Source organism: Balaenoptera borealis (genome assembly GCF_965194805.1).
Source record: "Balaenoptera borealis genome assembly, chromosome: 3".
In the NCBI taxonomy this organism is placed as follows: domain Eukaryota; kingdom Metazoa; phylum Chordata; class Mammalia; order Artiodactyla; family Balaenopteridae; genus Balaenoptera; species Balaenoptera borealis.
The window spans coordinates 100,485,407-100,557,495 of record NC_138866.1 but is presented as its reverse complement, the minus strand read 5'-3'; the positions used below and the strand labels follow the sequence as shown (position 1 = coordinate 100,557,495).

Genomic DNA, 72,089 nt, shown 5'->3' with positions numbered 1-72,089 from the left:
TGGGTCATATGGTAGTTCTACATTTAATATTTTGAGGAACTGCCAAACTGTTTTCCAAAGCAATCGTACTATTTAACATTCCCATCAGCAGCATAAGAGAGTTTCAACTTCTTCAGCTTTTAAACCTCAGGGTTTTGAAGGGGAAAGGGAAAGAGCTGCCTGGGAACAATCTGAGGAAACTACACCTTGTGCCTTTAAAATGCAGAGAGGACCCCGATGACCCGTGCCCCCTGCCCCCTGACTTTTCCAATGCCACACGGCCACCCATCCTGACTTACCAACCCCACAGCTGACGGGCAGGGCACCTCTCCTAGACAAGGTCGGAGGTCAGCCGCTGGATCCTCCCCGTGCCCCGTACAGAGCCAAAGGTGCTTCTGTTAACCCACAACACTCCGCCACTTCTGCCCCAAGGCCTCCATGCTGGTTTGTCTGCCATTCAGCTGCTGTTACAAGTTCTGCTCACGGAGCTAACAAAGTGTGTCAGTTTACATTTCTCAGCCAAACCTCTTCTAATATCATTTAAAATTCAAAGGAATTGACAATTCAGGTGACCACAGTTAATAAAAACGCTGAGACAACGCACTGCTGTCCCCATCTGGTTAGGCACACCCTCGGGGTTATGCTTATGACTTACCTGCTACAGCTCTCCGAGTTTGGTCGCCAATTTAATAAGGCACCCCGAGTTTGAACACACAGATCCAGACAGCGCCTTCCTCTGCAACGCTCACCCATTTCAACGTCCTTCCCAAGCTCCCACAGAGGCCCAAGGCTCCGTAAAGCAGCCACCGAGAGCGCACCTCTCACGCAAGCGCTTTGCACGCCACCCAGGTGCGCTCCTTTTCCCAGTTGGCTGCCTCGTGGACCTCGGGGCCAGGTGGGAAGCCAGGTGCCTCCCACTACACACTGAGACAGGCATACGCTTCAGGCCAGAGGTGTGTGCTAACGCTGGAGTACTGCAGGCCTTACCTGGCCCCCCGTGTTTTTTCCAAGGTGAGGATGAGGGGGCGAGCAGCAAAGATGAGCTGGGATGGGAGGGTTGAATGAGGAGGAAAGAGAAGCCATGAAGGAGGGGCCACCTCCACCTTCTGCCGCCTCCCAGCAGCCCTCCTGGCTTCTTTTCTGGAGTCCCATTTGCCCTGTGGATATTGAACCCAGTCCTGTCCCAAACTTGTGCCTTCTACCTTGAATTCTGACTCTTATTTGTAACTACCAGAAGCCCTTCATACAAACTCCTCAGTGATGACAGTACACACAAAGCACTTAGAGCATTGCTATTACATCTCCATTCCTGATCCCAGGGCCAGCCTCAGAGAGATCTAGCAAAGCCTAGAGGGAAGGGCGGGGTTGGGGGGGAGGTTATGTTTCAGGGGAGTGGGACTCTCCATTTTGCTTACAAGCCAGTTTCCACCCTATGCCTCAGATAAGGGGACCCCATAACTGCCGAAACTATATCCTAAGAGGTAAGACACAATGAGGCCATTGCTCTTGACTTGGATTATAATGATAGTGACCTTGATTTCCTGATAGGGTCCTGGATATCCTGGCACAGTCTTGCCTCCAAGTGTTTTCTACATTCAATTTATGAAGAATGCCAAGTGGGGAGGACATTTCTGCTGACCTAATGCTTGTCCATAAAACGTGTTTTTAAAAATAGGATGCAGACCTAATGAATCATGAAGTCATGCTGCCTCAAGACTAATAAAACATGGTCTGGCAGCCCAAAGGGAGGTACAGGATCATAAAGGGGTCATCAGTTTGCACTAATCATCTGCTAAACATAATCATTTTGAGAGCTTGATTTTATGTGTTTTGTGTTTGCAGGGGTCACTGGCTAACTTGTGCTCTGATCACCTGATGAAGAGGAAACCTCCCAGCTGGTGGAAATTCTCCACCAGTTGTTTAAATCTCTTGGCTTTCAGGAACTGAAAATGCAAAAAGAAAGGAAAAAGTAAAGAAATCTGTGATCTGCACCCTGCACCCTTATCCTGTGTTGAGACCATGGAGGCCACTGGTCTCCTGACCTTAGGACTGTAGTGACACTGACCTTGACTTCTCCATACAGCCTAGATACCCTGGCTTGGGCCCGCCTCCCTGCTGGGTCTGCACATCAGCCTTCACTTATATCTTCCACCTCACCTCCTTCTTCTGGAAATGGGGTCACTGATCAAGTATCCTATGAGCTGCATTTAAAGGAAATAGGGTAAATTTTAAAATATGTTTCTCAGGTTGTCATTAGACTGGTGGGTCTCAATCTTGATACACATCAGAATCACCTCAAGTACTTTTAAAACTAGGGCTGCCTCTGCCAGTCTGGAGACTCAATTTGATTGGCTTAGGTGAGGCACAGCATGAGCAGTTTCTAAAAGTTTCCCAGGTGATTCTAATGTGCAGCCAGAGTTGTGCAACCAGAGTTGAGAACCAATACATTAAGTGAGTGAGTACCTGATAGTTAACCTTTCATGATAATACAGTTCCATTTGAGCTCAATCAAGTTAATTGATCCAGTTATGATTTCAATTAAATCTTAAGATACTTAAAGATGTCCATTTGAATCTGATGAGTGTCAAATTTCTTTTTTTCTTTTTTTACTTCTTTTGAAGTTATATATAATCATAATTTAAAGAGTCTAATAGTTCAGTAAGTTCTGTTCGGAAAAACAACAGTTCCTAGTCCCCCTCCTGCCATTTCCCAGCCCCAGAGACAACTCCTTTTAACTCTTTTAACTGGTTCTTTTGGTATTTGCCTCTATATCTTTAAGCAGAATGCTTGGATTGCTATTTCTTGATTTTCAGTTTGGGATATTATCTATTGTCTTCACACCATGATAGTGAAGATTTATCTCTTTCATCCCCCCATCTCCTGCCACACATAGATTTCTGTCCCCCTACCCCCACACAATATAATTATAATTTTGCTTAAATAAATATTCATTTTTTACATTTTTATGATTTTGTATGCCATTCAGAGCTGAGCCATGTAACAAACTATGATTACTTCTCCTTTCTTGTACATTTCTTTTATTTCCTTGAGTTAATATTCATCTTAATTTTTCACTTGATTAGTTTTTTATTAGCTTTCTATGAACTTTTCATTAATCCATCCTTAAATTCTCCACCAGTTGTTTAAATCTCTTCTCAAGACATTTATTCACATCAGGTATTTTATAAATTTCATCTTCCTGAAGAACTGTCTCCCAGAGCTTTCTGACCTGCTCAAATCTGGTCTGGTTGCCCTCTGTACCTGGTATACAATTGTCAGCCTGCAGTATCCCTTCAGTATCATCATCCTGGGATTCCCTTAGCTTTTACTGCCTGTTAGATCCCCTGTTTCTGTAGCCCTCTCTGCCTTTTTTCTTTCTTGGTTTACTTCCTCATTTTGCTGAAGTACATCCTCCAGTAACTTCTTGAGAAAGAGTATGTGGGAAGTAAAAAATTTGAAGCCTTTCATGTCTGAAAATGTCTTAGTTCCACCCTCACAGTTGATTAATAGTTTGGGTATAAAATTCTAGATTGTAAATTATTTTCCTTCAGAATTTTAGAGGCATTTCTCCATTTTCTTCTAGCTCCCAGTGTTAAAGGCAATCTTCCATGTTCTTTTAGCTTGCAGTGTTGATTCCTGATCCTTTTTTGGTGGCCCGTTTTCTTCTCTCCAGAAGCCTGAAGGATCTTCTCTATGACCCTAGGGTCCTGAAATTTCACAATGATATATGGGTATATTTTCATCCATTGTACTGGGCACTTAGATGAGTCCTTTCAATCTGGAAACATGTGTCCTCCAATTGTGGAAGTTGCTTTCCCAGCTGCCTTTGCAGCTGGAAGTGTCCATGTGACATGGTCTGGCCAAGGAAGTGTTAGCAAAAGTCTGTCGGGAGCTCTGGGAAATCTTTTGCTTCCCTAACAGACAGTGCTAGCACGGCCCCTTCTTCTTTCTCCTTGCCTTGAATATGGATTCATACGGATAAAAATGGAGCTGTAGGGAACTCCTGGTGGTCCAGTGGTTAGGACATAGTGCTTTCACTGTCATGGCCCAGGTTCAGTTCCTGGTCAGGGAACTAAAATCCTACAAGCCGTGCGGTGCAGCCAAAAAAAAAAAAAAGGAGCTGTAACAGTTATCTTGAACCCATGAGGGAAAGGCAAAATATATCTCTGGTATTTTTTTATCACTGAACCAATACCAGAAGCTGCATGTCTCCTGAATTTTTTTAATATGAGAAAAATGAATCTCTATTTTTTAAAAACTCTGTAGGTTGGTTTTTCTGTTACATGCAGCCAAATTTATTCCTAACTGATAGATTCCTGCTGACAGTAGATGTTTGATAAACATTTGTTTGGCTGAATTCTACAGAGGGGATGAAAGATTTGAGCTCATAGATGTCATATGTGAAACTGCGTCTTCTCCAAGGGAGAAAACTGAAAAAGAAAAGTGCCCAGTTCTCTCTTGGTGTCTTCAAAACCTCTGTAAAAAAGAGGAACTCAATCAAAGTAGGCAGAGATACAAAAGGTGCTTGGGGGAAGTGAGAAGAGATCAGTGTCATGGCTTTGAGAAAGCATGTAAAACTCCACTGCACACACTTCACAAGCCTTGAGAATTATAGTATTTGGACAGTAGGGTGGCATTTCTTAAAGTAGCAAGAGAGGAAAAAGACCTAAAAGCTCTGGCAGAGGAACACTTGGTTTTATCTAAAATACTGGCATATCCATTTGTGCTTCTTGCCTGTGATATATATTGAACCCAAATAATAATTACACCGTAATCTGTGCTCCCAAGGTAGACCATCCTTGAATCAGTTTTAACAGGGAGCAAAAGAATGGCATAAGAAATAAAGCTTGTTTCATTCTAAAAACCAGACATTGAAGCTTTCTAGAAACAAATGCATTTTGACATGATTGTAATTGTATGTTTCCATCACCCTAAAAAAATCAAGCAGCTAAAGCAAGAGTAAATTTTATTTAAAAGACATGTATTAAGCACCAATTGTACATCCAGAAAAGGCTCAATTTGGCTATGAAATTGATTTCCTGATGAAAACTCAGGCAGGGTCAGATAAAGGGGGTTCAGGGCCATCATCCACCACAGGATCTTCTGTACCTTTGGGAACTGAAGTTTCTCCCACAGCTGGAGACCACAGTAGCTATTCAATGGGAGAAGACTATTTCTCAGAAATCAGTTTTCAGGAAAGAGAAGTTGGGTTTACTGTGGTTTGACAGCTCTGACCGGTCTTTACTGCAGCTATTTATATTTTTAAAGCTGCTTTCCAGTAACTGTGAGCAGCCCTCAAGGTTGGCAGCTGTCCTAGTGACCAGGGCCTGCTCCATAAGGAGATGGGGGGGTGGGGGTGGGGGTCAAGGGGTGTGGGGACTGAATAAAAGAAGGGGCCAAAAGACAGTGAGTGGCATTGTAGTGAAGTAGGGAGAAGGCACCTGGTAGGCTAAGGGCAGCGGGTGACCTTGTGCTGACTGCCCCACTGTGTGGGGTGAGCTGGCATCTATGCTGCCTGAGCAGGGCACGCGGATACAGCCCTGCTCTCTGCTGGTCGCCCAACATGACCTCCTTTCACGGGCACTGAGGAGATGAGAAGAGGCTCTCGGACAGTAATTCTTAGTAATCCTGGCTCTCTTTGTGGGGGGTTTCTGAGGGTCCCCTGGTGGTGAGGCAGAGGGAGGTGGGCCCTGGATGTGCCGAGGCAGGAAGTTTGCCTTCGCCTGTAGGCTCATGGGGAAGGCTTGGGTGTTCTGGGGACCCAAGGTACTAGGTTTGCCTCTTTTCTGCTCCCAGAGGAGAGAATAAATGAGCACAGAGGAACATGCATCCCAGAATTGCCAGTGTGGTTCGTTTGGCTTACCTTCTTTTGAAGAGAATTGAAATTCTCTTTCAACCTTAGCTGTTTACCTGCTGAAGCTAGATTTTAAATTACTTATTCAATTTTATGTACAATTAAATCCCTGCAATTTTTTTTACAACTTGGTCCTTTTTATGTGGCACAGCCGCTTTTTATTATTTTTAAATTTCTATTATGGACAATTTCAAAAATACAAATTTAGAGGAAATGACATAATGAGTCTTCACATACCCCAAATCCAGCTTGAACTATTATCAGCTCACAACCAATCCTTTTTCATTTATACCTTCCCTTACAATCTATCGCTTCAAAAAGCAAATCCCAGCCACTCCATTGCAAGCTTCTGAGTTCTCTGACCTGCACATAGTGGTCTTCAAGTGGTCCTGCTTTCTGGTGTGATAAGCTGCTCCAGGTTCATCCTGTACTTTTGCTGTCCCAGTGGAAACAGCTATTTCCTTTAAATAAATAGTATTTTGAGACCACATTCTGGGTGCTCAGGGTACTGTTGCATCTGAGCTGATCATTCTTTCTAGGATACAATGCCCACTTTGGCGTTCTTTTCAGACTCACATAACAGTAAACATTTATACTCACATCACTGCAACAGACCACACTTGGCATTGACTTCACTTAGAATAAGGATACAGGACAAGAAACATAGCCCACCAGCAGGGCAGTGGCAGGCATTTCTCTAGGTACTGCCAGCCCCTGGCCCTTAGAGGACGTCATCAAAAGAACATGACTGCCAGTTGACCCTTGAGCTGGACCCAGGCAATCAGAGGTTCCTCACCGCCTCCCCTGTCCTTAGAATGTATGTTTTGCCAACCGTTTCCACAGTGGGAGCTGTTCCAAGGATGCAGCCTTGAGAGAATAAGGTGTTGTTGAGACCAGCTGAACTGTATACATGACTGAACCCAGTTAAGGCAGTCAGCCCTCTGTATCCACAGGTTCCACATCCTTGGATTCAATCAACCTCAGATTGAAAATAGTCAGAAAAAAAAATTCTAGAAAGTTCCAAAAAGCAAAACTTGAATTTGCCAGTGGACTGGTAACTATTTATTGAATACATAGCATTTACATTGTATTCATAACTAATTACATAGCGTTTACATTATATTAGGTATTATAAGTAATCTAAAGCTGATTTAAAGATAAGGGAGGATATGCACATACATTATATGCAAATACTATGCCATTTTATATAAGGGACTTGAGCATCCATGGATTTTGGTATCCACGGGGGTCCTGGAACCAATCCCCTGAGGATACCGAGGAAAAACTGTAAGAACTTTTAAATTTCTGGCAGGCGGGTGCAGAGATCTACTCATCTTTCAGCATCCTAAGACAAGCCTGGTATGTAAGTTATCTTTTTTATTAAAACCTGCCACCTACCAATCTGGAGTGGTCTGCCTCTTTCTTCGGTCTCTCCTGGCCTTCCATGTATGGGGGCCAGTTTGCAGACCAACACCACATCCCTGCATAGGTTGTCAGATAAAGTACAGGATGCCCAATTAAACTTGAATTTCAGACAAACAATGAAGATAAGCCTCATATTCCAGTTAGAAACCAATATCCTAATATTAGCAATATTTTTATGGGACTAGCTTGCTTCCATGTTCCCTCAAGGGACATGTCCAGTTCCAAGAGTCATAATTCTCAGGAAACTTCAAAGCCACAGCTTTCCACCAGGTCTTTCTAATTCATTCACAGTCCTCACTGTCCAGATGCAATGTGTCATTTTTACCACAAGCAATGTTGCCTAGTAACATAGCTGACATTCTACCTTCATCAGATTTTCAGGAGAAGAGAGCTATAAAAAGTAAACTCCATAGAGAATGAGAAATGATTTTTTTTTTAGCCCTTTACATATAGGCCTTTTCCTTAGTCAGAGCTAGAACAAAATAGAGATAGACAGATGATAGATGATAAAGGAAAAACTCAGTTTTCCACCTGAGTAGGGAAAAACCCAGTACTTCCCTACTAGTCCTTCTTTCCTGTGTGCCTTCTTTACTACTCACACAAAACACTTCACTTCTGACACTTCTGGTCACCAAATGTGTGGAGGTTTTTCCCCACTCCAAGCAATTCTCTATGACACCAGCTGAATGTCCTACAATTCAACTTAATTCTGACACTATGTACCTGAAGATAGTGTCAGATCCTAAAAACGAGCAGTACCCTGTGGGGCCCTTCCAGGTACAAAAGCCCTTCCATGTCCCCCATTTCTTGTTTGTAAGAAAAAGACTTCAGCCTCCTAGACCTTCCCTGAGTTCCAAAGGTCAGATTCAGACAGTTGCTTATCAGGGAAGGGAGCGGATGCAGAGACAAGGGAGGCGCAATCAATAAACAATAATGCAGTTGTGGGGCAGGGTCCTCGTTCCTCCTCAAAGAACATACATAATAAAATACCTTTGAGTTCTGTTGGGAACTAAGGTCTCCACCCAGATGGAGGATGTTAACTTTAGGCTGAGCACAAGACTCCTGGAGCTCCGCCCTGTTACCTCATCACCAACCAATCAGAAGAAAGCCTGCACACAGTGGAGGATAACAAAGACACCCTTCCCAAATGCTTCTCCCTTTAAAAACTTTCATGGTTGAGCAGAATCTTCAGAGTTGGTTTTTGGTTTTTTTCTGGGCACGCCACGCGGCATGTGGGATCTTACTTCCCCTGCCAGGGATCGAACCCATGCCCCCTATAGTGGAAGTGGCAGAGTCTTAACCACTGGACCTCCAGGGAAGTCCCTGGAGATGGTTTTTGGACACAAGTCTGCCTTCTCCCCAGGTTGCCAGCCTTCTGAATAAAGCAATTTTTCATTTCCAGTCAACACTCATTTCTAGAGTATTGGCTTTCAAGTGGTGAGCAGCCAGACCTGAGTTCAGTAACAGTATCCTTTTTTGTTTATTACATATGCTTATAATTTTTAGTAATAAAAAAACGGAAGGCATATAAGCTTAAGGCATCCTTCCACAAGGAGTTATTGAGCACCTACTATGTGCGTGGCACTGCTCTAGGCATTTGGGATACATCATTGAATAAAACTGACAAGGTCCTGCCTTCTTGGAGCTTACATTGAGGGGGTGAGGGAGAGACACACAACACCAATAAACATAAGAAATAAGAAAATTGTGTAATAGGTTCAAGGTGATAAGTGTTGAAGAAAACAAAAGTAGAGCAGGATGGGTAGCCAGAGTGCTGAGAGGTGGGGCAAGGCCTGGTTGCAGGGCTAAACAGGGGCACAAAGACTTGAAGACATAGGGCTTAGCCACGCTGCTCTCAAGAGGAGTACATCTATGTTCAAAAGTACATCTATGACCTCACCTGTTAAATTTATATTTTAACTTCTATACTACATATATATCCTTATGTAGTTTCTTTACATATCTCATATTTTCATAGAAAAAAAAATATACTCCAAAATGTCAGCAGTGGCTATCTGTGGAAGGTGGGGATTATCGTGATTTTTTACTTTATCTTTTTTATAGTTTGCTGTGTTTGCTACATTTTATAACATGAATAGGCCTAGTTTATTATCAGGAATAAAACAATATATAACATGACATGTTTTAAAAAGTAGAGCTCTTCTACCTTTCAACCCCAGGAAGGGTTTTCTGAAAGGAGCAAGGAGGTGTGATTTAAAGGCATGAGGGGTCTGACCTTTCTGAGGAGACTGTGTTCTTCCTCAAGGGGGAGTTTTGCCTTCAAGTAATGAGGCAGCTGAGCCCTGAGTCAGGAGTTGGATTTCAAGGGAGCGAGGTGTAAAGGGTAAATTTTTCGAAATTCCACCTCCACACCTAAGAACCATGCTCAGAGTGGCTCGAAGGATTAGAACACCTGCCTCCCTGGTCAGTAATAATATAAAAGTCCATTGTCGTTGAAATCAGTTAGCAAGTACATTTTAGGAAGGTTTGGACTCAGCAAATACAAGGAGGAAGAACATGCTCCTTGCCCTTGGGGAGTTAATGACCCAACCAAAGAGGCCAAACTCACAGTTACACTTCCCCTGGGAGGAGGAAGAGACCTGCAGGGCAAGGGAAGATCTGGCAGAGACTCATCAATGCAGAAGCAAATGTGAATAAGCATGATGTTATCAGATGCTTGAAAGATGGGTACCTAGAGGAGGGAAGGGCTCTGGGGGAGGAGGGCAGGTCAGGGGGAGAAGCAGACAGAGGCAGAGGCCAGCAAGTACATACAGGAGGCACAGATAGTGCTGTGAAAAGCCTCTGACCTGAACTGGTACTGGAGATTTTGCAACTTAATGACCCCGAGGAAGGGGTTACCAGGAATTGCACTCCTGGCCACGGGCCTCTTAGCAAACCTGACCTACATGAAACAAAAGAGCAAAGAAACGCCGGCGGCTCGTGGTGCTGATGCAGCCATTCCACCGCTGCCAGCCAGTCTGGCTCGCAAGTGTTTACTTACCTGGTCAGAGGGAAGCTGGGTGCAGTCCCACTTCCATCAACAAGGCTTGCTTCCCTGCATGCTCGGGAACATAGTGGGGCAGGTCCTGACCAGAAGCTGGTCAGGACGAGACATGCCCCTGGGGGAAAACATACCTTTCTCATCCTAATACACGATGTGATGGGAAGAGAGAAGAGGACCACCCTACCCAACCTGGGGGTCAGGGAAGGCTTCCTGAAGGAAATGGTACTTGAGCTATTTGGGAAGGACATACGGGAGTCTGAGAGGAGGAGAGGGTTCCAGGCAGAGGGAGCAGCACAGGACAGAGATTGTGGCATCTGTCCATGCAAGCAGCTCAGCCTGGCTGGAGACTGGAGTGTGTGCATGAATGTGGTGAGAGGCGATGCTGGAGTGGAGGCCACCTTCTCTGGAGGGCAACGGGAAGCTTTGAGGGTTTTCAACAGTGGAGTTAGATGATCATTGACATGGAAGTTTGCTAAAGTCACCAATGACTTTTGTGTTGCCAAATCCATTGGGTACTTTCAATCTGCATCTAATGTAAATTCTTGTGGTAGCATTTGGTCCTGCTGCTCTCTCCCTCCATCCTGGAGCATTCTCATGCCTTGACTTCTCAGGCACCACATTCTCCTGGTTTTCTTTTTTTTTTTTTCTCCCGGTTTTCTATCTACCTCTCTGGTCACTTTTTCTCAGCTTCCACTTTGACAGCTCCTTGCCTCTCTGGGCTCTGAATGCTGGTGTTCCATAGGGCCTTGTCTTGGTCCCTTCTCACTATTCACTCTTGCTCTCAACCACCTCGTTTATTCCCATGGCTTCACATGCATCTATTATACATAATAGTATCAGGGGAGAGAGGAGGGTCCAGAATCAAGTCAAATCAAGTATACAGTCCAATTTCCTGGGTGCCATGGCTGAGTCTGCATGTTCATACTGAACCATGAGCAACTGTGGGATGAGTCAGGGTGGAAAGGGTCAGAATGTAATGGAGGTTGGGGCGGGGGGTGGAGAGGAGAGATGCTGATTAGTATAGTCAATGTCCTGGATCAGGAAGAAAGCAGAGAACACAGCTCATCGTTCCCAAGTGTGGAGGGAGTGGTGGACAATGAGGTGCATTAAAAGACCAAGTCCAAGGTCTGAGAAGAATGTGATTGCAGGGAGGTGCAGGAAAGATGGGTAGGCCCAACTGACTCCAAAGTCCAGGAAATCACCAAAGGCAGGAATCCAGACCACAAGAGCAAGGCCAGCAGACTGGTGGCCCCTGGCCTGGCTTGGACCTCTGCTGTGGTGTGGGCAGGCAGGCATCCACAGGTGTGCTCCCAGCCTGGGGACAAAGGCTTGCAGGTGCTGGTGGGCTCTGTGTGCAGTCCAGACCGCACTGACACATTCACGGTGAGGCAGGGAAATCATGAGCCATTCCTGGTCCCTTCTGTTTTCCAACCTCACATGCTGACAGGACAAAGAATTTCTCAAGGCTCCAACATTACAGCCACTGATAAAGCAAATTCGTTTTGTGCCTCATCAGGAGTAAGGTTGCAATCAAGATCCAAAATGGTCTAAAGAAGTTTCTGTGGCATTTACAATTAGTAGGAATAGGTAGATCATTCAGTAAATGATGTTAGAGCAATTGACTATCTATTTAGAAAAAAATTAAGTTTGAGTCCCACCTTAAAATCACGCAGAAAAATAAATCTAATAATTAGTAATTAATTTTAAAACTTCCCACAAAGAAAAGCCTAGGCCCCGATGACTTCACTGATGAATTCTACCAAACATTCAAAGAAGAACTAATACTAATCTTTCACAAACTCTCCCCAAAAATAGAAGAAGGAATATTTTCTCATTCTATGAAAAGACAACCCACAGAATGGGAGAAAATATTTGCAAATCATATAGCTGATAAGGGATTTGTACCTAGAATACATAAAGAACTCTCACAACTCAATAACAAAAAGACAATCCAATTTAAAGATGGGCAAAAGATCTGGGTAGACATTTCTTCAGTGAAGATATACAATATACACATGAAAATATCTCAACATCATTAATCATTAGGGAAATGGAAATCAAAATCACAATGAGACACCAGTTCATACTCAGGATGACTATAATGGGAAAAAAAAAAAAAAAACAGGCAATAACAAGTATTGGCAAAGATGTGGAAAAATTGGAACCCTCATACATTGTTGGTGGTAATATAAAATAGTACAGCCACTGTGGAAAAGAATTTGGCAGTTTCTCAAAAAATTAAACATAGAGTTACCATATCACCCAGCAATTCCACTCTTAGGTATATACCCAAGAGAACCAAAAACATACTTCCACACAAAGATCACATGTTAATAATGTATGTTGCAGCATCATTCGTAATAGCAAAAGTGAAAACAAACTAAATGTCTACCAAATGACGAATGGATAAACAAATTGTGGTGTATCTATACAATGGAACGTTATTTGGCAAATAAAAGAAATGAAGTACTGATACATGCTACAATATGGATGAACCTTGAAAACATTATGCATTGAAACATTATCAGTGGTTGCAGGGGAATGGAGAGGGGGTGGAGACTGGGGAGTGACTGCTAATGGGACACGGTTTCTTTAGGAGAGATAAAATGTTCTGAAATTAGAGTGTGGTGATGGTTGCACAACCCTGTGAATATAGTAAAAAGCATTTTATTGTGCACTTTAAAAGAAGGTGAATTGTATGTTATGCAAATTATATCAAAATTAAGCAGATAAATAATCTGAGGTGGATTAAATATATAAATGTAAAATAACCCTTAAAAATAAAAGAAAATATAGAAGACTGGATCAATAATTTTGGTGTGGGGAAGGCCATTCTAATTATGATATGGAACTAGGAATACATAAAGGACAATATTGACAGATTGAGTACATTGGAATAAACACTCTTCAATGTAGAAAGACACTATAAAATTTAAATAAATATATATATATATGAATGACTTTTGCAACATGAGTAACAAATATATTTAGAGAATAGTCTTTAAAATCATTAGGAAAAAGATGAACTCCCCAGTAACATGCAGTGCCGGCCAGAGTGTGGGGAAAGGGGCACTCGTGTGGAGAAACAGTGAGTGTAAATTAGTGCAGCCAATTGGAGGGCAATTTGGTGTCCCGGAGTGACCTGCAAAACCTTTTCAATGGGTACGGCACAGTCTAAGTGAGAAACACCAGCTGAGAATAACCAGCCTCCCACACTGAGGCAGACAGGCTGAAAGTCAGCCCTGGGGAATTTTTGAAATGTTCAGCGTAAGCAGAATTTTGTCCCAGCATTTCTACTTCTAGGATTGTATCCTCAGAAATACTTCAAAGGCACACAAAGAATGTTTACTACAGCTACATCTGTAGTAGTAAACAATTAATGTCCATTCATAGGAAATTGGTTATATAAATGATGTATCCTCACCATCAGGTACTATGCAGCCATTAAAAAAATAACAACTCAATCACTGCTGTCATAGAAAGACGCTTGAAATGCAAAGCTAGAGAAGAAAAGTTAAGTTACAGAACAGTATGTATAACGTGATCCCAATTTTGAAAAAATAATGGTATAGATGTTTGTATATGCATAGAAAAAATTCTGGATAAATGCACAATGAACTGTTAACGGTAGTTACCTGTGAGGATTGAATATTTGGAGGGGAAGGGGGGGGAGGAAATTATTTTATATACCTTTGAATTATTTTTATACTTTGGTAAATATGGAAAAATAAAGCAATTACCTTAGGAGAAAATAAGGAAGGAAGCAGAGAAGGTGAGAGGGAAGGTACAATATATGAATAGTAATTAACAGTGGTTATACCTAGGTGATGGAGTTCTGGGGAATTCTCCCCATTTGCTTATCTGCATTTTCTAATTTTTCAATGAGTTTTTATTAGTTGTTTAAAAAAACAGAAATAAAAGAACGTCCTCATGCCTTTCTGCTCACCAGTTGAACAGACCGGTGATGTGGGTGCAAAAGGAGATAGTTTCTAAACAATGAAGCCATTTAGAAGATAATGTTAAGAGAGTTGGTGATGGAAACATATATAAGAATGAACTCCTGGGCTTCCCTGGTGGCGCAGTGGTTGAGAATCTGCCTGCCAATGCAGGGGACACGGGTTCGAGCCCTGGTCTGGGAAGATCTACACATGCCGTGGAGCAACTAGGCCCGTGAGCCACAATTACTGAGCCTGCGCGTCTGGAGCCTGTGCTCCGCAACAAGAGAGGCCGCGATAGTGAGAGGCCCGCACACCGCGATGAAGAGTGGTCCCCACTTGCCACAACTAGAGAAAGCCCTCGCACAGAAACGAAGACCCAACACAGCCATAAATAAATTAATTAATTAAAAAAAAGACTTTCTCTCTAAAAAAAAAAAAATAAGAATGAACTCCTAAGTCACATACTTAGTAATCACGAATGTGTCTCTTTGAGACATCAGGACTTCAAAATTTTAACGTATTCTTTGTGAAACATGCACTTGAACCTTGAAAGTTCTGTTATGCTAATTGATCGTTATGGACAACAGAACTCAAATGACATCTGTGAGTCCAGATGGTATATAAGGTAACATTTTAATTTGTTAGAAGTCTTGGAACTCTTTTGTGTTTTCTCCCATTGTGCATGAAGGTAGCTAAATAATTGAGTCAGGTAGGTTCCTTGTCTTAAAGCAATATGGACAAGGAAGTTTATTCCAACAGTATGACATTTTTGAAAAACAATCATTTTTTAGACTCTAAAAGTATATTTGCATTTGTTTGTATATCTATATCTGTCTGTCTGTATATACTATAGGTATACTCTGTAAGGATACATATGATTACCAGGCATGTATGGTGGGGTTTTCTGAGAGGGAGAAGGAGTAGACAACTGGGGAGAACCAAGCAAAGAAAAGAAAATGTACTCAAAATGTGTGAAATTACATTTATGTATTTGTGTTAAAACAAAAATAGATTCAACAAATATTTGAGGATTTACTATATGCAGGCCCTGTGTTGGGTGTTGAGGTACATCAGTGAACAACTCTGACAACAATCCCTACCCTCATGAAGCTTATATTCCAGAAGATAATAAGCCATAGACATAATGTGTTGGTAAATCATAACTTACACAACTGTGGTGATATATAAGGAAATAAGATAAATTAAAATATTAAATGAATGAGTAGAAAACCTACACTTCTCGTGTATGGCTTTCCTTACCCTCACACTACTACCACACTCACGACAGTCTGACACCACATGTTGGGGGGATTTCCAATTCTGCAACGCCAGCTGGGTATCGCATAATTTAACTCAATTCTGACACTGTCTTCCCAGAGATAGCATCAGATCCCATAGGTTAAGGGGATCTGAGACTGCCCTTCACTTCAGATGCCACTCACAAGCAGTCAGCCCCAGGTTACCTGCAACTTCTGTCTGACTTGGCTACAAATTGGGGGTTCCCATGACCTTCTCCCCTTTGGATTTAATTATTTGCTGGAACAGCTCATGGAACTCATGGAAACACCTACTTATGCTTACAAGTTTATTATATAATAAAGGATGTGATGAAGGATGCAGATAAACAGCCAAATGAAGAGATACATAAGGTGAAGTCTGAGAGGATCCTGAGCACAGGAGTTTCTTCCCCGTGTAGTTGGGTGAGTCACCTTCCCAGTATGTAGAGATGTTCATCAACCTGGAAGCTCTCTGAATCCCATACTTTTAGGATTTTTATGGAGGCTTCATCACATAAATACAATCTATCATTAACTCCATTTCCAGCCCTTCCCCCATCTCCGAAGAATGGAGAGTGGGGCTGAAAACTTTAAGCTTCTAATCATGGCTTGGTCTTTCTGGTGACCAGCCCCCATCTAGGAGCCCACCAAGGGTCACTTCATTAGAACAAAAGACACTGCTATTACCCAGGAAATTCCAAGGGATTTAGGAACTCTGTGGCAGAACTGGGGTCAAAGACCAAATATTAGAACAAAAGATGCTCCTAGTGGTCTATCACTTAGGAAATTACAAGGATTTTAAAAACTCTGTGCCAGGAACCAGGAGCAGAGACCAACATATATATTTCTATTATCTCACAATGAATAAATATAATTTTAAGAATTATAATTAATGATAATTAAGTGATAGATGTATGAAAATTAAAAGAACATATACACATATTTTAAAATTAAAAATAAGAAATTGTTTTATCAGTAATTTAGTAATTAATACCACCAACAAAAAAGAAATATATTGAATGGTGTGACAGTTAGCAGAGGATTTAAGGAAATTTTTATTCTAATAAAAAAAAAACTGAAAAAACACCTAAGAATTAGGTGGCCTGAATCTAGTCCTGATTCCACCACTGTCCAAAGCTCGGCTAGTTACTTAATTTCTCTTTCTGTATCCTTAACTTGCAACTGGGGATAATAATACCTGGTCTGCTTGACTTCATTGGGTTATTGTGAAACTCACATGAAGTACAGAAGTACACTCTAAAAATCATCAAACACTTTACACAAGTCAAAGAATTGAGACTGATAAAGCTATAGATTGTTCTGATGAACCCAACAAGAGACAAGCCAGCGGAATCAATGCCTGGAGGACCCCAGTGGGTCCAGTTGGAAAAACATTGTCCTTCAGAATGATAGAAAGGTGACTAAAATATAAGAGGAAAGAGGTAGTTTATTACCATGTGTTGCAGGCACACTGGGGACAGCCAGCTAAAAACAACCCCCCACCTGCCTGCCACTCTCCATTAACTAGGATTGACTTCCGGCAGCACTGTTTCCTCAACACGACACTGCCAGCTGGTCATAGTTAAGTAGAGGTGGGGCAATATGATTTTTTTCCAGAGAAACTTTGACTTAGGAGAGGGAAATAGATGGAGGGATGGACAGCCAGACAGAAGAATTCTGTACAGCCGGAGCAGTTACATTTGAAGTTGGAGCTATGAGCAGCTATCTTTGGGCCAGGAAGCCTGGTTGGCCTAGAGTGAGGCAGAGTTGAGAAACAGCCTAACCCTCCTCGGGCTGCTGGTGCCCCGGCCTGGTTCCGGTTCTTCCTGAGGCCCACTTCTTGGGCTCCATGAGTCACCCTTGAATCCTGAAAATTTTTCAAAGGTTAGCATGTTTTCTGTTGCCAAAGATCCTTAACTAAACATATAATCTACATCTGGCTCACTTGGCAGGGTTACGATTAACAGGAATAGCACAGCGGCAGTTAAAAAATAAACCACCTTGCACTGGCTTAACTGGGTCATGAACATATTGTGCAACCCTGACAGGTATAGTCATTCCAACAAAGAGAACAGGATAATAGGAAAGCAGCTGACTCAGGAGTAATACAGTCATTAACCTAAACTGCACCCACATTTGAAAATGCAGTTCAGGAAAATGAACATGCTGGACCTGACAACATTTTTTGAGAATTTCTAACTGCTCTTGGGACTGCGGCTTAGAGCTTGCTGGTTCTGGAGAGTCATACCGAAGGAACCCCAAAGTTACACACTCCCTGCTGCAAATCACAGAAAAGTTGGAGAACCATGAACACTATAACTTAACCTCAAAACTATTAAGCGAACCCCAGAAATATCAATAGAGCCTCACTGCCCCTGAGTCCCATCAATACAGAAGAATTTAGAAAACAGCAGTCATCATTCATTTCCTTCATGCCTTCATTCATTCAACAAATATTGAGTGCTTATTACATGCCAAGTACTGTGTTAGGGGCTGAGGATACAGCTGTGAAAAAAACCGATGAAGTCCTTGCCTCAAGGAACTTATGGTCTAAGTGGAGGGAGAGAGACAATATAACATCGGGATGTAACATGTTGTTGTGTGCGCTGGAAAGAAAAATTAAGCATGGCAGGCATATAGGAGTAATGGATGTGTGTTATTTTGCGTACAGTGGTCAGGCACAGCCTCTGTGATAAGGTGACATTCGAACAGAAATTTCTGAGAAGGGAAGGAGAAAGGGATGCAGCTCTCTGGGCCAAGAGCTTTCCAGGCAGAAGGAAGAGCTAGTAAACAGCCTAAGGTGGGAGCCAGTGGGAGCCCATGTGGCTGGAGCCACGTGAACTTGAGAAGGAGTGGTGGAGGGGTGCCTCGTAGGCCTTGGTAAAACCTCACATTTACTCTGAGGAGGGGAGTCATTGAGATTTTGAGTAACTAGAGGAGTGACATGGTCTGACTTATGGTTTAAAAGGATCACTCTGGCTGCTGTATGGAGAATAAACTGTAGGGGATCCAGCGAGACCAGTAAAGAGACTATGGCTGTAGTCCAGCAGACAGATGGTGGATTAGATCATGTAGCAACAATGACGATGGTGAGAAGTGGTCAGATTTTGGATATCGCCATGAGGCTCACTGAGGGATTGGATGTGGGTTTTCAGAGAAAGGAGTACAAAATGACTCCTAGGCTTTTGGCTTCCAAATGAAGATGCTTGTCCTCCGGGGGGATGCGGAGCGGGGAGGCAATGCAGACTATTTACATCAAACACAGAAAGTGGACATGAACTCAGTCTAGTTGTTATGGATCTGAGAGCTGCCTGTGCTGAAGTACTTCAGGCCAAGGTCTGGGCTGATGAGGAAGGATCAAAAAATGGAGCCAAGAGTTGGGCAGAGCTGACGAGCAGTATGACTAGGACAGAATGCCATCTGTAGGTCAAGGCCGGATGTTAAGATACTTAGATAAGGGGATGCAATACTGAAAGCAAAGTCAAGGTCAGAGTTCAGAGTTTCAGTCCAGTTTGGGAGGCAAAGGCAGTAATTCAAATGGGACAAGAGCAAGGATAATTTATGAAATATGAGAAGGCTTTGAGTACAACATCTCATTTAATCTTTACAACAACCCCAAGAATTAGGTGTCATTAGCCCTATTTTACAAATGAGGAAAATCAAAAGGGTGAATAACCTACACGTGGCTGGTAAGCAGTAGAACACGATTTTAAGCTTAGTTTGGATCTGACTCTACAGCATGAGTTTAAGCTTAAAGACTGAGCAATACTGCAAGTTTCAATGTCTCAGTAGGCAGCTGAAGTCATCTCAGAGGTTCAAGTTAGGTGGGTGTGGGAGTAGTAAGCACAAGTGGAAGCAGAGTCCAAGTATACAGACAAATTTGGATCCAAGTTGGAGTTTGAAATCAGGAACCCAGGATCTGGCAGAGCAACACACCCTACTGCAGCAGCACCAAGAGCTAAGCAAGGCATTGCAGATGCAGACGGTTGTAATGCAAGGTAAGTATTCTGCTTAGCTAGATTTGTTAGATTTGTAACACTGCCACCTTATTATACCAAGGCATCAAGGGTAACATGCAAATCCAGTGGAATTTGACTGTTAGACCTCTGCACTGGAACTGAGAGTGTTTCAACATGGGTAATCAAACGTCTTTTGTGTAAGATACTTGTTACATAAATATCCTTTTCTTTACCTGGTTTATTTAAGGAGCCTGGCCGAGGCACTACAAGGAAAGAGCTTGGTGGGTTCACAATGCTCTTTCAAAGGTAAACAACTTTGGGCTTCCAATACTTTTGTTTCTTTTCCTCCACCAAATGCAGGAACTGAACACACTGAACACAAATTCCATTCTTAATCTGCTTAAAAGGCACATTAATGCACTCAGTCCAATGCAGCTATTATAGAAATAAGAGCTATAAGCAGTATATACTGGTAAAGGCTAATCATCGTGGCTATTATAGTGGGTTAGAATTCAACAAGGTGCTGTCCTTTTCAGAGTTGTCCCAGGTAGGCTGTATTGTTAGGCTCAAGTAATTTGCATCTTCTAAGTTAACAAGGACCTTAGGCCCATAGAGATAAGTGCCACCCAGTGACAGAGAGTGAGTTAGTGGTGAAAGTGGATCCAGAACTCTGATCTCCCAATTCCCAATTTGTCCTCTTTCTTCTCTATCTAGATTTTGATGAGATATTAGATTTGAATAGTAAGCAATCCTAATATGAACAGGCATATAGTAAAACTACAATTACTGATACTAGATACATGATAAACCCATTTAGGGTAGAGCATCTACTTGTTTTGAATTCAACAGTAAATGGGAACTGAAAAGGCCAAGATTAGGTGAGCAATTCAGTCAGAGAACATGACAACCAGCCCACTAACTAAATGTGCTACACACCATAGCATATGATGGAAAACAGTACTTTAAAATAATTTCGTAAGGAATACTATGGAGAACCTACACTATTTTAACCTAGAAGCAAAGGTGATACCATATTGAATTTTATTTTAAAAATAGTTTGATTCATAATGCTCTTTTTACTCCTTATATGTAGGCCCCAGTATAAATTTATATAACTGGCTCAGTCTTTATGATACAAACCACCTGTTCCCAAGCTGCAGCAACTGCAGCAGGAAATAAGAAACAAGACTATCTCATCATCATCATCACTGAAGTGGCTGCATAAGGATCCCTAAGGTGTAGTCATGACTTTGTCATGAAGTTGTTTGGCATTAGAAATTCCAATTCCTACTGTAGTTAAAGTAAACTAAACACAGCAAGCCTGGTAAGGTTAATTGAATAGAAAATACCTGGTTTCTTATTTGGGAAGATGTGGATGAATAGGAACTCTCATATGCTTGCAGGAATGTAAATCAATATGCTCACTTTTGGACAGCAATATAGCATCTCATAGACTTGAAGATATGCATTCTCTGTGACCCAGCAATTTTACTTCTAGATATATACCCTAAAGACACTCTTATACGTGTTTACAAGAATTCTCACTGCAAATGTGTTTGTAGCAGCAAAATTTTAAAAACAAGTGTCATTTAAAAAGTGGATAGGACTTCCCTGATGGTCCAGTGGTTAAGAATCCACCTTCCAATGCAGGGGACGTGGGTTTGATCCTTGGTTGGGGAACTAAGATTCCCACATGCTGCGGGGCAACTAAGCCCACATGCTCTAGAGCCCGCATGCTACAACTACTGAGCCCCCGACCCCAAAAGAAGAAAAAAAATGGATACACTGCAACGCAGCAATTAAAATGGAATTAGAGCTACATATATCAACATAAATTTCAGAGACATGTTGAGTGAAAAACATAAGTTGAAAAAATAGGAATATGCCATGAGATTTTAAAACATGCACTATTACATGCTTACAAAATCATTAGTAAAAGTGAAACCGTGCACCTCAGATTGGGACTTGAACCCACGTGCTGGGACTGGAGCCCAGCCAAAACTCTGACTGGGACTTGAACCCACGCAGCTGGGACTTGAACCCGGCCAAAACCCACAGTCTTCCAACTGACATCACACACCTGGTTTTAGGACTTAAAGAAACTCAGGTTCTTGATGTCTCATTGCAGAAAGAATTCAGTGAGAGACAAAGTGATAGGTAAGAGGTGGATTTATTTAGAGAGAAACACTCCACAGAGTATGGGCCATCTCAGAAGGTGAGAAAGGCACCAGGGTATGGGGTTGTCAGTTTTTATAGGAGTGGGTAATTTCATAGGCTAATGAGTGGGAGGAGTATTCCAGCTATTTCAGGAAGGGGTGGGGATTTCTAGGAATTGGGCCACCACCCACTTTTTGATCCTTATGGTCAGTCTTGGAACTGTCATGGCGCCCGTGGGTGTATCATTTAGCTTGCTGATGTGTTACAGTTAGTGTATACCGAGACTCAAGGTCTAGTGGAAGTTGACTTGCCATCTTGGACCCATTTGGTTCTAATCAGTTTATGTCATGTCCTTGGGCTATGTCATTCTTTCAAAGGTTGTGCCCTGCTCCCTTCCCTCCTGTGTCAAAAGTATAAAACTGTGCATGAGAATGATAAACAAAATTCAGAAAAGTTGTCTACCTCTGAGGAGGGAGGTAGGGAAATGAGATGTGGGAGGGTTAAAGAGAGGGATTCAATTGTATCTGTAGGTGTTTATCTGATGCAAATGCACATTAGATGAACTGATAAAGCAAGTGGTATTGAAACAGGAGGGAAGGAGGCAAGGCACAACCTTTGAAAGAATGACATAGCCCAAGGACATGACATAAACTGATTAGAACCAAATGGGTCCAAGATGGCAAGTCAACTTCCACTAGACCTTGAGCCTCGGTATACACTAACTGTAACACATCAGCAAGCTAAATGACACACCCACAGGCTCCATGACAGTTCCAAGACTGACCATAAGGATCAAACAGTGGGTGGTGGCCCAATTCCTGGAAATCCCCACCCTTTCCTGAAATAGCTGGAATACTCCTTCCATTCATTAGCCTATGAAATTACCCACTCCTATAAAAACTGACAACCCCATACCCGGGTGCCTTTCTCACCTTCTGAGATGGCCCACACTCTGTCTGTGGAGTGTTTCTCTCTAAATAAATCCACTTCTTACCTATCACTTTGTCTCTCACTGAATTCTTTCTGCAATGAGACATCAAGAACCTGAGATTCCTTAAGTCCTAAAACCAGGTGTGTGATGTCAGTTGGAAGACTGTGGGTTTTGGCCGGGTTCAAGTCCCAATCAGGGTTTTGGCTGGGTTCGAGTCCCGGCAGCGTGGGTTCAAGTCCCAATCTGAGGTGCACAGCTTCAGTATCTATACATTTTTTTTTTTAATTTTTATTCATTTATTTATTTAATTTTTGGCTGTGCTGGGTCTCGTTTCTGTGCGAGGGCTTTCTCTAGTTGCGGCGAGTGGGGGCCACTCTTCATCGTGGTGTGCGGGCCTCTCATTGTCGCGGCCTCTCTTGTTGCAGAGCACATGCTCCAGACGCGCAGGCTCAGTAATTGTGGCTCACAGGTCTAGTTGCTCCGCAGCATGTGGGATCTTCCCAGACCAGGGCTTGAACCCGTGTCCCCTGCATTGGCAGGCAGATTCTCAACCACTGTGCCACCAGGGAAGCCCTCTATACGTTTTTAAAAAAAATTCTACACCAGTTTTCCCACGTGCTTGAAATCTTATTTAAATAATAACCAAAAAAGTGTGTATGTGTGTGTGGGGGGGTGTTGCTGTTTCTAAATTAAACCTAATATCTAAGATTCAGAAATAGCTCTAAAAATTGTGATGCCAAACCAACAGCTGGAACATTCCTCTAAGTTAGAATTAGTCGTTTAAAAAGTAAATTATTTTTGGACATAAACAAAATGGCAGAATAGAAACCTCTAGACCTCACTGCCCCACAGAAAAACCGACTTTAACAATACATGGTCCAAAAAGCCTTTATGAATACTCCAGATCCCAGTTAAGAAGTCACAGAACCCCCAGACAATCTCAAAGCCAAGAACAGAAGCACTGAAATGAGCAATTTGAAAAGCAGTTTTGTTTCAACCATGTCAGCCCCTTCCTCAAGCCAGCGTGGCTCATGCTTGGGAGGGAAAGCCCACCTTGAAGCTTCTCCTTTGGGAGGGACAGGGAGGAATAGAACAATCAACCAATGTTCCAGGTTTTCGGGGGCTGCCCCAGAGATTGATTGCAGTCTGGCCTGACTCAAAGCACCACTTTGGCTGCCTGGGGGCCACTGAGAACAAGAGAGCTCAGGGAATTGTTGCAGCACCAGAGAACCTGCAGTACCTGGGACAGACATTGGACAAAGCAAGAGACGACAACCTCCTGGAAAAGAAACTTGGTTGGGGGATGAGGGGTTGGGGGGATTGGGGGGGTGGTGGCAACACACACAAGTACCGAGATTACACAATCCCACAAAAGGTTTGAGAATCTCTAGCTGGGACTATTGGTGAGATTACTCCCCAGTACAAGCCAGTCTGTAAAGATAGGTAGAAGCACCTGTTTTTTCAGATGCAAATATCAGAACAAAAAATAACAAGACACATGAAGGAACATGGAAACATGGCCCAAAGAAATAAATCTCCATATACTGAAAGAAAATGAAACGGAGATCTATGAATTACCTGACAAATAGTTCAAAATAATCATCTTAAAGAAGCTCAATGTGCTACAAGAGAACACAGATAAACAACACACAAAATCAGGAAAACAATGCATGAACAAAGTAAGGATACAACAAAGATTTAGAAACTATAAATTCACAAGAGGGGCTCAACAACAGACTTGATCAAGCAGAAGAATCAGTGAACTCGAAGACAGTTCATTTGACATTATCAAGTCAGAGAAACAAACAAAAAGAACAAAAGAAGAAAGCCTAAAGGACTTATGAGACAAGATCAAGTGGACAAATGCATATTACTTAGTAAAAGAAGCCAGTCTGAAAAGGCTACATACTATATGATTTCAATATATAACATCCTGGAAAAGGCAAGACTATGTATGGAGAGTAAAAAGATCAGTGGTTGCATCGGTTTTGGGGTGGGGTGGGAGCAGAGGGAAGAATGAGTAGGCAAAACACAGAGGAGTTTTAGGACAGTGAAACTACTCTGATGATACAATGGTGGACACATCATTATACATTTGTCCAAACCTACAGTATGTACAGTATCAAGAGTAAACCCTAATTAATGTGAACTATGGACTTAGGCTGATACTGTTGTGTCAACGTTATGTTCATCAATTATAACAAATGTACCACTCTGGTGGGGGATATTGACAATGGGGGAGCTGTGCATGTGTGGGGACAGTAGGTATACCAGAAATCTCTGTACCTTATGCGTAATTTTGCTGTGAACCTAAAATTTCCCTAGGGCTTCCCTGGTGGCGCAGCGGTTGAGAGTCTGCCTGCCAATGCAGGGGACACGGGTTCGAACCCTGGTCTGGGAAGATCCCACATGCCGCTAGAGCAACTAGGCCCGTGAGCCACAGTTACTGAGCCTGCGCGTTTGGAGCTTGTGCTCCGCAACGAGAGAGGCCGCGACGGTGAGGCCCGCGCACCGCGATGAAGAGTGGCCCCCGCTTGCCGCAACTAGAGAAAGCCCTCGCACAGAAACGAAGACCCAACACAGCCAAAAAAAATAAATATAAATAAATAAAAATTTTAAAAAAAAAGCTTAAAAAAAAAAATTTCCCTAAAAAATAAAGTCCATTAAAAACAAACAAAAAAAGGCTTCAAATCAACAATCTAACTTTACACCTCAAGGAGCTAGGAAAAAAAACCAAAACTAAACCCAAAGTTATCAGAAGGAAAATTAGAACAGAAATAAATGAAATAGAGAAAAGATAAATTTAACAAATGCTTAGCTAGAGTAAGAGAAAGAGAAAGGAGTCAACATAAATCAGAAATGAAAGAGACAGAAATTAAAAAGGGATCATATGAGACTATAATGAACAACTGTATGCCAACAAATTGGATAACCTAGAAGAAATGGATAAATGTCTAGAAACATGCAACCTGTAAGAGTGAACTGTGAAGAAATGGAGATTGACTCAATCATCAAAAACCTCCCAACAAAGAAAAGCCCAGGACCACATGGCTTGACTAGAGAAGTCTACCTAACATTTAAAGAAAAATATCAATCCTTCTCAAACTCTTCCAAAAAACTGAAGCGGGAATACTTCCAAACTCATTCTATGAGGCCAGCATTATCCTGATGCCAAAATCAGACAAAGATCTAAGAAAATAAAACTACAGACCAATATACCTGATGAATACTGATATAAAAATGCTCAAAAAAAAAATACTAGCAAACTGAATTCAACAGCACAAAGAATTAACATTATAAACAGGTGGGATTCCTGGAATATAAGAATCAACCAACATATGGAAATCAATGTAATATAGCACATTTTCAGGATGAATGACAAAACCCACATGACTATCTCAATTAATATGGAAAAAGCATTTGACAAAAATTCAACACCTTTTCATGATTAAAAAAAACACTCAACAAAATAGGAACAGAGGGAAATTACTTCAACATAATAAAGGCTACATATGAAAATCCACAGCTAACATCATATCTAAGGGTGAAAAACTGAAAGCTTTTCCTCTAAGAGCTTGCCTTTTTAAGGTAACTTGAATATACATTTAAATTCACAATGATATACATTGAAATCACTGAATTCACTGAAAATATATGCATTTTTAAAACCTTTGTGAATCCAGATGAAATTAATAAATAGGTCAGTGGAAAGGTAGAAGTCCAGATATTAAGAGAACTGGCTTTGTACAAAACAGGAATGGAAGACAAAACAGAAAAGTGAGGTTAAAGGAAGAATGGTTATATTTGGATAGGTAAATGGGTAAGTTCTTGAGCAAAGGAAAGATGGTGTATTGTAGAGCAAATACATTTAAAGGAGGTTCCTCCAACTGCATAGTTCAAAGCTTCCACACACATCTTACATAATAAGTTTTGAAATCTATGAAGGCCTTATTCCATTTTAATGTGTGAGGTTAAGTCAACAAGAGATTTTTGTGTGGAGATGAAGAATTGTTTTCTTTTAAGTCTTTTAGCCTAACATAGTTTAAACTGTAGCCAAGATTCAAAGATGCTGAAAAGTGGAACTAGATAAGATTCTGCTAGTGGTTTTCATTCTAGCAGGTAATTATTTTCATTACCTAGAGTTATACAAGAGCCATATTTGCCGGCCATGATTTATTTGTCCTTTTTCTTCAAACAGGATAACCAAAGATACAGACAGTATTCAATAAAATAAAATAGATGAAACAAATTCTAAGAGACTGTGATGCCACATGCTACATTTAACCTAATTTTATTCATGCTTGCCTTGGGATGGGGAATAGATCATTCAGTAAAAACATACAGTAAAAACAAAATATGTCTTATCATGTACAACTTTTAAACTACAATAATGATGTACCTTAATTACTTCCATGCACACATTACAGTTCTTTTTTTTTTTTAAAATAAACACAATTAAGACTTCTAGGAGCATTTTATAATAAAGTAATTCCTAATTTTTCTTTGTAGATAGATCAAGCACCTCCAAAATACAAATTCCTATACACAGTGAGCGCTTTACTTAAAATGAATACTTAAGTAAATTAAGTACATGGACAGCCTTAGGATAAGCTGACATTATATATTCAGCTAAATAGGCAACAAACCATAGTGCCAAATGGAAAAAGTGTATTTGCAAATAAATTTCAAAAACTAAGTTAACTTTTTATAATTAAATACAGAAAATATACTGATTTGCTAAAATAAATAAGATGTGATGTAGCAACACTTCACTATAAAGAATGCATACCAGAACATTTATAAACAGTGAGTGAATCTTATTAAGAATAGTTTACTACAATAAACGCTGGCTAAATAGAAGTGCATATTGTGAAGCACTATGGGTGGTATATGTTTTGCCACATACTTTTGTTACCTTGAGGTAGATAACACATGTGTACCAAATTCGGCATTCATTTTCAGTTGCTGCTGGTATCATGTGTTTTTAAGAAATGTGTACAGTATGAAAAACTTGAAAATACTCATGAATGAAAAATGTTTTAGGAAAAAAATAGATATTTTCATGCAATTATGTACAGTCTCACTGTGTAAATTTCAAGGCAAGATTTTTGTTTCCTGTAAAACAGATCATTGTTCTATGAGAGAATGTTTTTTACTTGTCTTAGTGCATTTCTTTTGTCTCCTCCTGCATTGCATTATTTTGCTCTATTCTTTATTTTTGTGTGCAAACGACATGCCAGTTAAAACGAAAACCATCTCACATGTAGAAAAAAAGTCTGGATTTTAAAAACCAAGAAAATATCCTTTCTAAATGACACCATCTGATTCAAGTAAAAAAATGACTTAAACACTAGTAATAAAGAAGACAAAACACATTTCATGAAGAATACAAAAAGAAATGTCTGCTGAGTGTTTTAGTTCAGATGTTTCAGAATGCTGCTGTATGTTTTATGAGGAATCTGAGGGGAAGATTTCATAGCAGAAGGTGTTAATGTGGCCTGTATTGACTTAAGTGGTGACCCAACTGGACTGTGAAACTGTGGGATGCCTATGGATTCAAGCTGCTTGTTAAAGAGGAACTCTCCACTGTTGTTCAGAAATCCTTCCTCATTTCCTCTCTCCCCAAGCTTCCCATCCTCTACCGGCTCAGTTTCTAGCATTTCAGCATCCTCTTTCCTGCTAAAGAACTTGTCCAGGTAACTGGTATAAGTGTTTTCCTTTTCAATTTGCTCATCCTTCCTTACCTCACAACAAAACTGATTTATGAGAAAACAGTCCTCCCCACCTCCCACAAACTGGCTATCCCAAGAAGACTGGTACAAGGCTTCTAATTGAGCCAAATTGGCCATTCCTTTCTCCTGTTTTTCTCGGCTTACTGACTTGGATATCAAACTTTTCAATTCTAGTTGGGACACTGAGCTATTCAAGTCATTTAATTTGTCAACAACATCAGTAGGCTCATGTTGTGAACTAAGTTGAATAGTTCCTGCAATAAAGGAATCAAAGTCAAATCCCTGATTCTTTTCCCTTTCTTTTTCAGCCAGTTGCTGTGATGCTTCCTCTAGAGCTATCTGGGCTTTAACCAATCCATTCCTTTCACATTTTGACTTGCCTTTCTTATCAGATTTTTCTTTGCTTTGTTCTTTCCAATTGGAAAGATCTATAATAAGCTTGGGTTCATAGTAATGATTAACTTCACTCTCTCTCCAAACTAAGTTATCTAAGTATGATGATGACCTCGTTTTGTAGTTACAAGTATGGCTACACTCCAGATCACAATATTTGTTTTCATGATGATCTGAGTATTGCCAACAAGGCTCAGTAGAGTAACTGGTGTCAAAAGCAGGATCCTCCAAATACTTTTCACGATCTCCATCCAAATATTTTCGAGGATCGACTTGTACTTCTTCTTCATCAGTGACGTCGGACAGAGCTCTTGGGTCAAGCTGAACTTCATCAATATCAAAGTTGTTATGTATAGGCCAATCATGCTCTGAAAACTGACAATCATGGTACCTGAAAAAAATTAATACATTAGTCTTAGTCCAGGTGTATGATTTCATTTTCAAATGCACTGCGTGCCTTTTAGATCAAAACACTGTGCTTGCTAGGTCTATGAGGGGATAATAGGAGTGTTAAGTCATGAGTCTTCCTCCAGGAATTTATAATTTATAATCTTAACGGATAGGTAAGCTCTGTTACTATATAAAGCAATATGAGGCAATATTTGGTAATTACCAATAAAGTATATAATTATATAAAATGTATACAAACATCTGAGTGACTGATCTACTGATCTACAGTTCAATTCTAACACTGTTTCACACACAGAAAAAAATACTTTATGGCCACAAAATGTAGGTCTCTAATCTCAATCAGGTGTCATACAGATTTTCACTCTACTGGTAATAAGGCAGATAAGAAGAGGACTTGATGGAAATCATCACCATGAACAGAAAAAACAAAAAACAAAAAAACCCAACAAGTATCCATGTATATGTTTTACTGAATGTGGTATTCTCTTACTGACACATTACAGTAAGGTGACCACACCATGCTCAAGTAGAGGCAGACTGAGACACACATGAAAACATGGGGGGTTGAGGAGGAGGGAATAGAAAAGAGATTAGATAACTAATAAGTATGATAGAAAACGTGGAGACTGGAAAACATCTGGGTATGTGAGGAAAGAACTATACACAGATGGTAGAAATGTTCATTTGGAGAAAGAAAATGGTTGGCAGATGTGTGTAAACATACTCTCAAACACCTCAACATTTTAGGATTAAAAAAATGCAACAAGTGAACTAATTTCAACATTAACTACTTCTTGTTCCAAAGTAGCATTTAATTTTTCTCATTATATATATCCTAAGCAGTAATTATTAAATATTTAAATCACATAAAGGCTATTCAAAGACAGCAGTAAGTTCAGCAGAAACCCAAGACCAATTCTAAATTTTTAAGACTTTTACATCGTCTTATCATATATAATTTAAAATTAAAACTCACTATATTATGGTTCACTGAAAAGAAAATCTTTTTTAAAAAAAAATCTTTTTCTAATTTAGAGTCAATTTACCTTTCCCAGTTATAAATGTGACTATGAGTTTCATCCATAAGCAAAATATCATCAACTTCATCTTCAATATGAAAAGGATGACTTGAAATTGGCTCATCCATTGGAAAAGAATAAATGCTCATGTAAGGATGGGAAAGCGCTTCTTCTGCTGTCAACCGATCCATGGGGCTAAATGTCAAAATTTGTTCCAGGAAATCCAGTGCTGCAAAAGAAAGGAATAAAACACCTTAACTATACTGGAGGTCCACCAACCCATAAAGGACAAAAAGGGATTATAAAATTAAAAGGTAAGTTAATTTAAGTTTTGTCAGAGAAATAAAACTAACTTTCCTGATTCACTGATTGAAAAGACACGTGCCCAAGAAACAAAGTAAATATTTGAAATATACCCCAATCTCATATTATGGCCAGTTATAAAGAAAAAGGAATATATTAAGTTGAACCATGTGAAACTTTCATTTTTGTCAGTCAAAAACGGTCAAATAACAGCAATTTCATATGGCTCAACCTAATACATAGGTCCCAATTTCAGCTCTGCAACTCACTAGCTTAGCTGAATTACTAGCTATGTGGGACTGGACAGGTTATTTAAACTTGCTGAACTTCAGTTTCTTCATGTGTAGAATGGATATATAGACAGATGTCTTACAAGGTGTAAAAATTAAATGTATAGTGTCTAGTACTTAATATAAAGCCCTTTCCTCCCCTTATCTCACTGACTAGCTGTTGTACTAATTTGTTGATTTCTGTTTCACATCAATCACACTACAGCATATCACACAATGCACTTGATCATTTTAGGGCTATGGTGGAGCTACCACAAACCCAATTCTTCCCACTCAGTCTTTTAGCTCTTCCTAACTAAGCTCCTTACCCAGCCTGAACCACTCTGTCACCAGCCCTCCACCACCACACACTTGTACGCCTTAGGACTGACACCAATCTTCGATTCTGAATCATTCCTACCTTCCACTTTCTCCATTTCCTAGCCATACAGTGCTGATAAAAACTAGATGCAAAATCACATATATATCTAGCTTTCTACAAATTCATACATACTGTGGAATTTCAATTTGGCCTTTGCTATTGCTTAGCAATGTTCCTCACTATCTCTTTATGCTATCTATCTTCCCATTATTCTCAACAGATAAACTTCACATTTATCTCAATCCCTACTTCTTCACTATGGTCTATCACACATCTACTTAACCATACCTTCTGTCTCAAAGGAAAAGCTAGCTAGACCTTCTCTCTAAAACTAAGCTGCACTCTAGAAAGGATGCTATTCTCAATTCCCAATCTCTCATTAACATGAAAAATAGCTGACATTTATATAGCCATTTATATTTTCACCTTTTCTCCACTCCTCTCTATTATATTACCCTAATCTAGGAAGTCATTTCATGATACAACAAGCTGTTGTTCTTGGTTCTCCTGCAAGAGTCAGTCTTAGGCCAGGGCCCATGTGTCTCAAGGCAAGAGACAATCTGAGGCATCGAGTTATGGATGGTTGACTCAGCATAATTACCATCCTCAGAAGGAAACATATCCAGCTACACAAGAGGAATATACTCTAAAATCCCTAGCATTTGGGAACAGTAGATAGCAGGTAGAAAGAGGCAGAGGTAACAAAGAAAGTAGTCAGGCTGATGGACTTCCCTGGTGGCGCAGTGGTTAATAATCCGCCTACCAATACAGGGGATGGGTTTGATCCCTGGTCCGGGAAGATCCCACATGCCGCGGAGCAACTAAGCCCGTGCGCCACAACTACTGAGCCTGTGCTCTAGAGCCCACAAGCCACAACTACTGAGCCCGCATGCCACGACTACTAAAGCCCACGTGCCTAGAGCCCACATGCAACAAGAGAAGCCACCGCAATGAGAAGCCCACACACCGCAAGGAAGAGTAGCCCCTGCTCACCGCAACTAGAGAAAGCCTGTGTGCAGCAACAAAGACTCAACGCAGGAAAAAAAAAAAAAAGAAAGTAGTCAGGCTGAGCTCCCAAATGTATGCAAATAAAAAACATTTCCATCATCGTTGGAAATGCTATTGGATAGCACTGCTCTAGAGGAAATCGGTCTATTTACTACAATGGTGTTGAAGTATAGGCTAAGATATAGAAATAAGTGGTAAATCTTTCCCACTCTTATTCAACATAGTTTTGGAAGTCCTAGTCATAGCAATCAGAGAAGAAAAAGAAATAAAAGGAATACAAATTGGAAAAGAAGTAAAACTGTCACTGTTTGCCAATAACATGATACTATATGTAGAAAATCCTAAAGATGCCACCAGAAAACTACTAGAACTAATCAATGAATTTGGTAAGGTTGCAGGATATAAAATTAATGCACAGAAATCTCTGGCATTCCTATACACCAACAACGAAAAATCAGAAAGAGAAACTAAGGAAACACTCCCATTTACCATTGTAACAAAAAGAATAAAATACCTAGGAATAAACCTGTCTAAGGAGGAGAAAGACTTGTACTCAGAAAACTATAAAACACTGATGAAAGAAATCAAAGATGACATAAACAGATGGAGAAATATACCATGTTCTTGGATTGGAAGAATCAATAATGTGAAAATGACTATACTACTCAAAGCAATCTACAGATTCAATGCAGTGGCATTCTTCACAGAATTAGAACAAAAAATTTTACAATTCGTATGGAAACACAAAAGACCCCAAACAGCCAAAGCAATCTTGAGAAAGAAAAATGGAGTTGGAGGAATCAGGCTCCCCCACTTCAAACTATACCACAAAGCTACAGTAATCAAGACAGTATGGTACTGGCACAAAAACAGAAATATAGATCAATGGTACAGGATAGAATGCCCAGAGATAAACCCATGCACATATGGGCACCTAATTTACAACAAAGGAGGCAAGAACATACAATGGAGAAAAGACAGCCTCTTCAATAAGTGGTGCTGGGAAAACTGGACAGCTGCATGTAAAAGAATGAAATTTGACCACTACCTAACACCATACACAAAAATAAACTCCAAATGGATTAAAGACTTAAATGTAAGACCAGACACTATAAAACTCTTAGAGGAAAACATAGGAAAAACACTCTTTGACACAAACCACAGCAAGATCTTTTTAGACCCACCTCCTAGAGTAACGGAAATAAAAACATAAAAAAACAAATGGGACCTAATTAAACTTAAATGCTTTTGCACAGCAAAGGAAACCATAAAGAAGACAAAAAGACAACCCTCAGAATGGGAGAAAATATTTGCAAATGAAACAACAGACAAAGGATTAATCTCCAAAATATAAAAACAGCTCATGGAGCTCAATATCAAAAAAACAAACAATCCAGTTAAAAAATGGATGGAAGGCCTAAATAGACATTTCACCAAGGAAGACATACAAATGGCCAAGAGACACATGAAAAGATGCTCAACATCACTAATTATTAGAAAAATGCAAATCAAAACTACAATGAGGTATCACCTCACGCTGGTCAGAATGGCCATTATCAAAAAAGCTAGAAACAATAAATGCTGGAAAGGGTGTGGTGAAAAGGGAACCCTCCTGCACTGTTGGTGGGAATATAAATTGATACAACCACTATGGAAAACAGTATGGAGGTTCCTTAAAAAACTAAAAAAAGAACTACCATATGACCCAACAATCCGACTACTGGGCATATACCAAGAAAACCATAATTCAAAAAGAGACATGTACCACAATGTTCATTGCAGCACTATTTACAATAGCCAGGACATGGAACCAACCTAAATGTCCATAGACAGATGAATGGATAAAGAAGATGTGGCACATATATCCAGTGGAATATTACTCAGCCATCAAAAGAAATGAAATGAGTTATTTGTAGTGAGGTGGATGGACCCAGAGTCTGTCATACAGAGTGAAGTAAGTCAGAAAGAGAAAAACAAATACCGTATGCTAACGCATATATGTGGAATCTAAAAAAGAAAAAAAAATGGTACTGATAAACCTAGTTGCAGGGCAGGAATAAAGAGGTAGATATAGAGAATGGACTTGAGGACATGGGGTGGGAGGGCAAAGCTGGGGCAAAGTGAGAGTAGCACTGACATATATACACTACCAAATATAAAATGGTTGGCTGGTGGGAAGCAGCAGCATAGCACGGGAGATCAGCTCGGTGCTTTGCGATGACCTAGAGGGGTGGGATAGGGAGGATGGGAGGGAGGTTCAAGAGGGAGGGGATATGGGGACATGTGTTATGCATATGGTTGATTCGCTTTGTTGTGCAACAGAAACTAACACAGTATTATGAAGCAATTATACTCCAATAAAGATCTATTAAAAAAAAAAGAAATAAGTGGTAAACTATAGAGAAAGGGAGGATGAAAGGTAAGAATGGAGGGAAATTTAAAAGATTGGGTATTCATCTAAAGACACTAATGGGAACAGGGTTCCTAGTAGTCTTAATGTGTTAATTCACATGTACTTAATCTTATTTGCTTTTTCCCTCTGATGATCATGAACAGAACACGAGAAAAGCTTAAGATGTTTAGGAAACTATATATCCCTATCTTTATGATTCATGAAAGAACTATTACAATCCTGGCATTGATGTAGCTAAATACAGTATGATAATTCTTAAACATGTAAGACACAATCAACTTTTAAGAAAGATGTTTTTCATGTCTAATGCTCTTCTTTTAAAGAATGTTACCTTATTACAGATAACTATTACAGGAGTTAGACTTTTGTATCTTATTTATATCAACAAACCCTAAAGATATGTCTTATTTTGAGATATGAAATTAATTACTTTAGTGGTCAACAGTTTTGATTCTCCCCCAGTTCCTACTACTTTCAAGTTTGCACAAACTCTCACATTTAGCACCTAATATTACTAACAGTGATCCGTCAACTTTTATGTAGGAAGTTTGCTCATATGGAGTTTTGATCTTTCCTCCTTCTCTTCCTTGCTCTGAAACCTTTGCTTTCCCTGACTCAACTCCCTCTTTCATACCTAAATCACATTTATATTCATACCCACACTTATGTATCATATAACCCTCACAGAACCCCATTCCAGCTTAGTGAGAGTCAGTAATTAATAGGTTCACCTAGCGTAGACAATGAGAGGTATAAGCTGGAAAAGTAGATGGAGTTAGAACCAGGAGAGAGGGGTTACTTTCTGGAATCTAGAAAATTATTCAGAGCAAAGAAACAGATCCCAGCCTAAGTGCCAGGCCAAAAAAGGGAAAACCAGAGGTGAAGTTTCAGGTATACCTTAAAGTGTCTAAAGACTATTTGAGAGAATGCTACATATCTAAGGATAAAAAGCTAAAGCTTCCCTACACAAATCCTGTTTACACACAAACACACCATTACATGATGCCTACTCTTCAGTCACAATACCTTCTCGACTAATTCCCGGAAGCAGCTGAGTTAAAGGTCTGTGTGGCTCAGTCATGTCATTTCTAATGTAAACTGGAATTACGTTGAGAAGCTCCTGACGATCTTCCTCATGTACGACAGGAATAGATTCTAAAATCAGCTGCATCTGTTCAAGTTCATGTGCACCTGAGATCAAAAAAACACCAAATACAACAGGAATAAACACACTGTTTGCTTATTGGCAATAAACATTCTAAAGCTATAGGAAAGTAACTTAAATATTGTAATGAACACTGGGGGGGGGAATGGTTTTAACTGAATCATTAATCAGCAGATTTCACTGCACTGAATATCATCATCAACCTGCTCAAAAAGCATATCTATTTCAATTACTGCTCACTGATACGTTTAGTTTTAGCTGCTTTGTTTCCATAAGAAACTGACTTGAAGTCTGGCCTCATATTAAGGTATCATAAAGTAGTGAAAAAAGCAATGAATTGAGATTTAAAGACCTAGATTCTAGTCTTAACTGTACCACTAATTAACTCACTGTAACTCTGAGAATACTTAAAACAGTAATGACTTAATTTCACTATCAATAAAACAGAAGCCTGCACTAGATTTGTGAAACAAAAAGTTTTATAGTTATATATTAGGCTCAGTTAACATTTCAGGACCACTATTAAAGAAATAAAAGGGGAAACACTTCAGGCTAAATGGGCAGCTAAAATTTTTTAAAAAACCATTCATTTGCTTTTCCACTTATTTCTAGAAATTCATTCAACATTCAAAATTTTTCTTGAGTGCCTACAATGAGCAAGGCACTTTAGATACATCTGTGAAACAAAACTGAGCAAGTTCCTGCTTTCATGGAGCTCACAATCTAATGGAGGAAGACAGATAATAACTCTGTAAACATTCACATCAAACGGTGACAAATGCTATGAAGAAAAACAGAGTAAGCTAAGGGGGACAGGAGCACTGTTGGGGGTAGGGTTAATTTATATTAACAACCAAGGATGACCAAGGAAGGTCTCACTGAGAAGCTGAAAATTAAGGAAGTTAGGGAACACACCATACATTCATATGGAGGAAAGGAGTTCCAGGAAGATGAGAAAAGGCCCAAAGGCCTACAGGAGACAGTGGCCTTGGGATGTCCAAGAAACAACAATTAGGCAAGTGTAGCTGAAGTAGAGTGGCTCGGGGGGAAGTGATAGCAGATGAGGTCAGTGGTACCAGAACACAAAGAGTTTACTTTATCCTGAATTTGATAAGAAGCCATTATAGAGTTTTGAACAGAGAAATGACATGAGCTATGTTTTCAGAGAACTACTACATTGCTCTGTGGTAACTAGACCACAGACAGCAAAGGTCAAAGCAGGAAAGCCAGTCAGGAGGTCATGCATTAGACCAGGAGAGGCATAATGGTTTACTGAACTGGCAGGAGGTGGGTAGTGATAGAGATACTAACAAGCAGTTAGATTCAAGACATATTTTGAAGGAAGAGCCTGCAAGATCTGTGCTGAGAGAAGTGAAGGATGATGCCAAGATTTTGGCCTGAGCAACTAAGAAGTGGGTCTGGTTTACTAAGATAAGGAAGAGAGCAGAAAGAGAAAGTATGAGGGAGAAGTATCAGGAGGTCAGTTTTGGGTAGGTTAAATTTGAGATGCCATTAGCCATCCAAGTGGAGATATTGAGTAAGACCGAAAAATAAGGCTAGGACACTTACCAAAGGTTAAAAATACACAGATTTCCAATGAATGCTTAGTCCTTGCCTTTATTGCTCTGTTAATATATTGAGCTCTATACTAATCAACACTTAGATCTCCCTCATGTCGCTTTTACTGGATGGTTCACAAACCTACCGAAGAGGCTTTAGAAGGGAACTATCACTGAATCTTTCAAATCATTTCACAAACAATTCTCTTTAATTAAATGTTTAAAGTTTAAAAGAGTTTAAGATCGAAAATTATGTTATTTAGAGAGTTTTTTTTTTTTAATCCACCTTAACTAAAAACTCTCTCACGCACTTTTTTAGACTCCTTCATAGCACCAAACTCTGCAAAAATTGGTTGTTTCTGAAATATCACAGCAGTCAGGCAACACGATATGGCAAATCAAGCAACAGGGTTGATAGGGGACACAGAAAGAATTACTGAATTTTCAACAACTGCTAAAAAATTTTACCAGGAAGTGACAAACACTGACAGACTCAGGCAACTCAGGTATCATTTAACAGATAACCAACAAATACTATGGATCTACAAAATATGAAATTATGTTTAAGAAGATATATGCTAAAGAACACTAGAATTCTGACTAAATTTATTGAGTGAAAAATTCAGTGAATATGTAAGTTTTCTTAATTTTTTAGATATTAAAACCATTTATCTTTTCATTTTAATATTCTAAACTACAATAAATTGTTTTAAATCTTACATAAATCTTGCTTCATAGATATATGCAAAATTATTTCTCTTTGGGATAATTTTTTCCACTGTATTTTAAAATTTCTAACCTGCAAAGAGGGTTTTACCAGTCAGCATTTCAGCAAAGATGCAGCCTGCAGCCCACATGTCAATGGCTTTAGTATAATTATTAGGAGAAAGTAAAAGACGTGGAGATCTGTACCATTTAGTAACCAATCCTTCAGAAAGATGACCCTGAAAAAGAAACAAAAATATACTTTTTACTTTAGCTGAATAACAGTACATAAAAAACACGATTCACTGAAGAATCCTTAATCTAAAAACAAACTGTAATTGTAAAATCCTAAAACAATACTGTTGATCTCTATGCCTATTTTCAAGTCTCTTGCACTTGTGAGCCTGAATGGAGGTTAAACTCCCCCTGTAATATACCATCTATAAAATTATGTTCACGTTAAGTCTGCTAACCGAAGTATGCTAGAAGAATTTAGTGTTAAATCTAGGCCACATATTCAAAACAGGTTTCAGAGGAGGAGCTATTTTTCACTTCAAGTCTCAAGTTAATGAAGGAGCAGGTATGCTTTAAATCAATGAGAGAAAGGCAGGAAAGAGCACCAGAGGTGCTATTTAAAAATGCATTGCTGAGGCTTCCCTGGTGGCGCGGAATCCGCCTGCCAATGCAGGGGACACAGGTTCGAGCCCTGGTCCGGGAAGATCCCACATGCTGCAGAGCAACTAAGCCCATGCACCACAACTACTGAGCCCTCGTGCCGCAACTACTGAAGCCTGTGCACCTAGAACCCATGCTCCACAACAAAAGAAGCCACCACAATGAGAAGCCCACGCACCACAACGAGTAGCTTCCGCTTGCTGCAACTAGAGAAAGCCCGTGCACAGCAACGAAGACCCAACGCAGCCAAAAATAAATTAATTAATTAACTTTAAAAATAAATAAAATAAAAATGCATTGCCAACCTCCTTACTGACAATCCAGCAGGCCTGGCTTTATTGCATATCCCATTCCTAATCAATTTTTACTACTTCTACATTTATGAATTGTTTGACAAAAACAGTTACACATATATTGCCTTATTTCATCTTCAAAACAACCCTGAGAAAATGTGAAGGTAGATATTAACACTCAGATTAAAGAATCTGCTTAAGGTCATATAGCTTAGTTGGATGTAGAAATTAACTCGATTTTAGATAGTGCAACTTCTAGTTCAGTGTTCTATCTACAATACTGCACTGTTATCCATAAAGAGGATGTGGTCATCCATTTCATTTTGGTACTCAATTTCTATGTTAAAGTTTGTTTTTTTTTTTAATTAAGTTATACTCAGTGTGAGATGATACATGAAAATGAAAAGATCTGTCTTAGACATGTGCTATGGGAAGCCAAGCAAGCAGGCCTCCCAGGGATGCTTTATAACCAAAGCAGCTCCGTTTTTATATTTTGAACATCAGGATCCCACATATGATTTCATTTGAAAACTAAAAGACCAGAGTTCGGCTCAGAAAATTAAAGCAAGCTTTTATTTAAGGCAAAGTTACTATGAATCCTTTTGGCTATTCTTATTGCCTACTTTATCTTTATGCGAATTTAGATTTCAAACTAAACTAAGTTTACTAAACAAGGCAAAACAGAATGGTATGCTCGAAGGGACCAAAAAAGGCATAAAAGTTGAAATAGCAACCCCTATTACCTTCAGATAGGACCACCTTCTGCCTTAAACACATAAGGATATATCCTACTTTCAAATAAGGGAGAATTTCAGTTATATAATAAATATAGATATATAAATCAATAAAATAAATAACGATACACTTTTAAGAATTTGTATTTAATCAGGATTCTACTCCAACCTTCATTTCAAACACAGGGAGACTGTGAATGGAAAAAAGGTACTATGTAAAGTTTAATACAATGAACTAAAAATTCTGCCACAACACACAAAGGAAACATAAGCACTTACATCTGATGATGTATATCAGTTTAAAGGTCTGTCTCAGCTGACTTTCCACATACCTTATGGGAATAATGAGGATCCATGATCCGTGCAAGACCAAAGTCGCCTATCTTCAGCACCAAGTCTTCAGTATTAATGAAAAGATTAGCTGGTTTGAGATCTCTGTGCAGTACGTTTGCTGAGTGAATATATTTGAGCCCACGTAGCAGCTGATACATGAAAAGCCTGGCATGCTCTTCCAGTAACGGGCCCTGCTCCAGGACATTAGCCAAGTCTGTCTCCATGTACTCCTGAACAATGTAAACACTGTTCAGTTCAGTAAGAGAGCCCACATCATCTGTTAACTGGCTTCCACTAGGACCAAGAATTTCAAACACCTTCACAATGTTATCATGGTCAAGTCTTCTAATAATTTTGATTTCACGTAGAGCATGTTTGACACTCTGGGGATCAGTAAGGACAATTTTCTTGATGGCTACTCTTTTGTCACAGTCATTATCTACAGCAGAAAAAACCAAGCCATTGCCTCCACAACCCAATGGTTTTAAGTCCATATACCTAGAGCCCAGATCAAAACCATGAATGTTCATGAGACTTTCAAATTTCTCTGCCATTTTGAAACCCTTACTATTGCCTTTTCCTTTCGAATTGTTGAACTTGTGTAAATAAGGAAGAAAGCTGGCATCAAAAGGAAAGATCTTTCAAAAAGGTAGAAAAAAAATAATTTTGCTTCCACAGCAAGATGGTTTCATTGCATATGCCAACCAGGCCCGTTGAGTTCCCCTTAGATTTAAAGCTCAAAAAGCTCTACTCATACTGAGAATTAAAAAGATTGCAGTACTCATAGTTCAAGAAAGGGGCAGCAACTCTGCAGACATTTAAAGAAAACACTCAAGAAACTCAAACGGAATGAAATGACATACTATGCACTCAGATTTACTGTGCTGAAGGGTTTAACATTTAACAGAAATGTGAATAAATATGCACACAACAGGCTTCTATGAACATTCTCCTCACAGTGCAGATACATTCAGTGTTGGACTGGTCCTGAGCAGCATCATTCTAAGGTGCTGGTAAGCACTATTTCCGTTTTGCTTCTTTTCTTCCTTTGTTGCTGTATATTTCAACAGGAAGCCCTGGTGGCTGTTGGTTAACAGAAGATGTCTTTTGTTAGTGATCAGGTGGCTCCAGCTCACCACAATCACAATCAAAGCTACCGTCCATCTTACTCTGATACAACCTGGAGGATGAGAAAAAAGAAGGAAAAGTCACCACTGTAGGAAATGCTCTTTTTTTTTTGGCTGCACCTTGTGACAGGAGGAACTTTCCCGACCAGGGATCAAACCCATACCCCCTGCAGTGTAAGCGAGGAGTCTTAACCACTGGACCACCAGGGAAGCCCAGGAAATGCTCTTTTATTCAACTCTGTAAAATGACACAAATTGGGCATTTAGCTATAGGCTACTACTGGTACATTAAACATACGTATTTAGTCACTAAATGGAAAGATTACCCTCAATCAAAAACAGCTATCCATGTTGTAAGCAATTCACACGTGTTGGCTCAGACTCCAGATCCCACCATACTAGATTCTTTATATTATTTAGGTCATTAGCTTGTATAATTTCTTAAATGTCAATGAGCAAAGGAAGGCTCATAATATTTTTAAAGAATTCTTTAGAATTTCTGAGGGGTAAAGCATTAGTAACATTTTTCTAAAAATATATATATAATAGCCTACAATGTGTTAGTTCATTAAAGAACATGTTTACTTATTAACTCTGCCTAACAATAGCTAATGAACAAAAGTGTAGCAGTACAAATAAGAAATTTGCCGAGCATGTTCTTAAACATAGGAGTGAACTTAAACAGTGAATAAACCTATGAATAAAACCCATGAAATGATGTTTAACTTCACTGGTAATCAGAAAAATCAAATTACTTCATGAAGATAACATTTCAGATTGAAAAACATTTTTAAGAGTCAGCTGTTAGTATCAAGTCTGGAGAGGAATGTGGAAAAACAGGAACTTTCATACAATATTGGTGAGAGTTTAAATCAGTAAAAACATCAAAGAGCAAATTGGCATAAGCAAATAAATAAGGATCATACTTATGACTTGGCAATTTTTCTTCACGGACAGGTCCCTAGAGAAATGCTTGCAAATGAACATGCAAATGTTCATTTCTTTTGTAATGGCAAAATATCAAAAAAAGCCTAAACTTTCAACAGTAAGAGAATAAATGAGTTATACTCATATAGTTAACTACTATATAATAGTAAAAAATGAAGAGAGATGGTTGACATCACCAAATACACACTAAATTTAAAAAGCAAACTGCAGAGAGAAATGTGCATTCTGAAACCAGTTATATCAAGTGCAAAATGATGCTTTTAGGGTGCATACAGATGTAGCAAAAGTATAAAAGACGTAAGATTGATAAATAACAAATTCATGATAATGATTACCTTGAGGAATGAAGGAAGGGATAAGAATCAGGGTAGGATTACACAGCACGCTTCAACTGTATCTTTAATGTGTTAGTTCTTTAAAAAGAAAACTGAAGTGTGACAAATTATTAGACTGTTACAGAGTTAGGTGGTATGTAAATGAAGAGCTCACATTATAGTGCGGGAATACAGGCAGACAAAAAAGTAAAACACAGATATTAGATGGCACTAAGTGTTGTGGAAAAATAAAACAGAGAAAGAGGACAGGGGGGGTAGTTAGGAAATGCCTCTGATAAAGTGTTATTGGAGCAAAGCTCTAAAGGAGGAAGTAAGGGAAGTGGGTATGCCTTAGGGATGCTATGTGGGAAAAACTGTTGTAGACAGAGGGGCTAGGACCTGAAAGCCACTAAGGTGAGTGTCTCATGTCCCAGAAGCAACTAGGAGGCCAATGTCGTAGCTCATTTACATGTACATGCCTATAAGCATGTAATACAGCCTAACTAACCCTTAAATGGAAAGGCTTCGTGTTGTTTTTTTAAAAATTTTTTTATTTTTGGCTGTGTTGGGTCTTCGTTGCTGCGTGCGGGATTTCTCTAGTTGCGGCGGTGCGCGGGCTTCTCATTGCGGTGGCTTCTCTTGTTGCGGAGCACGGGCTCTAGGTGCACGGGCTCAGTAGTTGTGGCTCGCGGGCTCTAGAGAGCAGGCTTAGTAGTTGTGGCACACTGGCTTAGGTGCTCCACGGCATGTGGGATCTTCCCAGACCAGAGCTCGAACCCATGTCCCCCTGCATTGGCAGGCAGATTCTTAACCACTGCGCCACCAGGGAAGCCCAGGTTTCCTGTTGCTGACTTCTGATCTTAAAGCTGGTATAGGGGCATATACAGTGCTATTTTCTGAATGGGTCTGAAGAGATTGGAAATAGGACAGCTGTAATAGTCCTTTGTTCAAAGAGCTAATCATTTAAAGGCAAGGAGAAAATTTATCATTGTATGAAATAAAGCAGTCCATTCTGAACCTGAACATGTAACAACTTACAATCACCTTCAGGTGTGGCCTAAGAACTGCTAGGACCCAAACAAATCAGCTATTTCACAGTGGTGAAGCTTTCATACAACAGAGGAATCTGCCTTTATTTTCTGCCTGCTTCGTTCACATTCCTATATACCTCACATGTGGAAACACAAGATTCTGAAAAATAAAATAAGGTAACAGCATTTGCCTCAATCTGAGCAAATCTTCAATTTTGAGAAATCCACAAACATCAAAAATAATGTGTGAAAGAGAAACTGATGATACTAATAACTCAGGGACTAAGTAGATAAATGATCCTAATGGCAACAGCTTATTTAATGAAAACTGATTATTTACTATCCCTGAGTTATTTTAATAAATATGAGTGTTTCTTACATTTACTTAATATTGTGAAAGACGTTAATAGCATAATAGCTTTCTTTGTTTCACTATGACAGAGATGGTTTCTTCTGTATGCAAGTATTTTGTCTGCTTCTCAGAAATCAAAAAAAAAAATAAACACAAACAAACAGACTCTGCGGACTCCTAAAAATTCTGTAACTTATCAGTCTATTTGTAGTAAAACATTTAAAAGGTAAATTAAGGTTTACAAATAAACTTTTAAATAAAAAAAAATACTTCAGATTTTTAAAGGGCTTTAATTAATACTGTGTGCCTCCCCCCACTCCAATTTTTTCTATTTGTATACATCTTGATTCTTCCCGTTCCCTACCAAATATCTTAGAAAAAAAATCAGTATTTGTCGGGACTTCCCCGGTGGTCCAGTGGGTAAGACTCCACGATCCCAGTGCAGGGGGCCGGGATTCAATCCCTGGTCAGGGAACTAGATCCTGCATGCATGCCGCTACTAAGAGTCTGCATGCGGCAACTGAAAGATCCTGCGTGCCACAACTAAGACCCAGTGCAGCCTAAATAAATAAATAAACAAAATAACAATGATTCTTAAAAAAAAATAAAAGAAATAATTGTTCATTTAAAAAAATATCAGTATTTTTCAAAGGCTGTCCAGTGTTTCTGAAATTTACATTTCTAGTCTCCACGTGAAACAGAATGTTTGTTCACACCTACCTTCTTGCCCAACGCAGACAATTCCTTAAAGCTCAGTCAAGTTTTAAGTTTTTGATAAATGTACATTTTTATGTCAGTTTAACAGACTTGACATAAGAACAGTAAAACCTCTAGGTACTTTCTTAAGCTTCTAGTTTACTAGTAACAGCAATCATGGGCAAGCAGAAATAAGGCTTTGCTAAAAACAACACCACTGGGATTTCCCTGGTAGTCCAATGGTAAAGAATCCACCTTCCAATGCAGGGGGCGCGGGTTCGATCTCTGGTTGGGGAACTAAGATCCTGCGTGCTGTGGGGCAACTAAGCCCGTGTGCCACAACTATTGAGCGTGCGAGCCTCAACGAGACAGCCCACGCGCTGCAACCTACAGAGCCCCCGCACTCTGGAGCCCGCGCACCACAACTAGAGAGAGAAAACCCACACACCACAACTAGAGAGAAGTCCGAGTACCACAACTAGAGAGAAACCCAAGCGCCGGAACGAAGAGATCCCGCATGCCTCAACAAAGATCCCATGTGCCGCAACGAAGACCCGACGCGGGCTCCCCCCCCCCCCAAAAAAACACCACTATCATCCAAGAGCATGACAGTAGGAATTGCAGCCAGATTATGAGAGAGACATCTTTACTCAGATTATGAGAGAGATCTCTGCTCAAGACCTCCAACCACAACTGCCCCCTTTCAATTTCAGTGAGACCAAGAAGCATTACAGAGCAGAAACAAGTGGAAGGATGAGAATGCCTCTTCAGAAATCTCAATGACTGGTCAGCATTTACAGGGGTAAAGAGTGGGTAAAGATTCATCTTGGGGAAGGTAGGAGTTTTACCTAGGCTGAGAACTGCAGAGTTCTCATTATAGATTCACATGATGACTATATTGAAAGCCTTAAGCAGACTTTACAGAAATGAGACCAACGTAAAGAAAGAAGGTAATATTTATCAACAAAACTGTAATTCCACTAGACAGTGAGGACTGTACCAATAAAAAATTGGGGGGGGGGTGAAGGAGAATACCCCATTATTTACATAGTGCTTGCCCAGTGAGTTGCCTCACTGTCTGTGAGTAGTACTCTTTGAAGTCCTTCAGTATCTATTAGACCAAAAGCTACTTATTTAGCACTTTTTCATCCAGGAGCTTGAAGAATAAGCTCACCTTAAACAGTAAGTTGGAGGTAATGTTATACCTCTGCATGATAAAGTGGATCCAGTAAATGTTTCCAATTCAGTCCCACTCCATTCAGCAAGTATTTGCTAATTATATGTTATGTACTTGTCAATATACTAAGCACTGGGGATAAAATGGTAAGTAAACATAGGCTTGGGCCCTGCCCTCATGGAGTTTATGGTATGGTTGGAGACAAACAATAAACTAACAATATGAAAAAGGAGAATGCAGAAGGGAAAAATGGTACCGGATGGTACAGGATGGTTTGAGAGCCTAGACACTGGGGGATCTGACCTAATTAGAGAGGTCAGGATATATGCCTCTGGAAGCCCTAAAAAGCCAGGGGTCTCCCATGCTCCTCCTTAGTGACCATGAAGACAGCTTCTTCCTTATCGCCTTGACCCTTATGGCAGTTATATTCCAAATCCTGATCTCTCCAATCACCTCCATCTTTCACATCCATCAGGGAGCTCCATGGGCATGCACATGCAGCTCAACTGGATCAGCAGATTACTTGTCAGTGCATTCTCCATCCTCATCACCAACCTCTAGAAATGTCTCATTTATACCATTTTCTCCACCATCTATCACGTTTAACCTCATAAAAGCAAAGTTCAAGGCTTAGACTCTGGAAAGATCTGCAGTTCTATATTCCTTCTGCACTTTCCACACACTTCAAGGGAGGAAAGGGAAAACTATGACAGGACAGTAACTTAAAAATGACCCTTCCCACCACCTTTGCAATTTCTGCCTCCAAATGTTACCTGTTCCTACCATCAGGGCTGACACTGTGTTGCTTGGAGGGAGGTCACTGGTTAAGTCTTAATTAGCTGAATCAATGTTGTTTTGTTTTTAACAATTTGGTAAATAAAATGAAGTACAGAGAATGATTTATAAGGATGAAGTTGGCTCTCTGGTTTTCTTTCAGTGATTCACCATAACATGGAAGTAAAAGCTCTCTATGTAGCCCAGGCTGGGTACCAGCTTCCAACACTTACATGTAACTTCCTGAAGCTGCATTAGCCACAAATGTTGCCTCAAGCTCTCCTTTCTTCCCTAAACTGCCTCCAGCTTTCTGTCAGTTAGCCTAACCCCACACCAAGAGAAAAGCAGGTACTCTGAGTCAAGCCTAAGTGTATGAAGTAAAGTTATAAAATGCAAAAGAAAGAAAAGACAGTAGAATAACTTCACTCTGCCCCATCTCCGCATTCTACAGAAACTGGATTTTCTTTCCTTTCTTATCCAGGAACAACTTGGTCAGTGTCAGAAAGTACAAAGTTTGAGGTGAGGGCCTTAAACATAAAGGTTATTTGTCTGGTTTTCTCTTCCATCTTCTATTCTGCTGCTTCTCAGGTTAAATGCTGACTTGGGTCATCTGGCCTGATCATACTCACTCACTTAAACACCACCACCACCACCACCACCCACCCCCCTACCCCCCCAGCTCTTGCCTATTTAGCTCTTTTCCAGGGTCAAGTGAGTAATTTGAGTTAACTGGCATTCAGCCAGCCTCACATCTCCTCAGCCAAAACCCAGCTGCTTTTGGAGAGAAGGGAAAGGTTGAGCTCTACTTACATTCACCTAGGACTGTCTCCTAACCCTGGCACAGAGAGGTGTTGTTATAGCAAATTCTCCCTTCCCTAAGATCATGTTCTCAAGCTCTCATCAAAGATACTAAGTTTCTAGGGCAGAGAAGGCCAAAGGCTACAGCTTAACTGCTGGCTTATATGCATTCTTGACAAAGCCCTCACTCCTAACGTAGGGTAGCCCTCAGAGTTACCAGGGACCCCTCTCAGGATTTAGACCTAAAGGAGGTCCAAAGTGCAAACCAGTGTCAGTGAATCTTCTTAGGAACCTGGCTGGTGTGGGAGGGAGGACCTTAACACTTGAGCCCTGAAGACTAACAGGCTTTGCCTGCTATCAGTAACTACTGTAAGCTACACAAAAAAACTCTCAAACATGATTACATAGCTTCTAATAAAATATCCAGTTTTTTTAAAACTCCTCTTCTACTCCTAACTTCTGTTCTTAAATTGTCTGAAACTTTGCCTAAATAACACTTTAACATTAGGGACACTTCAACCATGTAAAAGGCCATTATAAAATAAATATCATTATGTTTACTTTCATGCTCAATTCTAGTTGCTATTTAATTTACGCTAAGTACCTATATTGGAATATTTGAACTTCACAGACCAGATAAACAAGTCAAAGAATCTCTAAAGACCCTTCCAATTCTAAAAGTCTACGATTTATGAAAGCACCATATAAGTCTTTCACTTCAGTAGTTTTTGCTTCCACTTATTATGGTGGGATGCCCAGAATGGTGGAAATGTGATTGAAATTACTATAAACCTAACATTAAACAAACATGATCCCTTCTACAAATTTATGGCTGGAAAATTTAAAATTACTGTAATAACCCTTCATCCCTCTCCTATCCTCTTCCTGCCTAAGCCCTCATTTCTAAGACTCCTCTCCTAACTAATGGTAAGGAAACACTTGAGGCAAATATATAAGCAGGAGACAAGTAGGCAGCCTCCTTCTTCAAGTACCTTTGGAAATCTGAGGATTCCAACCAAACAAAAATGAATATAAATTTCTTTAGTAGTCAAGATAGGTTATGCAGTGTTACAGTAACCTATAACCCTAAAATCTCAGTGACTTAAACTTTTTAAGTCCAGCTCATGCAACAAGACCAACATAGCTGTTATCTAAACTCTTGAATTACCTACCATCTCTATCATTGCCACTCAATGTGCCAGAGGGAAAGAAGAAGGAATATCTCACTGGTGCCTAAACCTTTGTCCAAAAATGATACACTTCACTTCTACTCACATTTTACTGACCAAAGCAGGTCACATTGTCCCACCTACTTCAAGGCAGTAGGGAAATGCAATCCCAACATGGCCCAGAAGCAGAGAGAACCTAGATTGTTTTGAACAGCTTTCACTAAGACAGCTTCAATTCTTCCATCCATCCACTACATTTTTATTCAACAAAACCTTGAGTGCTTACCAAATGCCAGGCATTCTTTTAGGCATTAAGGTACAGAAGGGGTCAAAATAGTAAAAAAAACAAAACAAAAAAAACCTCATGGAGCACATATTCACTCCTAGAGCATCACAGTATCAACAGACTCCACTGTAGTACATTCCTCCCTGTCCCACTAGGCCTGCTTTCTCTTCTCTTTTCTAATAGCATTTTCCTTCCTTTGTCTTTGGCCATCCACCCCCAATCTCATCTAATCTCTAATCTTCAAATCCTATAATCTTCATTTTCTAGGGCACCACTCCCTTCCCCTTTGTTGTAGCTCTATTTTAAAATAAAAGGTTTGGGACTAAGTAGCTTTACTGACATTTTCTGATCATAGTTCCTGGTAGTTAGTAAGCACCTTAAAAACTACTGAATGAATTAATGTAAATAACATATTCTACTTGGTAGTAGAAAGTTTTGGAGAAGACAAGCTCTACCCTCGATTTTTCAAAATCTGATTACATTCTGACCTACCAAGTGGGGACATCAGTGATGACTCCTAAATATGGTACTTTCCTTTCCGTGCATTCCCGCAAGAGCCTCACCCTATGGTGAACACATAGGTCTGCCAACATCTGAAGAAAGCAACTGATTTCAACCCACTCAGACTGAAGAAACAAAAACACTTCAGCTTTGTTACAGCTCCTGGTTTGTTTTGCTGAGGTAGTGGAGAGGGACTGTGCCACTGAAATAGTATCCTATGTAACCAGATGAGTAGGAGTCTGTAAAAAGTCCTACTAGCCTATATGATAGCAAGTAGGTATCATGAAGATATGCAAGACTCTGACATTACTCTGATTTTACTGTTCTTTACTCCATCCTAGTAGGGTCTATGGCATCTAGCACCACAGCTTTCCAAACTATACATCAAATACAACAGCTGTCACTTTTGAGCTAACCCTGGTGAGGGTCTGAAGAAGGCCACATTGTGCAAGTCCACACAAAACATTTCTGGACCCTCATCAAATGGAGACAACCATGTGCTTGGTTAGAGAGTCCCCAACATTTTTTTTTTTTTAAGGGATATCCTTTTTTTTAAATTTTATTTATTTTATTTATTTATTTTTGGCTGTGTTGGGTCTTTGTTGCTGTGCGTGGACTTTCTCTAGTTGTGGCAAGCAGGGGCTACTCTTGGTTGCGGTGCGCAGGCTTATTGCAGTGGCTTCTCTTGTTGCAGAGCATGGGCTCTAGGCACGCGGGCTTCAGTAGTTATAGCACGTGGGCTCAGTAGTTGTGGCACACAGGCTTAGTTGCTCCGTGGCACGTGGGATCTTCCCAGACCAGGGCTTGAACCCATGTCCCCTGCATTGGCAGGAGGATTCTTAACCACTGTGCCACCAGGAAAGCCCTCCCCAATTTTTAAAAAATGATTCAGAATGGCATACAACTTTTCTGGAATATCTTTCTTCCTTTGTTTCTCATTTTCTCCGGACCTGAACAAAGCTTGCAAAATAAAAAATAGTGTAAGTTTCCTTTCAGATTCACACTATGGTTTGGCACTGCTGAAAAATTCCTGTCTGATTTCACTAACCCCATACTTAAAAAAAAAAAAAAAAAACCAAAGAAACATGAAGAGATCTGAAGTCTAGTCCAGGATCTGTGGCTAAATTAGCTTTGTAATCAAAGCATCTCAGATTTCTACATCTTAGTTCCTCATCAGGAAAATGATGGAGCTAAACTACGTGATTTCTATGGTCTCTTCCAGCTCCAAAATGTTTTAAGTTTAGTGAAAGGGTCAGGATTTCCACTCCTGATTAGAATGCAGAAAGTTGCAAGACACCATTACTCTCACCCTATAAACAATGATAAGCTGAATAAGCTACAAAATTGTAGTTTTTTTGTTTTGTTTTGTTTTTAAACATAAGGGGACTTCCCTGGTGGCGCAGTGGTTAAGAATCCACCTGCCAATGCAGGGGACACAGGTTCGAGCCCTGGTCCGGGAAGATCCCACATGCTGCGGAGCAACTAAGCCTGTGCGCCACAACTACTGAGCCTGTGCTCTCAAGTCCTTGAGCCACAACTACTGAGCCCACGTGCCACAACTACTGGAGCCCGTGCACCTAGAGCCCATGCTCCTCAACAAGAGGAGCCACCACAATGAGAAGCCCCCGCTCACCACAATTAGAGAAAGCCCGGGCACAGCAACAAAGACCCAATGCAGCCAAAAATAAACAAATAAAATTTTTAAAAACATCAGAAAGTTAAGGATGCAAAGAACTCTAAATAAATTAAGTTCCAGAAAATGTCAAGCTCTTCATTGGACAAGAGACCATGGCTATTCTCATTCCTGGCAAAGTGGCAAGAAAACAAGAAATTTTCCACTAACAGGACTAAGAAGAAACCAGCCAAATTTATAAACAAATTTTACTGGCTGAATGTGGATTCAGGTAACAGATTAGAATTCAGAGGAAGCCCAGTTACAAGCCCCACCTGCCAATTCTTCCCCACGGGTCCTCACTAAGTGCACAAGTCTGAAGCCAAGGCCGGAAAGCTGAGAGAAAATCTCATGAAGCATATAGGTCTCCACTGTGTACAAGACAGATGCCCTCTTAAGGTGGAGGCCAAGACAGGAATATGAGATAAACCGCTCCAAGTCACTCTGAATGTAAGGCAGATATTCTTCATAAGAAAATGGGCAAAAACATGAGTTAAAGAAAACCTGAGGTGGTACTGAAAAGCGAAGAAAATGTCCAAGCAATCCAAAGAGCTGGCAGCTAGGCTGAAAAGTAGAGAGCCCCAAGGTTCAGAAAGCTGACAGGGCAGAAGTATGTGATGAGAAAATGGACAAAAACTTTCCAAAACTGATAAAAGACATCAACTCACAAACCTGGAAGCTCAATGAACAGCAAGCAGGATAAATACAAAGAAACCCATACTTAAGCACATCATAAACTATTGAAAACTGGGGGGTGGGAAGGGTGGAAGAGCAACTCTTAAGAGCCACTATGGAAAAAAGAAAAAGTATATACTAGGGAAAAACAATAGAAACAATGGCTGATTTATCATTAGAAACAATGAAAGCCAGAAGACAACAGAACACCACCTTTCAAGTTCCAAAAGAAACTATCAACCCAGAATTCTACATCTAGGAAAACATACTTCAAAAATGATGAAATAAAAACATTTCAAAGAGACAAAAGGGAAAAGAACTTGTCTCCAACAGACTTTCACTACAAGAAATGCTAAAAGAAGTTGGTTACGGTGAAGGAAAAACCCCAGATCTGCAGAAAGGAACAAAATCCCCAGAAAGGGTAAATAATTGGAAAACACAAAAAGCCTTAAAAACAAAACAGAACACATGTTTAAATGTCTTTAAGAGACTATTGATTGTTTAGAGCAAAAATAATAATGTACTGTGGCGGTTATAGCACATGTAGAAGTAAAACATAAGAGTACTACTATCTAGTACCCAGATCCCATTTAGGTTTTTACAATTGTACCAATAATGTACTTGAGAGCTAAATAAACCCAGTTCAGAATCACATGTTACAATGACTACAATGTGCTAGAAGGGGGTAAACTGAATCATGCAATCGTAAGGTTTGCAGTGTTAGTGAAGTAGTTTATATTATTCAAAACAGACTGCGATAAATAATAAAAGGCTCGTGGGTCATCTTTAAACACCTTCTCCCTTTTTGGTCATTATGTATACTTACTAACATGCCCATCAATGGGGAGTAAAGGGAAGGAAAAAGAAAACTAAGTAAATCAACAATTATAAGTAATGATTTATTTTGCCAAGCAGTTGTGTACTTTTACATCAATAATAATACAAACTAATACATTAACATTTAAATACCACAGATTCGGGACTTCCCTGGCGGTTGGGTGGTTAACACTCGGAGCTTCCACTGCAGGGGGCATGGGTTCAATCCCTGGCCTGGGAACTAAGATCCCAGGTGCCACACGGCATGGCCATAAATACATACACACATACGTACATACATACATATATACATACCACAGATTCACTGACACTTCCAAAGAAGATAGAAATTAACCATGTTACTCAAGATAAATACACATATTTTATTATTTTTTCCCAAATATTTTAATTGAAATAATTTTGAGGGGCTCTACTTTCTACTTAAAAAATATATAGTTTTTAAGAATTTAAGGACTTCCCTGGCAGTCCAGTGGTTAAGACTCCGCACTCCCAACGCAGGGGGAACCGGTTCGATCCCTGGTCAGGGACTAAGATTCCACATGCCACGTGGTGTGGCCAAAAATTAAAAAAAAAAAAAAAAGAGAGGGAGAGAATTTTAAAAACTACATTATGGAGTACAGCTCAAAAGTTCTAAGTTGACAATATAAATAACATTATCTGGTACATATTTATCCTACATTATCAGCTTTTATAAAAGCAATTAATGAAAAACATTTGTATTATAAAGGAAGTCATAGCACTGAACATGATAATTTTTTAATAGTTGAATTTTAAAAGAATAGAATAAACAATAGCAAGCTTAAGAACATAGTATGTGTGAAGCATACTACTCTTACACTAAATCCTCCTAACAACACTGCAAAATGGGTCCTAAGACCTTTAGAGAATTTAAATAATGCATTAAAAATCACATATCAGTGAGAGCCAGAATTTGAACCTCAGGTTTCAAAAGCAAAGCCCATGACCGTCTCTCAAATAATAATGTAATTTACTGACAAGTACACTACACATTCCCTCCCAACCCTTTAATAGTAGAGTATATTTCTTATAGACAGAACATTCTTCTGCATAACCAAAATATAGTCATCAAAGTCAGGAAATTAACACTGGCGTAGTACTACTATTTAGTACTCAGATCCCATTTAAGTTTTTACAATTGTACCAATTATGTACTTGAGAGCTAAATAAACCCAGTTCAGAATCACATGTTACAATGACTACAATGCAATCTTTAATGTACTTTTTCCCTTTAGAAGTTTAAGGGAGTCAAACAAACATTTTATACAGTGCACAAAAATTTACTGAGCACTTGGCACGTGTCAAGCACTGTTTCCTGGTACAGTGGAGAATAAGACAGTTAAGGTTCTTCTGCTTCCAAAGACTTTACATCCTAATGAGGAAAGACTAACAAGTAAACATAACTTCAGATTTGGCCAAGTGCTATGAATGGGTGGCTTGGAAATGGCCATCTAAGGAACTGAGGCCTGAATAGTAAGACAGAACCAGTGTTGCTAAGAGATGGGAAAAGAGTGTTCCAAACAGAGGAAACAGCAAATACAACCTAGAGCAGGACATAACTTGGTATTTTGGAGGAAAAGAAAAGATGTGACAGCGTCCTGAGCAAAGGGAGCAGGGACTGATGGCAAACACATGAGGCAGGATTCTGAATTTTATAACTAAGAAAGCTACTGAAGGATTTTAAGCAGACAACTGGCATGGTTTCATCTCCATGTTTAAAAGATGATTCTGGTTACCGGGAGGAGAATGCACTGAAGAAGATGGTCAAGTGAAAGCAGAGACCAGTTAAAAGCTATTTCAGTAGGCCACATAAGATGATGGCGACTGAGATAGGCTGGTAGAAATGAAGATGTAAAACAGGAGACAAATCCAAATGATATTTTGGAGACCAAGAAAACTTGACGATGGATTAGATATGGTGGATAAAGGGAAAAACAGGTTTTAAGGATAACTCCTAGGTGACAATTACTGAGATGGGGAAGACTTGGAGAACAATATGGGAGAAAGAGGTCTATTTTGGACATATTAAGTCTATTTAGGTGAGAAGTCTAAACCAGAAACATACACTTGAGAATTATTCACATATAGATAGTATTTAAAAAACTAAATTGAATGAGACCTCCTATGGAAAGAATCAAGAGAAGGGGGGAAAAAAGTCCAGGACTAACCTCTGGGATATGCCAATACTTAGAGGCAGGAGAGGAGAGAGAAACCTGTAAAAAAAAAAAAAAGTATTACAAAGTTTGAGGTAGGAGGAAAACAGGAATATGCGTCCCATAAACTAAGAGAAGCGGGCGAATAGGCAGAAAACTGTGGTCAATAATACTGAATGCTGCTGCAAGATCCTTTAAGATAAAATTGGTAAACGGATATCAATGGTAACCTTGACTAGAGTACTTTCAGTGGTGAGATGGTGATAGAAACCAGTCTGGAGTTGAAGAGCAAATGAAAGTGGAGAGAGCACACAAAGACAGTTCTTGAAAATCTGCTTGAAAGAGGATCAGAGAAATGAGGCAGTAGTAATGAGAAGAATGTGGAATCAGGAGAGGGTTTATAACAGACTTCTATTCTATATCTGCGCTGTCCAATACAGAAGTCAATAGCTACACATGGCTACCAAGCGACTGAAAGGTAGCTAGCATGACTAAGGAACTGAATTTTTTTAAATTAATTTTTGTTTAAATAGCCACATGTGGCTAGTGGCTATATCGGACAGCATAGCTCTAGAGCACATTTGTATACCAATAAAGATGGCCCAACAGAAAGGGCAAAATTCATGATGCAGGCAAGAAATGAGCCCTTAAGAAGTCAAGAGAAGGAATCTAGAGCACAAGTAGAGGAATGTACAAGGGATATAACATGAATGAAGCAAGGCATGAAGCCATGTAATCGGTGGGAACCAACACGACTTAAAATCAGAATATCCCTTAAGTTTGGTTGGAATCTTAAACATAAGACTAAATACAGAAGGCGATAAAAAGCTAAGCACAAGGGGAAGGGAAGGTAATTCAAATTTACTATCTATTAAGTGACAGGCACTTTCTAAAACGAACTACTTCTGTTACTCAGAACCAACACCTTGTTAAGTCTCATTGTACAAATAAGAACACTTTTGCTCCGAGAGGTAAATCAAGTTCACTGAAATCGCACATATAGTAAATGTCAAGATCTGGACACAGGCCACTCTGACTTACTCTAGGGTTAGAATCTTACCACTGCATAAGGTGGGAGGTAAAGAACCACTCAATGTTTCTATGCCTGGAAATAACATAACAAATGGCAGATCAATCTGGCAGCTTATCAACAAGTGGAAAAAAGCCTGGAGGTACTAGGCCAGAGGCAAAACTGCCCCCTCCATGTTATCTGCAAGATAATTAAGGAACATTTACTTAACAGGTTATTTTTAATATTTTTAAATCCAAGTGAAAATATCTTTATTGAGACAAATGGGAAAATGCATATACTTGCAACTTTGAGTGTCTACATTACTGAACACAGGAGTATCAATCAGAAAATTGGCACTGTTTTATAATAACTACTAAAATAATATCTGGGCATATTAGAGAAGCAGGTAGTTAGAAACCTACCATCTCTCCAATTTGAAAATGAAGAGGGAAATTATTAAATTAAGCCTAATCAGTTATTTTTTTTTTAGGGGTGATAAAAATATTTTACATTTTAATGTTATATGAACTCTCAACTCGACACATTTGTCAAAACTTATCAAACTGTACATCTTAGGATCACACTCACCATGCCATAAATTCATACATATCATAGTTTTAAAATAAATTGCATATTTTTCATAAGTTATCAATTGCTTTTATAACATATCTATTTAATAAGTACCTAATACTTTTCTCAAGAATCAAGGAGCAAGATTAAATTTTTTTCCTTCAAAAAAATCTTCTGTTAGAAAAAAATTATACGTTAAAAGCCTAATCAGTTATTAAATTATAGCTTAGACTATTTTAAATTTAGTGTGGGCAAAGATCATCTAAATCTGTGCTGTCCAATATGGTAGCCACTAACTTCATGCAGCTATTTAAGTATAAATTAATTAAAATTACATATAATTAAATATTCAGTTCCTCAGGTGCACTAGCCACCTGTCAAATGCTCAACAGTCACATGTGGCTAGTGGTTATCTCATTGGACAGCACAGAATAAAACATTTCTATCATCACAGAAAGTTCTATTGGACAGTCATTAGATCCTCAATCTTCCTTTTGACTTTTTTTCAGGAGGGCCAATGGAAAGAACAACTCAGAAGACCTGAGTTTTCCAAATCAGTCACTAACCAGCTGAGCAACTTATGTATGGTCACTTAGCAGTGCTTCCAGAAATGAATGTGCATTTGAATCACCTGAGAATCTAGTTAAACTGCAGGTTCTAACACAGTAAGTCTTGAGATGTGGTCGAGATTCTGCACTTCCAACAAATTCCCAGGTGCTGCTAATACTGCTTGTCCAGAAATCACCCTGTGAGTAACAAGGTCTTAGATTTCTCTGGGCCTCAGTTTCTTTAGCTGTCAAATGATGTACCTGGGGGAAGATAATACCCATGACCCCTCCGTAAAAACTAACATTTTATAGTTTTATGGTGGTATAGAATTAAATGCACACAGATTTCTCATACTCTTGAAGAGGCAGTCTCTTCCCTGAAGTAAACGCTAGGTTTCTAACAAACAATTTTTGTGACACCATCGTTCCCCCATAAAAAATTATCAAATTTAAATGAATATCAATGGGAAAATGTGATTTGCTACAGACAATCTCGGTACCACTTTTCAGAAATGGATTTAAAAGGCTGACATGTATATAAGACAAACCTTTCTAAATGCATCACCTCCACATGACAAGCAACTCCCAAGAAAAAAAAGTAACTACAATTACATTACTGTTTTTATCAAGTCTCAGTCAGGGTTCTGAGCAATAAAACCGACCAAAATCCCCATACCCCTAGAAGGCAGTGGAGTAATGTAACAGCCCACAAAACAGGCTGAAGGAGCTGACAGTGGGAAGCCAACAATGCTACAAAGAATTTACTTTCGAGGCATCTTCTTTTTTAACACGGGCCATAGAGTAGGCAATGCAAACAAGGAACTGGATAGCAGTGGTGAGGCTCATAGTTTCATAAGGCAATACCTCATAGAAAGGAGATAGGCTAACACACCCAGTTTGTTTATAAATTCTGAATGAAGCATGACAGGTAATTACCTATATTCTCAAAACACACACACACTGGAAATACATGTTCAACCTCTAAATGACAGGATGCTTTGAAAATCCATAATACTTTAAAATTTGTATTTTTAGATTTCCTTTAGTAGGAAATACAGTTTAAAGTTTGAATTAAACTTTACTAAAGTTCCCCTATATAAATCATACAACGTTCTTCCAAAATCTCTCCAAAGATTTGATTCTCATTAATACACTTTGCTGCCCACAAAACCCTTCAAATAAATCACTGAGAAGATAAATCATATATACAAAGAAAAACTTGGGAGTGGGGAGTTTTTTCTCACTTTTAAAACAAACTGCTATCTCAATCTTTTTTTTCCCCTCAATCTTACTTTAAGCCAACCTGCTAAACAATGGCTTTCTACAATAGTCAAAATATTTTATCACCAAATTTCAATGTAAGTCCTAAATTTGGAGCTGTACATTCAGCTCATCTTAGAAAAAGACTGATGAAAAAATAGTGCTTATAACAATACCTATTCTAAGTTGTCTTTATTAAAACAGCAAATTCACGTAGATCAGAAGAAAGCACTAAATATAATTCCATCAGAGTGAAATGTTCATATTAAGAGCTTTACTGCTGTGCTTTTACAACATTTATTTAAACTATAATAATTTCTAGATATTATAAACATAACTTTTACATTACCAATGAAAACAAAAGGTTAATTTCTATCCACACCATAGAAGTACTATCTGTCCTTTGTAAATAATCCATAAGAAATCTCTCTCAATAATAACCAAGCAACTGTTAGTATCAAATATTTAATTGCAGCAACTGACCAGCAATTAATTTTACCTTTCCTCTCAACAAATATTACAAAATTCCACCTGCAGGATATATGATAATCCTTTTAAAACGCAATTTAAGAAGCCATTACATTTTTACAGAAACTGTGGCTCCTCTATGAGAGAGACAATTATAATGTGTACAGGAGCATTTTAGCCTATCATTTAAAAAAATACAGTGTGTAAAAAAAAGGCCACGTAGCAGTCCGTGGGCAGGATGAGTCATCACCCAACTCAAAACTTGCAGCACTTCTAAGCTTCCTCCTACTCGACCCCATCCCCTTCAGCAATGTACCCTGAGTCAGCAAACCTTACTATTTTGTCAGTTATGAATTCTCACGATGCTTAAATGAACTTATGCAAAATGCTGCAACACTTTTAGTACTAATATTTGTCATTAGAACATGTGCTTTTCCTATTGCAAAATTAACTGATCTTCAATCTTTTCTGGATTCTTTCTTAATCACAGAAAGTAGCAAACACTTTTAATCCTCTTTTGCAAATAACTGAACTGCAAAATATGGTGATATATAATGGTTTTTCTAAATAATTCTTCATTTCCCAGAGTTTTTTTTCTGAACAGTAATACCTAGGTGATTAAAACGTATCCTCCTCAAATCTGGCATATTTCCTAGATGACTGCAATTACTGAAATTAGGACACCAATAAGCAATTTTACCAAGTTTCACAAGGCAATTCTTATTAAGTGATGTAACACATATATATAAAAGGACTCCACGTTCCTTGGCACATAGCAAGCCCTTTGTAAACATGTTTGAACAACTACCCGTTAAAGAAGTGTAAAGTCTCTGCCACCCAATTAGAAACTATATTTCAAACATAAATATCTGACACTGCTAAGAAGAAACTCTAGAGGCAGTTCCTTTTCAGGGCCCAGTCCTGTTTGGTCCCTTCATTCTTCTAGCTCAGACTACTCATTCTTCTAGTCAGACCATCTCAGTTTCCCAACGTTAGAGAGAATGTGTCCAATCAGAACTTTAAAAAATGACACGGCTAGACAAATCAAACAATCAGAAAACTACTCTGAAGCTGTTTTCGCTCCATTTTGTCCCCTGTTAATTTTTGTTTCCCTTGACAAACCATCTTGTACCTGTAAAAAAGTTAACACTCAGACTGACTTTGGGGAGCATTTTTAGCATTGAAGGAAAGACAGAACATGAATTTTGCTGCAAATGCAGTAGACTTCTAATTCCACCTCACCAGTTTCCCTTTACTGGACCTTTTCCAATGAGCGAGCAAAGGAAAAAAATAAAACAAGAAAGGAATCAAAAATATCCTGCTTCGGGGCGCTCCCACATAACACCTGAACCCGTCTTACTAAGCCAAGGAACAAAAGGTGGCCAAAACGCCCTTACTTTTCAACGCACCTCACCAAGTCAGGGAAAAATGCACAGCGGAGCGAGGAGGCCCCTTTTCAGTGAACTGACAAAACAAGTTTTCATTTGGGGACCTTCATGGACTACCACCGCTCCACGTCCCGAACGCAGCTCAGGCAAGGCTGTAGTAGAGGAGGAGGAAATTAGGAATTCCGATTCAGACGACTTTTCCTGTACCTCCTTTAGGGCCACACTCAACTCGGGCAGAGGACTACAGGGCTCTGAGCCGAGCCGGGTGAGCGGCGCGCTACGCAATTTGCCGAGTGTACTGGAGACTTTGCCCGGCCGGAGTCAGCTGAGGCCGAGTCACCCGAGTGGGATGGGGGAGGAGACGCGGGAGCGTTTCGAAAGGCAGCGTGCCAGGAAGGCGAGACTCCGCGCCACCTCACGCTCCCGGGGCGGGCCGCCCCTCCCGGCCGCCGCCCCGGGCCCGCCGGCGGAGCCGGGCCGGGCTTCGAACCCGCGGACCCCGGCGCGGGCGGCGGTGCGGCAGCCGGAAAGCGGGGCCCCGAGGCGGGCAGTCGCGGCCGGGCCCGGAACCGCGGCCGGCGAGGGGCGTGCCGGGTGGGAGGGGCGCGCCGGTCGCTCTGCCGGCCCCACGCGGGGACCCCGGCCCGCCGCCCGCCGGCCCGCGAGGGGCCGCGCCGGCCAGGCCCGAGCTAGGGAGCCGGCGGGCGGGCCGGGGGCGGGCGGGAGACGGAACAAAAGCGCCTTTGTTGAGCGGCTGCAGCCGGAGGGTCACACACAATGGAGGGAGCCGGCTCCGCCGCCGCCGCCGGGCCCGCCGCGGCGCCCTCCCGAGCAGCCCCGCCGGCGCGCCCTGCACACGTACACACACATACTCACGGGACTTCTCCGACTCATCGAGGGAGTGCGGGGCCCACGGACAGCCCCCAGTGTCGGCTCAGGTCTCCGGCTGTGCTGGCGGCAGCGGCGTCTCCGAGGCTCTCGCTTTGCCGCAGTCGCCGCCATGTAACCCCGACCCGCGAGAGAGGGCGAGGAAGAGGGGGCGGGTTTTCCCGGAGCCACGCCCCCTCACGTCACAGGCTCACTCCACGGGTTCCCCCGCCCCTGCCCCAGTCCAGCCCCGCGCGCCGGCAGGCGCCGGAATTTCCAACATCCGTGCCTGGGCTCTGCGCGGCGCAGGGGCTGCAGGCGAGGCACGCGGGCTCGTCAGGCGTCTCGCGTGGGGTGGGGTGGGCTGGACTGGGCCGGGCCGGGCCGCTGGCGCGGAGGTAAACAGACGGGCCGTCTTCGCTCTACGTGCCCCAGCATTAGAGGGCGAAGTGACCAAACTCTTTGTGAGTGTTTACTGCGTACCTACTACGTGCAAGGTACTGGACAACCTAGAGGAATAGGCCTTTGTCCCCGCCTCCGAGGAACTAGGAGGCTGGACCTGAAGATACATGAGCTAGAAAGCAGCAGCCATCGAACAAGGCAAACGCGTTAAAGGTCAAGTGCTAAGGAAGGCTTCTAAATGAGGTTGCCACTGGTGACCTTTCAGCTAAATGAGAAGGAGCCCCTGAAACCAGAGGAGGTGAGGGGATGGCTGTGTCTGCGGAGGGAACAGAATGAGCAAAGACAGGGAAGAGGAGAGCACCTGGCTTGTTGCAGGAACTGGGACTAGGCCAGTTTGAGGGAAGTGTAGAATTTGAGCAGGAATGTACTGTGAGATAAGTGGGAAACCTAGATTGGTGCCTTCTTGGGCCCACTTGGACGAAAAGCAAGCTTATTTTATCCATCATGGCTTACTGAATCCAAGAAGCCTTCTAGTGTTTATGTGAATTGTATGTAGGTATTTATGAAATTAGAGACGCAGGTCAACATATTTTTTCAATGACTTATTCACCATTCCTGATGAGAACCAAACGTTTGGCAGCCCTTTATCCATTATTATGTGCATCCTCAAGCTTCAAGCACGAGGCAAAGACCACTTCAAAGGTAACAGAGTGGCTTGAAATTAAGTGGTTGGGATGGAGTTTGAATGTTTTATATTTTTTATATTTAAAACAATACCATCTGAATACCAGGTGTGGAGGGCACAGTGAGTAGATAAAACCAAGAGAAAGGGGAAGGTTGTCCTAACCACAGGATTTCTTATTTCTGGCTGCAGCCTTTCTGCAACAAGAGCTCCTTCCCTGTGACCATTGTACATCCCTGCTGCCCCTGCTCTAGGCTCCCCTGAGATTCCTAAGACACCTTTCCTCCCCCATCCATCAATGTTTGATCACTAGGAGGAGGGGGTAGAGGATAAGAACTGTGCCTTCCCTCAAGGAGGTTATAATGTGTCAGCTCCTAACTTCCGTCAGAGACCACCAAAATAACCTGTTGATCGAGCAAAGCCAAATGTATTCCTTACAGGAGGTAAGCGAAACCACTGTGTTGACAGTCTTAATAGCATCTCAAAGAGGGAGGTCAAGAGTGGGATGGTTTCAGAGGGTCAGGATTAATTTAAGACAGGTCTTTCAATGAAAGCATGATTGAGATGGGACTAAATTTGTTATGTAATCTTTTAGGATTACTAGACACAGGGAGGGGGAGAGTTTTGAAGCAAACCTAGAAAAGTCAACAATGGTTTGATAAACCCAAGAGTAATTTCGTTGAGGAGGGACTGTTTACCCTGATGAAGGCTAGGTCGGTTGTAGTCTGTTGTTGAGTTAAATGGACTTTGAGGAAGTTCTTGAAACTGCAATAAAGTTACTTGCAACTTCATTTTTTCGGGCAAGAATTTCTTGGAATTGAAGTCATGTTTATGCAGGTGTTAGGGTTGTAAAGTCATGTTGAGGTAGTCGGTTTTAGTTCTTAATCCTATTGTGCGGCTGTAAATAGTCTAAGTTCTCAGTAGTTTTTCAAACTGCCATACACAGTGAAATCATTTTGGTGGATTATGGTCTGCATTTTTTTCTTAATGAAATAGAGAAAAAAAAAACCAAACTAGAGACCATAGCCTATAACAAAGGGTAAACACTGTTTTGTGAAACTTTTGTTTTGGTTATGTATCATATTCCAACAAATCTAAAATGTCATCAATTATGACAGACCATTATTTTATGTACTATGAAGAAAGCAAAAACTATCAAAATAATGATACCCTATTGCTACATCCTGATCTCAGAGATATTAAAATGGAGGAAGTACTTCTTAAAATTGTTGAACTATAAGGTATCTATAAATGTGCCAGTTGTATTACAATGGCACTATTTATTGCTCATTATTGCTATGAGCTATGTTATTGTTAAAAAGAGTTTGAAAGCCACCGTTGTAGTGGAAGAATGCAGGAAAGGAACAGGTAAAGTACACCATAAGGCAGCTTGAGATTAGTGCGTCCTGAGCAGAGATGCAAATTACCTGCTCTTGTTGGAAGGAACAATTGATGAAGGACTGGAAACATCAGGAAAGTTCCAACAAGAAGACAGAGTATTTGAGCCGGGCTTGATTCCATCAGGAAGTATGAGGAAAAAAGAAATTTCAGGATGAGAGGGCAGAGTGTACAAAGGCATGAATGTGCTGGGCACACTTTGGTAAAAAGTCTGACAGGCCTGGGGGAATGAAGGCAAGTTAGCACCAGTTGAGAAGGCCTTATTTGGATGCCAGAACTTTTGGATTTATGCTAAAGGCAGAAGGAGAGGAATTTAGATGATTCAACTAGTATTTTAGAATGATAATTCTGCTATGAATGGGAAGGGTAGATTAGATGAGCAAGAGGTTGGCAACAGGAAGAGGGCAGGAGGATCATTGTTGTTTTCTGTTCTGTATCCAGTCTGCTTTACACTGGTAACAATACTCTAATGTCCTTTAAGGAGCCCTTTCCTGTATAAGTCAGAATTCTTTTTGTTACGGTGACAGAAAACCCAATCCAATCTCTGGTTTAAGCATGAGAGAAAGAGAGAAAATGTGTCTCTATTGGGCACAGAAAGGGGATGACAATGCAAGTGATATTCTTGGAGCCAGATCAACTGGACTCCATGAGGGGAAAGTCTTGGGTAACCCAGTTGCTCCCATTTTGCCTATTTGAGTTTAAATTCCCTCATTAGACCACTTGTTTTATCTTTTTCCATTCTGATGACCATCTTCCCATGAAAATAAACTGTCAATATCTTGATTTTCAAGATGGAGGGAAAAGCGGATTTTAGAAATAAGACCACTAAGCTTGATGCCAATTCCTGGAAATTTTCTAATGTAAATCATTGAACACGATGTGTTAGGGAAAATGTAACAGTTAATAGGAGTCATCATGGATTCTTGTCAAGTAAATCATGACAAAGAAATACCACTTTCTTTCTTGATAGGATTATTACATTACTAAACAAAGATGTTGGTCATTTCAAAAAGTCAAGACACTTTTGTGGATAAGATTGAGAAATACGGGTTTAGATAATTGCAGAGAATTGATTCAAAGAGTGCTAATTATTGGAGTGACATTAATCTTGAGGCCTCAAGTTCTCAAGAAGAGCAATGCAGATTTGTCCTCCTTTGTCCAGACCTGAGCAATATTTTTATCAATGTTTTGAGTTAAGATATCAAATTTGAGGAAGATATAGAACTCAGATCAGAATATGATGACAGAATAGTTATTCAAAATCATGATTTTTCTTTTAAAGAAGATGACATTTGGCTGCAATAAATATAAAGTATAGTATCTTTGTTCAGAAAAATCATTTGAAAGGGGCCAGGATTTGGGGAACAGCTTGACCTGATGATGTAACTATAAGTTACAGATATTCATGCAGTGTGAGCTGTCACCAAACAACTAACAAAATGTAGACTGTGTTAATGCAAAACAGTGTTCAAGTCACAGGGACACCAGACCTATGCTATTCCGCTCAGGATTTCTGAACTCATGTGTTCAAATATAGATACCACATAAAAAGAGCTACCTTGCATAACAAATCAGAATTCATTAGGAAGAGACATCTAGGAAGAGTGTGGAAACCATTTTTTCTCTGAAGAAAAGATGAGGGAATTGGGTCTGCTTAACCTGCAGAAAAGCAATTTGCTAAAGGGTTGTTATGCAGAGAAGAGAGTAGATTTATTCCATGTTGTACTGGAGTTCAAATCTAAGACCACCAGGAGGGCTATTACAGAGAGAAAGATTTTGACTCAGTGTAAGAAAGGACAGTTTTGGATATTGGAACTGAGCTACAGTGGACAGGACCTCCTGGTGAAGTGAGCGCTACAACACTGGAAGCATTCAGTCAGAAAACAATGGCCACCTGTCAGGGATGCTATAAAAGAAATTGCTGGGGGGAGGAGGAACCTGCAAAGAGGTGATACCATCCAAGGTCTTCTCTAACTATTGATAGAAGCTTCTATGTGTCGATGTTTATACTCTTAATTTAAAATGATTGCTTTCCTAGACATGGTTTCTAAAAGAACACATTGTAATTTGATTTGTAAACAAAAGAACTTTCCACTGAAGAAATTGGTTGCCAAGTACAGTTAATTCTTGTTGTTTGTGGTAGTTATGTTCTGTAAGGTCACTTTGAACACTGAATTAGTAACTGCTGAACCATTGCTTCTAAGGGAAATACAGGATTAGTTTCCTGCAAATCTCTGGTCATGTTTTCACCAACCAGTCAATACATTACCTTGTTTTATGTGTGTTTCTATTTAAAGACATTTAATATATGTTGTTGATTCATTAACATTGAACTCTGACCAATAGCACTGTAACTCATGCTGAATGAAGGTTATCTAACACATATTTTCTCCAAAAGGCATATCACAGCTTTCTTACATTTATAGCCAGCACATCAGTACTATGCTTGCGGACCATTTTAAACAGCTAAATCACCAACAAAAAAGCAAAAAATGCAAAAAACATAGTGCTAACTAGACCACAGAAAGGACTTTTGTTTATAATGTGAGAGTTGAAACAAGAAGGCAGAGTGTTGCCTCGTTCAACCTCATTGGGAACATACACACAGGGCAACAATTTTTTCACCACTCTGCATGTCAGAAATGCTGTGAGTATTGATTTAGGGGTTACAAATAAATTTTAGCAAGTAGGCAAATTCGCAAGCAATCTGCGAATAATGAGGATTGACTGTAGTTAAAGATTATGAAGAGAATGTTTTCAGCCAAGATCCATTGAAGCTGTATGTAAAGTTCAATGAGAGGCAGATCACGTGAAGGTTTTTTGAAGCGAGAGACACCTGTAAATGAAGATCAAGGGTCCTACATTTAACGTGATGGGGCAGCAAAGAGCTTACTCCTTGGGAGAATGGTAATAGCATTTATCAAGTAACCTGTTTCAGGTAAACACTTTGTAAACATTATTTCATTCTCTTAGGCTATGGTAAATAGGATTTCGTAGGAAAGCTGCAATCAACTACTCAAATTTTTTAGACAAAACCTGGCTTTCCTTGTAACAAAATCTCTGAAACAATCTGTACACGTACTTTTTATTTATTTATTTAATTTATTTTTGGCTGCGTGGGTCTTCGTTGCTTTGCACGAGCTTTCTCTAGTTGCGGCGAGCAGGGGCAACTGTTCGTTGCGGCACGTGTGCTTCTCGTTGCAGTGGCTTCTATTGTTGCGGAGCACGGGCTCTAGGCGCGTGGGCTCTAGAGCGCAGGCTCAGTAGTTGTGGCGCACAGGCTTAGTTGCTCCGAGGCATGTGGGGTCTTCCCGGACAGGATCTTCCCGTGTCTCCTGCATTGGCAGGCGGATTCTTAACCACCTAGCCACCAGGGAAGTCCCTACACTTACTTTTTGAATAATGGTTATATAACTAAATACATAAATGTACTGGGAAATACCTATTAGGGTAATTTTACAAAAACAGCAAGTAATCAAAGGATCCTCCCTGTAATTTATCTGCCTTGAAAGTCAGTATTTTGTGGAAGTCGGATAAATTTGTAGAAATGGTAGAATTAAACGACTAATACAATAGTTGTAGCTCCCGCCTGCCACACACACACCCCCACATGCACACTTTTTAAGAGGAGCAGAGAGATGGTGACACTCTTGGCTTTAGGGAAATATGGTCCAAAGGCTTTCTTATTTACACTTTGTCCATCCTCCTCCTATCTTGAGAGCCCCATTAGCGTGAGAACAGATGCTCCTGAGTTCTGGAGATAGTCCATATTTTTGAAACTTGAACTCTTGAGACCACAGTCTTCTATAAACATCCTAGGTTTTTGAGAACAACCTGGGCCTCCAGCACATGACCAATGCAAATAAAAGATCAGACAAGGTGTTCCTCAGCCCATCCACAGAGTGGTAAATATTTTGAGTTGTGGGGGCAAAGCAGCTTTCAGTACACAGGGTCATTTTTCTCCTTTTTGTACTCCAAAATAGTCAAGCTATCTGTCATTTGGGGAAGACGGTAATCACTATCTGTAACTCTAAGTAAACATGCTGAAGGTGTGTTTACATTGGTCATTCTGAGTGCTCAAGTTATCAACCAGTATGTAATATGGTGCAGTAGGTCTACCTTCCACAATATGATCTCCTTCTGTGTGACATATTTTGCCAGCTGGCAGTTACCACCACTGGAAGAACCTTCCCTGAAGATGTCATCCCTAGAGACCAGTACCCACCTCGAGTCTTTGTTTGTTTATTTATTTATGGCTGCACTGGGTCTTTGTTGCTGCGCGAAGGCTATTCTTCATCGTGGTGCACGGGCTTCTCATTGCGGTGACTTCTCTTGTTGCAGGGCACAGGCTGTAGGCACACGGGCTTCAGTAGTTTCAGCACATGGGCTCGGTAGTTGTGACTCGTGGGCTCTAGAGAGCAGGCTCAGTAGTTGTGGCGCACGGGCTTAGTTGCTCCACGGCATATGGGATCTTCCCAGACCAGGGATCGAACCCGTGCCCCCTGCATTGGCAGGCGGATTCTTAACCACTGCGCCACCAGGGAAGTCTCACCTCTGGAGTCTTCACTGAAGCCTTCACTGTTTCTAGCAATAACCTAGGAGTGGTGTTCTCAAAGGAAAATGGCCAGGCCCTCAGGAGGCTTATGATCCATCTTCCCATCCTGGGTAGCTCTATCCCTGTGAATTCCTACCCCAGGCTACCACAGACCTCCTCCACCTTTGGCCTCCACCCCACCCCATATCCAGGGCATTATGCAGGATCACACGCTCAGAAAGACCCCATGCTTGGTTTAATACTCTCCTATTGCCATCTTGAAATTCCTAATAAGTTTATCTTTGAACTCGTGTTTTGTAGTTCATTTGGATGGGACAATAGAGTATGCATGTGAACAGAAGAGAGGCGCAATGGGTGACCACTGTTCCTTGCCACCCCATTCACATATAGCTTTCTTAGGGCCCGATAAGCACAGAATTCTGGTGGACCCACAAGGCATTGGAGTTCAGTGAAACAAAGCAAGTGAGTATAAGGTGTGTTACATCTACAACTGAGTAACTGGGGGTGCTGATAGCTCTGAGAGGCCATGCTTTCCATTGGAACCAGAACTTGCTTCAAACGCAGAAAGAAGGCAATGGCGTTCTAGGAAGCAGAAAAGATCAAGGAACCCTATCGTATCCTTTCTTGCGTTACTTCCCCATATTAGCCAACAGCCTAGGCCAAAACATTTCTTTTGTCCTTTCAGCCCTTACTTACTCCTCAATAAGTCAAAGGTAGAGAGTGTTGCTCCAATGTGTGTATCAAGAAATGAAATAATAATGGTTAAGTTCGTTTTCTGCAGTGTTTTCCACTGCTCTGGTGAGAACAAAATATATATGCATGTAGGAGCTGCAACATAGAAATTGTGTCATTTTGGTGATTTCACATAGGAGTTAAATACTCATATTTGTATTTCAAACTATATTTGCATCTTACAATATAAAAATTAATTATAAAAGTCATGCTGACAACTTAAATTTTTAATTTTTCCTTACTTAGAATATTAGTTATGATTATTGACTGTCTAAATTAAACACCTTAAGTCAAGAGAGAGAGACCAGAAGAAAGGGAAAAGGCTTTATATTTTGGTACCTTTAGCTCCATCCATTTTTTTTTCTACTTTTTGAATACGAGGCCCCAGAAATTATGTAGCCAACTTTGAGCCCCCCACCCCCCCCCGAAAAGAATCCCAACAGCCCTGCTCCGGAGACAGTGGATCAGGGAAAGACTCCACACCTGCCCCCACTCTCTTCACTGACAGGGTTAGGGCAGGAGAGGTGAGAGAGTATCTCTGCCCCGTGGATCAGGCATCCAAGGCTGCTGCAGTGCCCAGCTGCCCGCAGGCAGGAGCTGCATTTCCTGTAGTAAACACACTGGCTTCTGCTCATGGAGGTAGGAAGTGGGGGAGGAAGGAAGTCCTTATTCTGCTGCTGGGGCACATTTTCCCATGGAAACAATGCTGTAGGTCACAGTTCTCATCCTCTCATAGTCGAGCTGCTTGTGGGCTAAATGGGCTTCTAACAGTTGGCCTGAGGACCTAACCAGTATTTGTCACGTTGTTTCTCTGGGGAAAATGCATTTTCAGTTTCAAACAACTAAGTTAGAAGTCAACTTTTGGGGACATAACTCAGTCATACAGGGACTATCTTTATTTTCCTAGCTCAGAAGAAATGCTGAGAACACAGAGAAGGATGGTGTCTGTAAGACCCAGATAAACAACTCAACATTAATGAGAAGGTTATTAATAGTAATAACTTCACTTTATCCTCTGGGTGGTATGAAGAGTCCAGTCCTAAAGATTTGCAGCTTGAAGAACTTGATTGCAGGTTCACCATGGTTGATTGGTCTCTAGCAACCAACATATACCAACCAAACCCAAGAGACTGCACTATAAACCAGATGCCAATTCATAAAGAAAACAAGAAAAGCTGTGCTGAGTTGGACAAAAGATTCATCTGGTCTGGTATTCTCTGACAATGACTGTGAATGCTATGTGTTACTCACTGTAAACTCTAGTGTGGGGCATAGTATCTGAATATAGTGTCCTCCCAATAAAATGTTTGTTGAAAATGAAGTGTTTTTGAATATTATAATTGCCCTCTATGACATAAACTTCAGAAAGGTAAATAAGAATTTCCTCCAAATATCCACTTATTTACTCCTATTTTTAAAGCAACTTTCTTCTTAGGGAATCTGTTTGATTATTTTAGTTGCTCTTTTCTCTGACCTGGTATATTGACTAGGCTCTTTTTTAAGGTTTTGGGGCAGAATTAGATGCTTGACCAGAGGTATAGCTTCATTACCATTTTGTCGAATATAGGACAAAACAGTGCTTTCAGTTTTGTTTTCCATGTTTTTAGCAAGGAGGCCAAGAACTTGGAAATTATTGCTACATGACTTTAGGAAACACTCAACAATAACTCACGGTTCTCTTTCTTGAAATAAAACGTAGCTCCAAGCTCATCTTCTTTCAAGTGTCCTTCAGACTAACAACCTAAATGCATTATTCAAAATCAGTACAGAATGAAACTCATTTGCCATACTTCTGTCCACTCACATAGCCTTGTTTATTTATCTTTACTTCAATTTAGATTGATCTGCTTGGTGTTTACTACTCTGGAGAGCTTAAGGACACCTCAGCCTAGTGACTGTTCTTATATGAGCCCACTTTCAAACACTCTATGAAAGTTTTAAGTAAGTCCCCTAGCAGTAATCCTTGAGGACTCCACTCTGAAATCAGAAAAATCCATCTGGTATTCGGGCACCAACAGTAGTCAGCAGACCTGCTGACTGGCACCAGTTCTGCCACAGGCAAGTCATTTAATCTTATCATAAAAATGCCTCTCCTCCCTTGCAGGTTTGTTCCAAGGATTTCATGAGATAATGTGTGTGAAAGCACTCTGAAAATGTTAAACGACTGTATAAATAAGTGGTGCTATTAATATCTCCACCCAGAAGCTTGCCTGTTTAAACCACGGTTTCCTGAAGTTAAGGCAGCTCTCTCTTTCATTCAATTCATTCCACAGATATTCTTTAAGTGCCTACTTTACCCAACATAGAACTTTGTCCCCATTTTCTGTGTAACTTAGTTAGGTAGGGCTTTTCTTCAACGTTTAGTATGTAAATTGGTAAACACTTTTTAAAAAATGCAGCTTTCACTGTTTCTATGCTTATTTATCCCTCAAAGAATTGAGGTCAAATAGTGAAACATGAGACATGCCATAGCATGCTGCAAAGGTAGAAGGCCAGAAGAGTCTCTGCCTGCATCTCCCACAGAAAACAGGAGTGTCTTCTGTGCAGCCCAGGAGAGACGAAGGGAAAGTTCAGACAGGGTACAGCTGATGGCACAGTGAGAAGGGGAGGAGGAGGAACTGTATATAACTTCTCAGATCCCAACAATCAGTATTATAAGAAATAGATTTACTTACATGAAAGCAGCTTACGGAAATCTCCTTTAGCTGGTGGCCCATTCAGCAAAGAAAAATTTCTTCCAGTTTTAGAAGCTTCTGAAGGTTTATAAATACTGTTTCCAAAGGAAAAATAAAAGGCAAGTGATTCTTGGGGAAGAGGAAAAAAGACAGATTTTTAAAAATGATTTAGCTGTACAGCAGGTTATGAAGGAGGGAAAAGGAAGAGATTAAAATGATTCTTTCCCTCCTCCCTCTGTGACTCAGAGATTAATTTTAAAAATAATCTTCATCCCAGTATGGGAAGCTGAGCAAAGACTCAACATCTTCACATTCCAAGTTCCATGATGGCCTTGGAGAGGAAAGGAACAAAAGGAAGAGGGAGCTAGGAAACAGTAACTATTAAAGATAATCTGGAAAAGACTTTACCTACTCAGAAGAGTTGAGATGAAATTAAAGGCCAGGTCTAGCTGTGATGAAATAGGCATTTTCTGTTATCGCCCTATTCTGAAGTGTGTTGTATCAGCAAGGATGAAGCCTCAACTTGCCTTTTCATTCTTACCTCCCACTGACTCTTCTGGTGATCCATATTTTACTCATTCAAATGAATTTTCATCTTTCAACACCATTCCTCTTTCTTTGTATCAGCAACAGAAGGCTTTCTTCTAGGTGTTTCCTAAGTCACAATTTATGTAAGCATGTTCATTCTTTTAAAGTTTTTTTTTTAATTTTGAAAGTATTAAAACTTACAGAAAAGTTGCACACATAGCATAATGAACTTTTTTTTAACTGACTAATTTGAGAGTAAGTTGCTGGCATGACACCTGTGGTGGACATTGAGATGCATTGACCAGATACCCTTCAAGGAAGGACTTGTTGCTCAGCTGTGGGGTCAACAAGCATCTGTCTACTGTCATTCCCTTCAGGGTTGGCCTCATCTGCAGAGAGCTACCTTGCCCAGGAAGATGCCCCTTTCCCAGGTGGCCCAAATCCAAGGACTGATCAAGGGAAGGATAGAGCGGCCTGGCTGTTTTGGCCCTGTGCAGGGCAACTTCAATGGGCCATTTCTGCTCAAGAGCTCCCAATGGGGTTAGTTGAGTTTATCAG

The 72,089-nt window shown here is 40.3% G+C and overlaps 1 protein-coding gene and 1 long non-coding RNA gene across 6 annotated transcripts; one reads left to right on the top strand and one right to left on the bottom strand.

Annotated features, from left to right (window-relative positions):
* The first annotated feature begins 21,476 nt into the window (after positions 1-21,476).
* On the top strand, positions 21,477-24,848 carry LOC309626741. The gene is made up of 2 exons (XR_014243378.1): positions 21,477-22,785; positions 23,096-24,848. It is a non-coding gene; the product is annotated as an uncharacterized lncRNA (long non-coding RNA).
* Positions 24,849-26,799: 1,951 nt separating this feature from the next.
* MAPK6 (mitogen-activated protein kinase 6) lies at positions 26,800-71,111 on the bottom strand. 5 transcript variants are annotated; one of them, XM_082387874.1, is made up of 7 exons: positions 60,569-60,736; positions 54,462-54,506; positions 39,918-41,098; positions 37,978-38,122; positions 35,481-35,645; positions 30,107-30,308; positions 26,800-29,040 (listed from the first exon to the last, which is right to left on the bottom strand). In XM_082387874.1, exons 3-7 carry the CDS (start codon positions 40,470-40,472, stop codon positions 27,939-27,941), a joined length of 2,169 nt encoding a protein of 722 aa, XP_082244000.1. In that variant the 5' UTR covers positions 40,473-41,098; positions 54,462-54,506; positions 60,569-60,736; the 3' UTR covers positions 26,800-27,938. The 5 variants fall into 5 exon arrangements, with proteins under 5 accessions (XP_082244000.1, XP_082244002.1, XP_082243998.1 ...); XM_082387876.1 differs by lacking the exons at positions 54,462-54,506; positions 60,569-60,736 and adding an exon at positions 71,004-71,111; XM_082387872.1 differs by lacking the exon at positions 54,462-54,506.
* Between the last annotated feature and the right edge of the window lie 978 nt (positions 71,112-72,089).

What these genes read in the sequence shown, in the direction of transcription:
- MAPK6 (XM_082387876.1), bottom strand. Translation starts at nt 40,472, where the DNA reads ATGGCAGAGAAATTTGAAAGTCTCATGAACATTCATGGTTTTGATCTG. An exon ending in ATCCTCATTATTCCCATAAG is followed by an intron (nt 38,123 to 39,917) that starts GTATGTGGAAAG and finishes TTTCTTTTTCAG; the next exon opens with GGTCATCTTTCTGAAGGATT. An exon ending in TCCGGGAATTAGTCGAGAAG is followed by an intron (nt 30,309 to 35,480) that starts GTATTGTGACTG and finishes TTTCTTTTGCAG; the next exon opens with CACTGGATTTCCTGGAACAA.